This window comes from Protopterus annectens, chromosome 5.part1, assembly GCF_019279795.1.
Source record: "Protopterus annectens isolate FY-2018-M chromosome 5.part1, PAN1.0, whole genome shotgun sequence".
In the NCBI taxonomy this organism is placed as follows: Eukaryota; Metazoa; Chordata; order Ceratodontiformes; family Protopteridae; genus Protopterus; species Protopterus annectens.
The window spans coordinates 124,291,929-124,364,017 of NC_056736.1; positions in this window are offsets into that span (position 1 = coordinate 124,291,929).

Consider the following 72,089-nt stretch of genomic DNA (forward strand, 5'->3'; position numbering starts at 1 on the left):
TTGTTGGCATAATAGGACATGTGTTGTAGTGGAGCAGATCAACCATCAACACAGTTCACATTCCACTATCACAGTGAAAACTGCAGTATGGCATAGGTGTGCAAGTGTCTACATACCACTATTAAATGCTCTGTGATACACATCAATAAAAGTTCATGTTGATTACATGGTAGCATAAGTTTTATCTCATGAACATGTTGTTATACTGTGCTATACATAACAACATATCACATGTTTGATACAATTACAACCTTTTGGAATTCATTGTTCCTTTGTGTTTCTGTAACGAATTATTGTTGAGAAGGTCAGCAGCAACATTATGTGACTATTAGCATTTGTGTCAGGAAATGTTCTGCATTAGTCACAAACAACTGATTTGTAATGTATCCTGATACGGCATTAGACTGCTCAAACACAGATTGCCCATGAAACACAGCTCAGGCATATGTATAGGCATATGTTGTACAACTGATGTAAGTACAAGACATTGCTACAGTTGCACAACTGTGTGCATAGCATCAGTGTGTGGAATGTTTTGAGTGATGATGCTTGTATTTGTAGGTCTTCACAAGTCATTTATTCCAATATATTTGAAAGGTTTAGTGGAATGCACAACTAAGCACAGATGTGCAAGTGGATGCCACCAGACGCACCCAACTAGAGGAAATAGACAATCTGCTAGCTGACAGTTTGTCTCACATGTCACCACCCTGTCACCCACTGTTGATCAGCCAAAGTATACATACAGACATTACTCAGTTTGTATGACAAGGAGGGCAGCACATCTGTGTGCAGTGCACAACTAATAGCACAGAATCAGCTGGTCGTGACAAAATCACAGAATGCCTATAGCATGACTCAAAACATGGACCTACCAGACACGGTTGGATCCATACTTCAACACAGCATCCAGACAGAATATTCTCCTTTAGAAGGGTGTACAGCAACATGCATCCATCTGACTGGGGGGGCATATAACCTGATGCATGCATGTATAGGCACATATTAACCATACCACTCAGCCACAGATTTTCAGAGAATGTCCAGATTTTTGCATTATATTTTTGGTCCATTTTTCATAAGATTGTGGTTTATTGGCAAATTAGTGTCAAATCATTAAAGATTGAAATTAGAAAATAATGCCATACATTTGAGTTTCAGACTTCATGCCCTTCAGAAAATGTATGCTAATGCAAAACCTGCCATTCTATCAACTTTCTAAGTTTGTAAGAGCAATATTTAAAAATTGCCCCTATTTTTGGGCCTTTGTCCCACTTTTAATTATGGCTTTGTCCATATTTATTGCTCTAAGAGGTTGAGAGGTATGATACTGAGTCTTCTCATTTGTGAGGCAGACCAACATGTTATCCTTTTCTAAATGGACACTGGTAATATCCTGGCTGGTTGTGAAAGACATGTGTGATTTGTTCAGGCTACATCCATATCTGTTACATCTGTTAGATGTTCTCAAGAAGGTCAACAAGGGCATGCATGATGACAACACTATCATCCTGCAGAACTTGACCAGGCGAAGGCATTTGACACAAATCCAGGCTGAGGTATTATTGTGAAACTGTCACAAGTGGTCATAAACACCTATGTCATTAAGTGGGTAGACCACTGGATCACATACATGGCATATAAATATGTTGAAGTGTGTGAAGTGACATATATCTAGAGTCCAGTGATCAGGCCTTTGCCTCAGGGCTGTGTGCTAGGCCATTTGCTGTTCATTATTTAAATTACAGACATAAAGAATGACAAACACATCCTTTGTTCAAACAGATTTCTGGAGGACAGCAGATTTTGGACAGTCATTGAATCCAAGTTTGATATGAATATAATACAGACAGTATCAACACACAAAGGATTGCTGCTACAGCCATGAAGGCACATGAGATGAAAACAAATCATGGGGGGATTTGTTATGTTCTAGAAGTAAATGCACAGCCTAATGATAATCTAAACAGCGCACCCCTATGAGCAGACCAAGTGGTATGTGACATGTGTACTCAGGTAGATGGTATGCCGAATGCCCATCAGTATGTGTCGACAGTGGTGACTACTCCCTTGTATGTAACACAACTCCTCAGTATGTGCAGGACATCCACATCAAAGGCCATTAGACTTCCATAGTTCACAGCCTTTTTCACACCAATAACTGAGTGCAATGCACCTGTTTTCATGTAACTCCGTACACATCTTTCTGGGATGCATTACTCAGGTGTGTCATATTTGCCACAGTGAGTTCCCACACATCTTATTGGCCATACCTAAATACTCTTTTTTTGCATAAACATTAATGTCTGATGGTGCTGAACCCCCTTCAAGGTGTTATACCAGATGCATGTGTGATATGTGTTCCTGTGATGCACACAGTACATACACAGTTGATTGGCAACATTAATGGCATGGGTTACATCCGTGACAGTGTGCCATATGTATGCCATGCACACCTCTCAACTAACCATGATTGATCATAATCTCACATACAGGTACAGAAGTGTCCCTCTTAACACCTCCAGCAGATGTTAAAGATTCAGGACTGTGTGCTTGATTCCCCTCATAGATTGCTGACAACTCCTAGTAGTTGTACAAGTGTGTTTTTGCAGAACTATCTATGATCACTCACAATCACATATGTTATATCAGAGAGATGAGATTACTGTTGGTATTATTCTGATATTGTCCTTCATTGTGCATGCTTCTGTCTACTGCTGCCAATGAGCCTATCACTATGTGTCCCACTTGGTTGAGACCTCTGCTGACATTGCAGTCATATTCAGGCAACTCATTTTGCACAGCTTCACACTATGCACATAAGCCCTGTTGTATATATTATTCCTGATATATATCCTGAGCATTGTTCACGTCAAGATGCTTATATCGCAAAGAACCTTCTCCATTGTTATGTCACCTTGTGTGACAGTCACATAATATACATTCACTGTGCAGTCTGTACTGTATCATGTAAATATCTGATTAGTATCCATGCTACAGCTGTCTTCATTGACATGCCCTCATATGCTGTACATTGACATGTTTTACCTGGCCTCTTTACCAGTGTTCTTTCCTACAATTCATCTTTATGTCCCTATTCAATACATACACTTACCTTGACTGTTTGTTTATAATGCAGTCTATGTACCCTTATAGATCATTTACAGAATTTTTGTTCAGTATGTCTGAAACAGATGTCCACAATAATCTGCCCTGTATACACGTTCATATAATGTGTTAGAACTATATACATTGCTTTATTAATAACCCTGGTAATCACTGTGGCATTCCATGCAAACACGCCAACTTTGTTTGCCAGTAGGTAGCCATGAAACCATGCTTGTTTACATTTAACTGCAGTGTATGGTATGCATATGTAATTAGTGCTGCTACTTTACGCCTACACGAAGTTTATTGAATCCCTGGAATAGTCTTTTCCAAACTGGATAAGACTCCTCTTGCAGGTCAAGCAGTGTGATTCCCTGGCTGCCTTCAAACATACCTTAAAAATTAGATGGGTACCCTAAAATACACTTGAGGACTTAAAGACCTTACTCTCATAGGATCATAGGAGGTTACTAGGCTAATGGCCCTGGGGCCCTTACAAGCCTAGCCAAGAAATTATCCCCAAAAAACCTCAGTTAGCACCTGTCACCCTTGTCAATGAAGGACACAGGTAGAACTCCTGTGACAAATTTGTGGTTTCCCATCCACTTATTAAGGTTGTGCTTGAGGAAGAGCAGAGAGGTATGCCATTTGACATGTATGGGAAGTCTATTTCAGAGATGGGGCAGCCTCTGGAAGACAAACCTGTCTCTACAGCAGGTTTTGTTGATGTTGCATATTAGATTTATGCCTTTTGAGTGGGTAATGCACGAGGAGTTAGACTTATGGATATGGAGTATCTCTAGTAGGGCAGGGTTTGATATTGCCTTGTAGGCAAGAAACAGATCACCTCTGAATAATCTGTATGATACTGAATAGAGTGATAGTGATTTGAGCCTGTCTGCATAGGACAGGTGTTGGAGGCCATAGATTCTCTTTGTGAGTTATTTGTGTGACCTTTTCATTTGGTGCAGGTGTTTAGAGAGGTACGTATCAAATGGGGCATTATACTTAATTTTTGGCCTAATGAGGGAGGGGTACAGAGAGGTAATAACATCCTTTTTTCTGGATGCATTCTCTTTACTTATAGTATGAAGCAAATAAAAGGCTTTTCTGGCCACTGCCACTACATGATGGTTGAATGTGTGATTGTTATACACCTGAGTACCCAGGTCTCTCACCACAGGTTGTGTGCTTAGGAGGTTGCTGTTGATGTGTTAATCAGCAGGGGCCATGTTTTTCCTGAATGGCATGATAATGCATTTTTTTTTGCATTTAACTTAAGGCTATGACTTTGTCACCAGTCATTTGTTGCTGTGAGACCCTCTTGCAGTATGTTAACATCATTTGGGGAGCCAGTGACAGCACCCAACTTACAGTCATCTGAAAACTTGGTCCCCCGCAGGCCTTTGATCTTTGCCTAGACATCTGATAAGTAGATACAAGCAGTAGGGGTCCCAGGACAGATCCCTAGGGAACAACACTAGTGATATGTCTGCTGTCAGAAGTGGAGGTGTTTATTTTGACCTTGAGGGTCCTATCGGTGAGCCAGTTGGCCACCCACCTGATGAGATAGGGATTTTCACAAAGTTGTGTTAGCTTTTTGATGATGCCTGAGTGGGGGATTGTGTCAAAGGCCTTAGCCAAGTCAAGGTAAGCTGTATGCACTGACTTTCCTTCATCCGGAGCATTGGTGACATTCTCAAAGAAGTCAACCAGGTTCAACAGGTAAGATCTGCCCTTGACAAATCTAAACTGGGTGGGGTCAAGTGCTTGAAGATTGCCTATGTCCTTTTTTATGAGATCCATAATAATATGCTCCTTGGCTTTGCAGATCAGACTTGTCAAGCTAATAGGGTAATAGTTTCCATGGTCAGTAGTGGCACCACTTTTGTGCAAGTGGATGACAATGGCACTTCTTCACTCTGCTGGAATGAAGCCTGTACTTAGGCTGTAGTTGACTAGGGTGCTCAATGTTAAGCTAGTTCTTGCTGGAGATGGTGCAGAATACAGCCTGAGCTGTGTTCTTTGCCTTGGATAGGGCCTTTAGCACTTGATCTATGGAGATGTAAGGTGCGGGACAAGTATCGCGGATGTCGAATTGAGCTTTGTAGGGAATAGTGGGGTGAAGCTTGCACTGAACCTATGTGCTAGCAGGTTGGCTAAGTCAACAGGATCAGTGTAAGTGGTACCATTAAGTACTAATTCGGAACAAACCTGGGATTTGCCAATGAGGTTCCTGATGTAACTGAAGAAGGCTTTGTGGTTTCCCTTTGCTTTGGAGAATAGTTTCAGTTCATAATTGGCTTTGGAGGTTTTCACTAGTGCTCTAATTTGCTTGTTGAGGCTGAGGAGGGGGGTTTTCCAATTTGGAATTTGTTCCTTTTTACCCTTAGACAACACTTTCTTCCTTTTGTTGTAAAGACTGTTGATAGAGAATGTCCAGCAGACAGGTTTGTGTTTCCTTGAGGTGACGGTTTTACTTCTGTTGGGTATGGCTGAGTCCATGGCTGAGTCCATGTGGTTGTACAGGTGCTTGTATACTGCATTGGAATATGGTTCAGCATAGTTGTCTGCATCCTCTGAGAGGGGCAGTGATGTGAAGCTACTGATACCCTCCCTTAAGAGGTTGTAGTCAGCTTTTGAGAAGATTTTTGGCCTGGTTTTGGCTGAGAGGGGAGGGATAGAAATTTCAAATGAGACAGGCCAATGATCTGATCTCCCCAGGGAAGAACATACTATGGGAGTGGTGCAGCAGTTGCCCATGTGGTGAGAACCAAGTCCAGAATGTTATCTCCCCTTGTGGGGGAATGAGATGAGGTGGTCTAGTGCATTTGAATTGATGAAGTCAAGGAATCGTTGGGTGAGTGCATTAGTGCAGGAATAGTTCACCCAGTCTATGGTAGGGTAGTTGAAGTCACCAAGGGCCAGGGTGTTAGGTGGCACCTTGATGGAGTCAAGTAGGTCCAGGTAGGAGGAATGGGTGTCCTGAGTCATGGAGGGGGATCTATAACTGACTATAACATGGATGGGTGTCTTGCCAACTATCAGGTGCGCCTGAGTAATTCCAGTGCATCATGCTGGTGAACCAGTCTGCAGGTGTGCCTGTCCTTAATGAAGATAGAGACTCCACCACCCTTAGTCTTCCCAACCTCATTTTAGTGTCAGAAAGTGTGAAATGAGGTATAGCCAGTTAAGGCAGGGGTGCTCTCCACAGCCCTGAACCAAGTTTCCATGACTGCACAGACATTGGCGTCTTCCAGTGCGCAGAGATCTCCAGCGAGTGCATTTTCAGTTTAAGGCTCCTAGCATTAAACAGCATGACCGTCAATATGCTTTTTGACAGATCTTTTATATCAGAAGATTTGCCTTTGGGACATAGCCTAAAAAAGGCACAGTGGGGGAGGCAAGAGCCTTGGCCAGGATCTCCTTGAAAAAACAGGGAAAGCCTGAAAATATTCATTTATAAGGCACACATGGCTTCTGATATAATAGTCCTGTATTCCTATGATTCCTATATAGCTGTTGCTGTTTTCTTAGAAACTTTTGATGAAGATTTTACTACAAGCCTAGCCCACTCAGATTAAATATAGTCACGCGGCATAACAGTTCTTCTTGCACAACAAAATATGTAGAGTCTTTTAGATCATTATAATACACTAATTTTGAACTTGTCAGTTGCTACTATTTTTATCACTTACTTTTTATGTATAACCATAAATTAACAATGGGCCAGATTCATGAAGGCTTGCATGGAGTCTAAGAGTAGTGTAAGACTCCATGCAGCCTTCGCGATCCAGGAACAGCCCAAAGTCCGTGTAAGAGACAAGCTAAAATGTCCCTTACATGGAGTGGGCGTGGATAAGCTAATCACCTCACTTGCAGCTAAATAGCATGCAAATGAGGATGATTAGCGATCCAGGAAGCCCGGAATAGCCCATGTAAGAGCCGTTTTAGCTGCAGAAATGTACTCAGTTGACAACTGAGTACGTTTCTGCAAAAACCGCAATGGAGCCATGTCAGCTCCAAATAAAGGGTGCATATGTGTCAGGCAGCATGCCAATGGCCAAATATGCTGCGCTGTATAAAACATAAAAACGAAGGTTATAAACCCACAAATGTGGGTTTTATGCAATACATGGAATGTCAATGCAGGGACCAGCAGACCAAAACCAACATGGCCACCGTGTAGTGGTTGCTAAGTGGGGAAGCTGAGTCTAAGAGATGTAACTAAGCATTAGTAGGCAATCTGATGCAAATGAGTGTTAGGATACTGAATTCCACTGTCACATAGCAAATGAGCACAGTCTGAGTAGTGTAAGAGTTACAGAAGGGGGAGGAACAGAGTAGGAGATAGGTGACATCACAGGAGGGAATGGTAGAAAGAAATGCAGTTCATTGGAGGTCAGAGTTACATGACAGATGTCAGACAGATATCATGGAAAGAGGTGTGCAACTAGATAAGCATGAGAAAGTCAAGAAATGGAAGGTGTACACTGTTGCCTACACCCAAGTTTCTTGCTAGGCGTGCATGCGCATGTGTGCGCGCCATGAAGCGCGAGTAAGGCAGTGTGTGCGCGTGTAAGGCAGACTGAGCATGTGGGAGCGTGTTGGGAGATGTTTAACACTGTTTGTGTGGGTATGCATGCGTTTTAATCCGAATAAGCATATTCTGAACCGTGTAAGCATGTGTGCGCGCGTGTAAGCCACTGTGAGCGTGTTTCTGCTGGTTTGCACATGGCTCCTCCCTGAGGAAACAGAGAGGAAAAAGGAAGCAACAGATTTAGTAGGAAGCTAGCAGGGAATACTGCTGGAGCTATCAGGTGAAAACAATTAGAAGCAGGCAATTACACAGGCAGAATAGTAGCCCAGCCCAGCACTTAAAACTCTGCAAACAGCAGTGCAGGATGTTTCTCTCAAGAGACACTGCAAGACAGGAGTTAAGTTATTAGAAGTGAAAACTGAAAAAGCTGAACTCAGAGCAGAAATGTTAGGGGCTGCCATAGCTGTCATAATGAGACATAGGCGACTTGCTGAGGGTGGTGACAATGCAGATGGTGCCAGACAACCCACAGTGAGGAGACGGAGAAGAGTGTACAGGCCCAGGGTCACCTACCACGGGTTACATGAGCTGGAGATAGTAGAGCACTATAGAGTGGACAGAGACCTCCTGCAGCAAATAGTGGAGCTGTGCAGGCCAGGCCACGCCTCACACACAGAACCAACAGAGGGGAACCCATCCCAGTGGAAACCAAGGTATGTGTTGGCCTAAGAATACTAGCAACAGGTACCTTCCAGAGACCAACTGGTGATATGATGGGGATATCACAGGCATCAGCCTCCAGGGTACTGCACCAGTTCCTGGATGCCATGTCAGCACATGTCGGTGATCATGTATATTTCCCCAATGCCCGTGAGATATTGGCCAGCAATATGCGTCTCTTCCAGCAAATAGCGGAATACCCTGAGGTAGTGGGTGCAATAGACTGCACGCACATACGCATCAAAGCACCAGCCGGTGAGCGGGGTAGGGCATACATCAACCGCAAGGGCTTCCCCTCCATCAACTGCCAAGTTGTGTGTGATGCCCAGGGCATAATAATGAATGTGTGTGCTGGCTGTCCTGGGAGCTACCATGATTCCCACATCTGGCATTTGACGCAGCTGTACCAGACATTTGCCAATGGGGACATCCCGCACGGACACCTAGTGGGGGATGCAGGTTATGCACTGGAGCCGTGGCTGATGACACCCATCAGAAACGCACACACACCTGAACAGGAACGCCATAATGAGGCACACACACAAACACGTAATGTAATAGAACGTGTGTTTGGGCTGCTCAAGTCACGGTTCCGGTGTCTGGACACATCTGGTGGAGCCTTGCAGTACACACCAACTACATGTACCCAAATTGTCATGGTATGTGCTATGCTACATAATATGATCTTGCGAAAACAGCTGCAGCAGGACCAGCATAGGGCCGGGCCAAACAGCCCCCCACCATTGCCAAGGCCATCACAGGCAGAGCGTAACTCGGAGGAGGAACAACCTGAGCCTGCCCCAGTAGGCAGAAGGAGGCGTGCCCAGTATGCCCTGGCCTTGGCAAAGAGGCAACGCATAGCACATACACTGGCTCAGTAGGAACCCTGGGAATGATACCCCTCTGACTCACTCAAATAATAACATGGATGCCTACAATGACATGACCTGCTCACAAACATGTACAGGGAAGTGTAATATGCGCATCCGACAGAGGCAGCCCTGCAGCACCACCTGAGGCATGAATGCCATGTGTTAAGTAATGTAACATCATGTACTATATGCACACCTGAGGACCCTGACTAACATCCTACCCTCACCAAGCATCATGCCACAATATGACAATGAGATGATCAAGTGCAATAATTGACTGAAGTATCGCAGTTAGTCAAAGGGGATCCAATGTGTGCCAGTCTGGGATGACATGCTGAGCATGACATGATGCTCCACCTGCTAGGACTGGCATGCACCTATCAGTGCAGGCTGTATGGATACTGGCAAAGGCTGTTGTTACCCACAGTGTGCCCTGAATAGGTAAGGCTCAAAACACAAACCTATCTCCATAGGTATCAGAAGGGATAAGAATAAGATAAGGGATAAGTCGAAACAGCAAGATGCATGCAGTCTAAACTCACCCAGTATGGAGAATGTTGATATCTGTGCTGTAACAGAAAACTGAGTCAAGGCTCACAACAGCACCCTATCACTACCAGGTTACACCTCATACTGTGCTGTACAGCCTCAAAACATGGAACAAGCTACAAAAGGAGGGTGACTAGCAAGAATAGTCAAGGATAACCACACCCCCATGTTGGTACCACAACAAGAAGCAGCATGGACTAGCCATGGTCAAGTAACAGTGGCTAAAACTGCCCCCCAGTTTATAGCCTGCTACAGACTACTGTCCCAGCACCAGGAACTGCACCTGGCCTATGCTGGAATATATGAATATATCAAGTCCTCCAAACCACATTATATTGGGTGACTGAAAATACCCAGACATAGACTGGGAGCATTATACTAGCTCCAACAGTGTAGGACAAAAGTTCATAGAATCCATAAACCAAAAGGCCCAGGAACAACGTACCACTCCCACAAGAGGGGTAAGCATACTGGATGTGATAATCAGCAACATGGGTACTGGATGGCAAGACGAGAAGTGTATTGCACACTGGTAAAACCAGACCATAGAGTAATCACACTGGATATACAAATCCTGACCACAGTCCCTGGCCAGAAAACCACAGTGGAAAACATGTGTAAAGCAATTTTGCACTCCTCCAAACTGATGTGGAATCCATTAAAGGTCCTGTGCAGGTGCAAAATATGGGCCACACCTCAGAACCTGTAATACAGCCATTCCATGAACACTGCCAGGAATGCTTGGATTATGCAATCCTAAATTAAAACAAGACACAATGCCATACACGCAGGCATCTGGCATGGTGGACACCAGCCATAACCAAACCATGCAAGAGAATGAGGAAGCTACTACATGATAGAGCAAACATAAACAATGAAGTAATCATTGATCAGTAGTATGGCAATAAAATATGTCCACACATACAATCCACTAAGGCCAGCCACAACAAGTTGAAACTGTGAATCCTGAGGCAATGTTACACCTGCCCCAAGTACACAGACAACCCCCAACTCCACCCAAGAAATACAAATATATGTGAGAGATGCAACCATCTATCCAAACTGGAGGCTGAGCTCCCTCAACTCAGTACTCCCAAAACTAGTCAGGAGGAGAAGGTAACTGCACACACCACACAGTCCCACATAGACCTATCACAACTGCAATCCAAACACATAAACACAGAAAAACATTCCCAGAGGCACAAATTACAAACACAGCACACTAACAGAGGCCTCTAAAGCAGACACCCAATCAAACAACCTCCAAACATAGCACATGCAACACATAGTACACAAAGCTGATGTGCCAAACAGTCAGAGGCCAGAAGGAGAAACAACATGCCTGATACAGTTGTAATAGGTGACTCCATAGTCAGACACACTGCTGTCCCGCACACCAGACTGAACAAGGGAAAGGGTACAGTAAGCTGCCTGTAGGCTGCCACAATACGCAACATAACAGAAGTATGCAGGTCACTCCAAAGCAAGTAGAAATATGATGCAGTCATAGTCCATGCTGGTGTGAATGACCTGAGATGTACCTCCCTAGACTACATGAAAAGAGACATAGATGAGCTCTCTGATTATGTAGTCCAGGCCGGTATGACACTCACCGTTTGCAGCATCCTACCCTTACCAAGAATAATGCCAGAGTACAAACACGGAATGATCAGTCATAGCAAGTGGCACACTTACTGGTGTCATTCCAAGGGGATCCAATGTCTGTCTGCTTGGGATGTCATGCTTGACAAGCCACGCAGCTGTTCTTGGGATGGCTTGCACCTGTTAGGCCTGGGAGTCTGGATATTGGATAAGGCCTTTGCCACCTCCATAGAGCCTTTTGTAGGCAAGGCTGAAAAGACTAACCCACCACCCTAGAAAACATAAGTGGAAAGAAACATAAGGGTAATGCTGACCAAAGCCAGATGTGTAAACCCCAATACGCATGCTCCCAAGGCCATCCCCAGTATGGAGAACATCGATGTCTGTGCAGTGACAGAAACCTGCTGCAAGCCTCCTGACAGCACACCAGCACTACCAGGTTATACCACATATCATGTGTCATGGCCCCAAAACCTGGAACAAAACATAAAAGGAGGGTGATTATCCATATTCAGCACAGACACCCATACGTCCAGGTAACTGACAATGCACAAGGCATTGGAGTCCACCCATGTGCATCTAACTGTAGGCAAGACTACTGTACAGTCTGTAGCATGCTACAGACCACACTCTCACACACAGGAACCCCACCCAGCCATCCTGAAGACACTGGACAGTATGAATGTCCCACCAAATACCAAACAAGGTACCACAAATTACCACATAGGTGGTAAACCATTATGTATGGAAGGAGTAATCAGGGACCTAGGGACACAAGTGGACAGTAACCTGTTATGTGACACTCACATTGCCAATGTGGCTAGGAAGACTGTCTGCATTTGACTCCGTATCAGGAAAGGATTCACATCTACATCAACAGAGGTCATTGTGCCCCTATACTGTTCTCTTATCACACCCATAATCTAGTACAATGCCTCATATGGGATGTACCTTACCTGACACCTGCAGCAGTTAGAAAGACCTCAAAGGTACCTCACCAAGAGGATAAAGGGTCTCAAATATATGTCATATGCTGCCTGGCTGTAGACACCCCAGCTGAATGCAGTCACATACTGCCTACACAGAGGCATTGCATGCCTGTTGTAGAAGGCCATGCCCAACACAGGAGTAATGGACATGCTCCACCCCAGAAAACTCAAAGCCATCGGAGCTCTGAGAGTGAGAGATGTCAACCTCAACAAATAATGAAATAGGATGTGCTGGTAGGACAGATACATAATCCAGAGGCTCCCCACACCCTGGACCAGAATCCCACTCCATGTTAGGCAGAGCCTCTCACTGACACCCTTCAACAGGAATCTTGCCAAGTGGATGGATGATTGTAGAGTTACACTGGGGGTCTTCACTGTGTCATATCCAGACAGAGACACAGCAAAGCAAATCATAAATGGCCATAATATTCACATAGCAAGGGGTGGCAAAAGCCACACACACTCTGGCTAGGCTAACAAATGCCCTAGGGTGGATAGCCTAGTATGAACCTATGAACCTATGAAGATACAAATTGTACAGGACACTAAGGATAATCCCAAGGCTTTCACAACTGATGGTAGGAACCGTGTTGGAAATTCACAGATATGCTCTGAATCACACAAATATCACAAATACACACACATATTGCCACATACATCCTGACAGGCGCAGTGCAACCCCCCCCCCCTCAGAATGCAGAATATCTATCCCAGCAGACTGCTGGCCCCCTGACATTGCAGATGCTGAGGTAACAGCCAGCATCTACAAAGCAAAACCCACAGCAGCAATGGTATGAGATGGTGTCCTGGGCTGAGTGCAACATGGACTCCAAGATAAATGGAATGCCAAATCACACTACTGCTCAATGTCATCCTTACCACAGAATATGTACCCAAAGAGCAGTGTACAACAACAGTGGTCCTTCTCAACAAAGGTGTTGCCTGAATGGATACTGAAAACTACTACCCCAGAATCCTGAGAAGCTCGGTCTGCACAGCTATGGAAAGGATCAGCATGTAACATAGACATAAAGATATTGGGGACCTACTGACACCGGACCCTACCCAGTGTGGCTTTCTTAAGTGCAAATCCTGCCCCTAAACATGTTTGACTCAATTGAAACAGTCATTAAGGTCATTGATGAGGGCAATGTGGTCCACACAGCGTAGCTGGACCTTGCAAAGGCTTCTATACAAAACCCTACGTGTTCATTATAGATAAGCTCACCAGCTTAAATATAAACCCCTATGTCAGTAGAGGGGTTGAAAACCAGACCAAGGACAGAACAGACATGGTCAGACATGCTGCAGCCATGTCAGACTACAAACCAGATATAACTGGCATCCCACAAGGCTTGGTCCTGGGATTTCCCTCGTCTGGTATATATGTGCCATAGGTACAGGCAAACATGGAAGGACTGTGTCTGAACAGGTTTGCAGAGGAATACAAACTGCTCACCATATATGATCCACCAGCTGACACAAGCATCCCACAAAAGGGCCACATAGAAACAGACAACTGGTGCCATAGCCATGTCAGCAAGCTAATTGCAGAAAAGTGTATAGTCAACCCCCGTGGATATACAGTAAGTGCCCACCAATTACCACATAGGTGTTAACCCATTATGTAGTTAACATGTAATGAGAGACCTGGGGACACAAGGTGATAGATATCCTGCATTGGACAAACATGTGCTGTAGTGTTTACAGAAACATACCATATACCCACCTAATCATGAAGGTTGTCAGATCTAGATAAGGGGAGGTCATTGTGGCTCTGCAGTCATCCTTCATCAGCGGTACAATTGACTACAGTAGCCCCTGTGGGATGTACCTCAGCAGACACCTCCATCAACCGTAAAGACCCCAACAGTACCTCACCAGGAGTATCAAAGAGCTTGCACAGATGCCATGTATTGCTTGTGTTGCTGGTATCAATAAACATGCTGCACCTTGTACAATCTGAATGGCAGTGAGCTATGCACATGAGAGACCTGAACCCCAGCACTGACTTACATAGGACAAGCTGTACTGCATGATCCATAACATAGAAGCCACCCCCACCCATGAGTGAACTCCCAGTACAGGCTACCCATAGAGTCACTTAACAATTTTCCTCAATAGGAATCTTGATGAGTGGATGGGAGATGGTAGCTTTATCCTGGGTATCACTGTCATGTCACAGGTAGACAGAGGCACAGTATACTAACCATGACATATATCATGGCAAACTCCACTTACAATGTGTGTTGAAGGACAAACACACTCTCCAACTAGCATTAGACATGGACTAGGGCACATCGCTAGTGTTTGCAAATGTACACCTATGTTGTGGAATACACTACCAATGTTGGACAAGCCTGGTTTAAGTAGTTCATATCTGAACAGAATGCAACATGGTCAGATGTACACAACTGGCCCCTAACCAGGCTGTTGTGCTCACTATCGTAATGTAAAGCAGTGATAGCATTAAAGCCCAGGATACTGTCCACCACAGTCAAAGTACTACCAGTACACTATACAGTACTACAGTGTTAGGTCAGTGTGAAAGGATGTTGACAACTGTATGCAAAGTATCCCATGCAAACACTGCAGGCACAGTATAATCCTGTTGTGTTCACACACAAAGCAGTTGTACAGTAACTACACAACATGACACACAACACACAACCATAAATGGGTGATATTTGTTGAAGTTCACACTCATCCACAAATGTGGTGGGCTGCAGAGTTCAACATATGGAATGCTCACACTGGGCATGCTCACACACTTTGATAAATGAGACATATGTCAGACAACATGCCATGGGAAGGCTGAACTGGGCATGCTCACACACTTAAGCCAAATCTCAGTTTAGCAGTTGGACACACATATCTGGTCTTTTTACGTATTATTCCAGGAACCAACCACATTACAGCAGTCTGCCCAGTGCACCCAGTTAAATGACTACAGAGACATACGTGATATAGTGGATTCCTCCCATATGCAAACATCTTCCACAGATGCACAAGTTGTTCATACAAACAGGGAATGCTATGGCAATAAAGATGTGCAAACTGTCTATCAGCAACAAATAATGTGCATTTGACAATTAAACATATGGGTGTAGAGGTCAACACTAGGCTCTTTGCCCTAGGGAATGACAGCTTAGCCAGAGTGTGCTTGGCGTCTGCCTCCCCACAGGATACACATTCCCCTTTCTAAACACCGATGATGTCAGCACCCTATAAGTACAGCAGGAGAAAAGAAACCTCCCAGTAATGTGAATAGCGTGCTCTGCTAATATATTTGTCACAAGTGTCATAACATAGTTAGGTAGGGGTTTGAATCCTGCAAATGCTTAGTGTGTGTGTGTGAGTGGGGTTGGTGTTTGTGTAAGTCTGCGGGAGAGAAATCCCCCTTTTGGCAACTGGGAAAACACACTACAGGATGCACATTCTCCTTTCAAAACACAGATGATGTCAGTACTCTATAAGTATAGCAGGAGAAGAGAAACCTTCCAGGAATGCGAATAGCGCACTCTGCTAATGCGTCCATCTCAAGTGTCATAATGTAATTAGGTAGGGGTTTGAATCCTGCAAATGGCAAGTGTGTGTGTTTGGCTGAGGGGAGTTATTGTGTGTGAGGGAAATGTCCCTTTTGGCAACTAGGAGAACAGACTACAGGATGCACATTCCCCATTCTAAACACCGATGATGTCAGCACTCTATAAGTATAGCAGGAGAAGAGAAACTTCCCAATAATGTAAATAGCGCGCTTTGCTAATGCGTCCATTTCAAGTGTCATAACATAGTTAGGTAGGGGTTTGAATCCTGCAAGTGTGTGTGCTTGGCTGAGGGGGGTTAGTGTGTGTGTGAGGAAAATGTCCCTTTTGGCAACTAGGAGAACAGACTACAGGACGCACATTTCCCTTTCTAAACACTGATGATGTCAGCACCCTATAAGTACAGCAAGAGAAGGAAAACCTCCCAGTAATGCGAATAGCACACTCTGCTAATGCGTCTGTCTCAAGTGTCATAACATAGTCAGATAGGGGTTTGAATCCTGCAAATGGCAAGTGTGTGTTTTTGGCTGAGGGGGGGTTAGTGTGTGTGAGGGAAATGTCCCTTTTGGCAACTAGGTCAACAGACTACAGGATGCACATTTCCCTTTCTAAACACTGTTCAGCTGAAGGCCATGGCTCTGGCACAAGTTGTCTGTTTCTATTATGCCCCTTTGAAAGATGCTTGTGTCGGCTGGAGAGTCGATTATGGTGGCCAGTTCGCAGTCATCTGCATATTTGGTCAGCCACAGTCCATCCGTGTTGGCCTGTACCTCCAATAAATATATACCAAACAAGAGAGGTCCCAGGACTGAGCCTTGTGGGACACAACTCGTAACTGGTTTGGAGTCTGGCATGGCTCCAGCAATTCTAACCATGTGGGTTCTGTCCTTGAGCCACTGTGCAATCCATCGAGTGACATAGGGGCTTATATTTAAGCTAGTGAGCTTCTCTAGAATGCCCAAGTGGGGTATTGTTGTGAAGGCTGTGTGAACCACCTTCCTCTCGTCAATGGCCTTGGTGACTGTTTCAAAGAAATCAACCAGGTTAAACCTGGTAGTGCTGGTGTGCTCTCAGTAGCCCTGAACCAGGCATCTGTTACTGCACAGATATCGATGTTCTCCATGCCAAGGAGAGTTTCGGGTGCATGCATCTGGAGGTTTAGACTTCTGGCGTTGGGTAGCATTACTCTTAGTTTCTTATCCCTTGTGATACCTATGAAGGTGGGTTTGTCATTTGAGCCTTGCCTAACATAGGCACTATGGGGGTAGCAAGAGCCTTTGCCGATATCTGAAAGCCCAGGGGTGACAGGTGCAGGCCGTCCCTAGCGAAGCAGGTAGTTCAACAGAAGATGAATATGTGAAGGTGTAGTGCCTGTGATTAGTTAGCAGTAGCATATATGACTGCTCACGTGGACACATGCCAGGTAAGTCATATGCACTCTGTCACAGGCAATGTACATGTGAACAGGACAAACAGTGACATCCTGTCAAGTCGGACATGGACATACATATAGTAAGCTATGCAGATGGCACTAGGAGTCCACAGAAGCTCTATAACTATGCATTGCAGGTGTGATCAGTATTCCAGGGTAATTGCAAGCAAACATGCATGCAAACAAAGCTAGAGTAAACAGGGCTGCATGTAGTCCATTGTACAACAAACAAGCTGTACCACTTCCAGTAGGTAACACTGCAAATATGCAGGCACTATGCACATGTACATGGAAATACACAGGTCAGATGGCTAGGGTCCAGTCTCAGCGCACACAAGTGTACAGACCATGTACTGTCAGGATGTACAATAACTGGATGGAAACCCATGTGCTCATACCTGCAGTAATACACATGTCAAATAGACACTGAGCCTTCACTCAGTGGTTCCATACTTAGTAGGATGTATGCTACCTGGCCTGCCACCACAGTATCCTTGACATATATGGGGACTCTCCCTCCTGTGACAGTTAGTTTTGTGTGTTGGGGCTGTCTAGCATGGTATGAGATGTGAGCATGCAGTGCTAGGGTGCTCCTGTGTGTCCTGTACCAGTCGTGTAGTACTGCACACATATCAACATCCTCAAACATCTGCATTGCAGAGTCCAGTGTGGGCAACATACCACTTGCAATTTACATGTCCATCATTGCGTATTACTACATTCATTACCTTATCCCCTGTGCTACCTATGTATGTAGCCTTCTGTTGACATCATTACCACCAGTATGCCAACATGTGCAGATGATACACTATGGTACTTACCATGGGTGTAGACAACAGTACATGACAATCACACATTTACTGCATCAGGCATGCTGTGATATACCCACAATTAATTCAGCACACAGTACTGTTAACAACATGACACTATTACTACACATCTATGTGGTCACCCTGTGCATCAGCAACATGTTAACCTGTACCTGCACAGTTGTTACAGATTGCAGGAGGTGGCACAGTTTCATCATATGCACAGGGTGTGAACTTGGTAAGCCTGAGTCAGCCACCGATACCACCGATTGACATGTATGTGTATGTGTGTTGGTGAGGGACAGCAGTAGAAGGTGGGGCAATGTTGATGCAGTGTGTGCGTGTATGTGGTAGCCCTAGGTGTTGTCAATTCGCATGTGTGTATGGATGCACACAGTTCCACCTCATGGCTGCCATTTACTGGTGTTTGTGGACAGCCACAGACTGTACCTGCCAGGTCATACAGATCAGTGTCTCTGGCCACGGACACGGTACCTGTGCCTTGCAGGGGTGCTACGGACCGTATCCGGTACCAACCCAGACTGGGCACTGTCATCAGAAGCAGGTGTTCATTGACTGGACACAGATTCCTGTCGGGCATGGCTAGAGCCATGTGCACATGGTCTCCTGGGGCGGTCTGATGACAGCACAGACCCAGCATTGCTGGGGCTACTGCTGGCACTACGGGGGCGGCCGCGGCCCTGTTGTCGTCCGCGATTACTGCCAGCTGCTGCTGTTGCTGGCATATGGCCACATCGATGCCTCAACCGCCCACCATCACCCTGGCTCATGGATATGTAGTTGTGGAACCAGTCTAATATGTCCCCACAACGTCTGTCTATGACATCGGTGAAATCACGGATGGCAGCCGCAATGTCACGCATACTGTCAGTCATGGCTGTGCGACATGCTGTCAGCTCCCTCAGACCCTGTCTGGTGTACCGTTCCATACGTGACTGTGCCTGCATGACAGCCCGAAACATAGCTGAGGTTGTAAGACCTCTGTGGGCACATCTGACAGGGGCAGTACGCCCACGGATGCTCCCACGAGAACCCCTGGACATCTGTCTGTGTGGTACCATCTCTGGGCCATGCCCATGGCTGCTGTGTGGGGAGGCATGTGCCACAGATACCACATTACCCTGGTCAATGCCCACTGTATGCTGTCCATCACCTAGGGACATTGGTGACAAAGGGTGTATTGGCAGGATAACTGTGCGCATTGATGATGGGGTCGACAGCTGTGTACTGTCAATCGGCTGACCAATGGCGGACCCTGGCATACCTTCCTGTGCCATTACACAGATGTCATCATTATCAGTACCCACGGCACCTGATTCAGGTTCCCTGCTACATGACACCAGAGCAGCACCAGAACCTGTGGGAGGGAAACAGGAAACACAGTTTACAATGTCTACACATTACCAGTGATGCACACATGCACACATGCACAGGTGCACAGGTGCACACATGCACAGGTGCATACATGCACACATGCACAGGTGCACACATGTACACATGCACAGGTGCACACATTTACACATGCACACGTGCACACATGTACACATGCACACATGCACCCATGCACACATGCACAGGTGCACACATGCACACATGCACACATGCACACGTGCATATGTGCAAACATGCACACATGCACAGGTGCACATTTGCACACATGCACACATGCACACATGCACACACGTGCACACGTGCACAGGTGCACACATGCACACATGCACACATGCACCCATGCATAGGTGCACACATGCACATGTGCACACATGCACATGTGCACACATGCACACGTGCACACATGCACACGTGCACACATGCACACCGTTTCACACAATTGTACAGTATTCAGTATGCGTGATATCAACACACAGACACAGACACACCTACATGCATACAAAGAGCACTACTAAGTGAGCCAAATAGTACTATTACTATCAAGACTATTACAGGAATTGTTAATACACACTCACCCGCATGGATAGGCTGCATTGCTGTTATACCAGAGGGACCTGCAGATGTGAAGAAACTAATGTCAGTGGGCACAACTGTGCCATTGTTACTGAGTATGATACAGGTCAGTAGTACAACAGTCGCCTTTCACAGGTCAGCTGCTAATATTGAGGATATCACACTTGCACATTAAATACTATGGTGACAGCTACAAACCAAGGACACACCTCACACATGCATTAACTACCAGTGTACACAACAGTCAACTATACATATGGCATATTACCTGCACGCTCACTGTCTTGCTGCTGCGTGGCTCCAGCCTCCATCATAATGCATGTCTGCTGCTGTTGTTGTTGCTGGCGGACTGGATCCACTACACTCATGAGTAGTCCCTCCAGTCTGGTGAGTGGGGGATGTGTAGCCACCCCACCACCTGTGGCGACCTGTTGCCTGTGGATATCTGATGCACGCTGATGGACATGTCTGATTAAATCACTGCAGTGATGTCGTACCTGCTCATATGTCCTATTATGCGTGCCTATGTCATTTACCCGATGGACAAGGTCTTGCCACAGTGCAGCCCTCTCCTGCTGATTCTGGCTGGTGCGGAAAAGAGTATTGCATAATCCCGCACCAGGCTCTGGTGTATCTCCTCATCCTCAGCTGTGGAGTAAGTGGGTGGGCCATGTACCTGAGAAAGAAAATAACCTGATATCAGCAATATATGTCAGCAGAATTTGGCACACATACTACACATGCTACTCGACTGTTATGATACAACATATCTCACATATATAGCATCTGTCTGTCTATTGGTGGATACACATGTAAATGGCCAGGTATCAGTGCTCAGCCAGCAACTGTGCAACAGTACCTGGCACACTCCATACGACATACTACCAAACCCCAGCAGTCAGAACACTGATTCAGGTCAAGAGCACCTCCTCACTCTGGGGGTTTGTATCTAGGTACTGTATAGCCTACATCATCAACTACTGTGAACTGACCACACACTGATTGCCCTGGATATACATATCCCACCTCCACCACCAGCACAAACGACTATAGCGAATACTATTACAGATGCAAACTTTACACTTTGTAACAGTGACATGGTATCCTTTCAGCCCACTGGGCCAGTGGCAGATACAACCCACAATTCTGACCCCTACACAATTGCTTTCTACAGACATCTCCGAGAATGCATGGATCATGCAATCCCATATATGACCAAGACACTCTCCACAAAGGGACAGCATCCTGTCTGGTGGACCCCAGCCATAGACAGATTGTATTACAGAAGATGGAAGCTACTGCAAGACAAAACATAATTCCATAAAGGGAGGGCATGTCTGAGCAGCACTAGTAAGGATCTATTTTCCATCATACAAAAATCCATGGGCAACTTTGAGAGGGAAATCAAGAGGGACACTACAGATAACCAGAAGGCCTTCTTCAGTTATGTTAGCAACCTGGTCAGGATCAATCCTCTATGCCCATAGTTAGTACACAACAACAAATATTTCACTGACACCACAGATATTGACAACATTGTGGCAGACAGGCTCAGTGCAGGTGTCACCCCGCCCTCTCCCCCAAAATAAGACATAGTTATCCCAGCTGACTGTAACCTCCCTGTCATCACAGATGTCCAGGTGAGAGCCACCCTCAGGACAGCAGAATACACAACAATGAATGGGACCTGATGGTATCCCCAGTTGCATGCTACATAAACTCTGACAGGAGCTAAACACACATATAGAAGTGCTATGTAACACTAGCCTGACTACAGGATATGTATCTGTACACTGGCGCACAGCAGCAGTGGTTCCACTCCAGAAGGAGGCACCTCAACATACCAATACAATACAACACAATACATTACATTACAATACAATACTATACAATATGCTATTGCCCCTGGGACTACAGCAGCGTACTGTTCTGCTACCCTGACCATTGTGACACATGTGGTGTGATGGTACCTGCTGCTGTCACACAGTTACACAGGGTGACTCATATGGCATATTACCTATCTGACTAACATTCAGCAGGGGTATGTGTGACATGTACTCATGGGGAGTTTGCTTCTTAACACTGTGTGGTTTATTGCAGTGTATGTCTTATCTGTGGGTAGGAACTTTTACCTCCACATGTGCACTCTATTGCAGTGGCACGGACGACACACAGCAGTCATTTAGGTTGTGGATGGTGTGAGGTGTTACTATGGTTGTTGGACATCTGTCATGGGTGTGACTTACATATGTAAATCTGGGAGTGGTAACCTCTATGTGGGTAGTATATGTGTACTCTGTGGTGTTGTCAGTCACTGTGCATTGGTAATGTGTTTGAGTGCATTGTCACAGTGTTGTACATGTCACTATGTCCTTCTCCATATCTGTAGCTGTCATGTGAGGTCCATACCATGGCATCCATTATGTGGTGTGGAGGGGTACACCGACCTACATGTCCATAGCTGACACACCATGTTCGCTGACACATACCATGTGCAGGTATTCCAGGGATAGTGTGCCACTGTGAATATCATTGGGGCCACTATTGTACACATTTATGACCCTGTTCACCCCTGACACATGCAGTGGTGGGCAGCCAATCACATATCTGGTGGTTACTGGTGTAGGTGATTTGAAATGTGGTATGGTACTCCGGTTTTGACACTGGTGTTCACTCCATGCCTTTGTCACCAGGCACCTGTTGCAATACATCTGTACACATGTGCCACACTCAGAATGTATATACATCTCTCTCTCTTTCTCTCTATGTATATATATATATATATATATATATATATATATATATATATATATATATATATGTATATCGATATATCTATGTATATATATATATATATATATATATATATATATATATATATATATATATATATATATATATATATATATATATATATATATATGTCTGTATACATATACACATATATATATATTGATGTACATATATTGCTATAGATGTGGAGAGGCGGGGGGACACAGAGGGGGTGAGAGTGACAGAGGGGGTGGGACAGGGTGTGTAGATCTGTAGATAGTCAGATCAGTCTGTCTATGTATATGTATCTACATATATCTATATCTGTATGTGTGCATTACATATATATGTCTGTACAATATTCTATCTACATCTGTCTATGTATTCCTACATCTCTCTCTCTATGTATGTATACATATATGCATATCATATATATATATATATATATATATATATTTATATATTCATATATATATATATAAATATATATATATATATATGTGTATATATTTATATATATATATATATATATATATATATATCTATATATCTATATATATATATATATATATATATACACATACATCTGTTGACATACATACATCCATATGATAGATAGGTGTATCAACATGTTTGTCTACCATACTGTATACACACACTAACATACTGCTAAACATACATAACTGTGAAACTTACTTTGTACATGGCACTACAACCTACAATCAACCAACATTGATATGTGCACATAGATGCTCTCACATACAAATGTATGTACAGCCTTCACTGATAGTTGCTGTATGTCCCCTGCCCTTTACACATCTCCATATACATATGGATACAGACCAATGACACATATGGAGGGTTCACAGTATGTAGACCTTTATAGTATTACTTTACATTACCTGTGTTTGTCACAGCTGCTTGTGTTGCCGTATGGTTCTCTGTCCTGCTGCTCCACTTCCCAGTTGTCAGCTTTCAGGTGGCTGTTGCTGAACAATTTGTTTGTGTCTGCTTAATTGCAATTTTCTCTGTCTCTGTCTCTGTCTCTCTCTGTCTGTCTGTCTGTCTGTCTCTCACGTCCTTCTCAGGGTGCAATGAAAGTATTGCATGTGTGGACTGGGAGTACAGCATACTTTTGTAGGTATCTGCATATGCCCATGTGATGGCCTCTGCACCAATTGTTAGCCAGCATTTGCTAATTGCATGCAGCCAGTTGTGTACTGATTGCAGTTCTCACTGTGATTTCAGAAAAGTGCTATAAAAGGTATGTGAGATAGGCATAGCCCTTTCAGATTTTAAGGGCAGGGACCATGCTGTTATGCTGTGGACAATGTTCTGTGAGTGTAAAGGTTGGTATCTCTCTCATATTTCCAGGTGTGTTGTAGATTAACATTCCTCCATTCATTTCTCCAGTTTCCTGTACTAACTGTGTATGTACACTGACACCTACAACTACTACTACTGTTAATGTGTGTGTGTGTGCTTTCCTTTCACTTTTGCTTGCACTTTGTTGCTAAGGCTTCAATATTTGCCCTTTACAGTCACTACTTGTATGCCTGCTAGGTGTCCTGACTGTAGTGTGCTGCTGTAACTTTCCTATTTTCCATGTACATTCACACCCTGGAATGCTTGCTATATCTGCTAGGGTGTTACAGCATGCAGTGTGGTCTGGCCATGGTGTGGGCCTTGACATCTATTAGGGTATTTGAGTATGCTGCTGAGCAGGCCCCAGAGACTTTCAGGTTCATCTGTTATCTGCCTCATGGAATGGTACATATCAGTGGGGTACACCCATTAAAATGTCTGGTATGCTGCAGTTGTGACTGTGGGTTAGCATGAGCATATGTATTACTACACTTTTTCTGCCATGCAAGTGGTGAATACTTTCAGGACTCCATAGTTACCATTGCATGTGTTACACCTTTCTGCCTACTGTTTGTACATTTCACATGGAGTCTGTGGGGCATCCCTGTAAGTCATTCACTGTTGCTATGTCTAGGCTCTTAACTATTCAAATATGGTGGTGTCAGACCCGTCATGTGTACAGATATTTGCAGGTTCTCCACATTTCTGCCTCATATTTTGGTCAATATCTCATGCACACCTTTTTCTGGCAAATCACTCTGGGCTCAAGTCAGAATATGGTGACAAACATTCAAGTTTCAGACTTCATACCCTTCCAAACATCCCACAAAATGCAGACCCTGTTACTCTCTGAACTGACTGCGTTTGTTGTAACATTATTTGTAATGTGTCCCTGGTTTTGGGCCTTTGCTCCACATATTTTATTACTTGGTCCAGATGTGTTCCTGTAAGAGGTTGTGGGGTATGGGCAGTGATTATCCTGCTGTGAGTATGTGTGTGACTTGCAAGGTGCTATAGTGACATTATTACCTACTAGCTACCAACTAGCATGGCTGTTTCTGTTTACACACTACTATTATGGAAATCCACTAGTTTTGATAGTAATTCTAAATGGCATGCTTTGTGTACTGCACATCTATATTCCCTTTACATTCATTCCTACTATTACATGATATATTTATTTTAGCACAATGTTTGTGTATAAGAGTCATAGCTCAGTGGTAAGTCATGCAGACTACTGTTTCCAAGGTCCTGGGTTCGGGACTGCCAGTGGGATTTTATTTTGCTTCTGAACTGACTACAAGACCTGTCAATCAAAGTGACTAAGGCACTTTTAAGCAGTTGTAACCGGGTTAGCGCTGGTTTGCGCGGAGCTCACACATGCGCACTGGCGTTCAGCTCCGCGCAAACCAGCTGACACCCGCTTACAACCGCTTAAACGTGCTTACTCTTGCGCACACCCACGCTATTTTCTTTGAAAGAAAAGAAAATGGGGAGACAGGAAAGTGGTGAAAAAGGGGTCACAAAGAGGGTAAGACAGTAGGGAAACAAGCTTGGGATATGCAATAGGGATGTAGGTAAGGCCCATAGCTGCCCATTTCTTCATCAGCAACAGATGTGCATATCTATGTAATTTGGTGTGACATTTGAAACCTTCCACCCCTGAGAGAGGTGTCAGTACAATAATAATACTTGTTGTACAGCCAATTGTAATTGATAGGTTCCATGTCCAGCAGACATGTGTGCAGAATGGGCAGCTATGTATGGGGCGTAATTTTTTTGTGGGTACAGAGTGCCCTTTTTTTTTTTCAGGTGAGAGTGGTATGTCAGGGGAAGGAAGTCGGTACAGCTGGGGAGGTAGGTTGGGTAGGTAAACAGACAAGACAAACAAGATGCATACAGGGGCGGTGTATGACACGTGTGGGGGGGTTACACAATTGACGGGAACAGAGGTTTGGATATCCAGAGCCCATGAGCCCACAGATGGCAACAGTGGAACTGATATCCCCACCCATAGGCAGTTGCCACTGTTCCTTCACTGCCTAGGATGGGGCTGTGCTGGGGGCTGTGTAGGTGGGGCAACAGGCATGCCTGTTAGTTGCGCCACCCATGCCTCGAGCTGGCGTAGGGGCTCGAGAACAGAGTCCCAAATCTCCCTACGCACCACAGTCTGGACGCTACGGAGGGTGAGTGGTGGTTCTCCTCCGGCCACACTTGCAGAGGGGGGGCGAGCCCCATCCCCTGCAGCGCTTCCACCTGCAGGTGGCACAGGGCCACCGGAGGAGGGTCCGGACTTGGCACTAGTGCCAGGTGCACTCGCCAGCTGAGGTGGGAGAGGTGGGTCCGCTGGAACCCGCCTTCCCTGTCATCCTATGTTTTGCATTATGTCATGACAGTTTGGGTTAGTGACATATAATACCATTCACAATTAGTTGTAACAGCATGCATTAGTATTCCCATTAACCAAACACCCAGATATACACACCATTGAACAGCGTGCATAACACATGCATAATTTGAACAGAAATACACAGTCCAACAACATGCAGGGTTAATTGATGGCAACAGGCCATCAGGTGTGGATGTATGAACAGGGCAGATGCATCAACAGACATGCAAATATATATGACCCAACAGGACAAACGTCCAGGGGTGTTAATTGTGATTGCACATACCATTTTCACGTGGAATGGGTTATATGTGGTTATAGGGTGGGGTAAAGAAAGTAATATTAACACCTTCGAATAACAATACATATGCTGTACATTTCTAATAGCTACAGTTATATACACACTACTGTTCTAACTACAGTTTCCTATATGATAACTATTTCAACTTGGTGATAGGACTGTTACTGCAACATCAATATACATTTTATGGTTCTTCATACACAATCTAGCTTTGTTCAGCTACATCATCCTGCTACATTTGCTTTATATAGCTGTAGACAAGTGTGGATGTTTGGTATATCAGACAATCATCCTATCTGCATATTGCAGACTGAGAGCAACATATCCAGATTTTGGGATACACATTCCAGATGCAGCAACACTTTGAACAGATTTCGCTGTTTGGTTTTGAATCTCACATGCATTTCATTCTGTCTTGACTGCAGTATACTTTATTCAGGGGTTATTACTACTGTATTGCTGGATTCATGACACTTTCTCACACTCTCTCACTTGCTTTCATTTTACTATTCAGGATGGTACTTACTTCTAGGCTTTACTGACATGTTTTACCTGTAGTTATTACAATCCTTTCCAGCAGTCTCACTTCTGTTATGTTTCAGTATTTCCACAGGGATATATTTCACACATGTGATTTCATCATCTTCTGCAGCTATACTTTTCAGCCTGCTGCAGGTTGTGTACTATTTTCTTACAGGTAGGGCATTTTTATTTCAGAATATATGTCAGCCAGTTTCATTTTTCAGTTTAACTTACAGGCTGAAACACACTTTTGTAATCAAGCAATACTTGCATACACTTTCACACTGTTACTTGCAGATTTTATTCCTTACTGACTACACTGCACTCTTTTGCTGACTGTCATACTTTTATATTTCTTTACAGTTACTGGTAGTGGATTACTGACCTGCTTGGTGGCGCAACCGCACCAGCCTATCGCCATAGGCTCTGCAGTTTGCAGAACGGACACCTGCAGCTGTAATATAAATGAAGTAATATTGGAATACACATCTCCATAATATCAGCTAGTTTAATTTCTTACATACATAATTAAATGTTACTTACTCAGTAGTGGGGCGTTGGGTGTTTGCCGGGCCTCCTGGATCCAAAGGTTCAGTTGGTCCTGCTTGCATCTCTTCAGGTCCGCATGGTGGTGACGGACCTGCTCACCAGTCCTTGGAATCCCTGTGGCACTGGTGAGATCATGAGCCAACCGGTCCCACACCTCGGCCCTGTATGCTCCCCAGAGGACCTGGCCCTGCATGAGTTGGGCCTCATGATTATGGACTAGGAGCCAGACCATGTACCTGGACTCCTCAACACCCCACCTCTGTGCTCGAAAGCAACTACCCTCTCCTACTCCTGTCATTCTGCCTGCAGGTCAGTTCTACAATCGTTTATGTTGTGTATTCCCGCTTATGGGGCTTATATAGTCCGTTTTTCCCGCACATATCTGTGATTGGCCATTTTGGAATTGTATCAACTTCAGTAAACCTGCATTGTCATGCTCTAGTTTGTATTCATTCCTATATATTAGCTATTATTGCATTTAAAAGTACTGCTGTCATGGCTTAGTGGTTCTGTACCTTGACTATGGTGTATAGTATCCTGGGTTCGAACCTGACCACTGCTTTTTATTTTTCATGACTGTCTAGACATGCTGATGGGTGTGTCTGTGTAAAGGCAGTTTTGATACGGCTTGCTCAACGTTGCCCGTCGGTTAGCTTGTTTGCACGATGCGCAGCTCCGCGCAAACGGGGTACGCTGCTTTAAGCCTCATTTGGCTATCGGCATGCATATTACACTCAGCTCAGTTAGGGGCACATAGATTTAGCGTGTTAGACCACTGCTCAGCTACGGGCACTCATTTTGCACCAGTTAAACCACTGCTCATCTACGGGCAGATGTACTCACTTTGTTAAACTGTAGCTCAGCTATGAGCACATCTGGCATTTTTTATTCTTTTGTTACCTCACATGTCTTCAATATAAATGGGCTATTTCATTACATTTTACATAAATTGTGGTTTTATGTGTACATATTTGTCAGGGACTTGTTTCCTGCTTATTTTGAAAAAAAAAAAAATATTGGTGTTGTGGGGGTTCGAACCATGAATGCCTGCTCTTCAGCCAACATCTCTACCGCTACACTATTGCTTCTTGGCTTATTTTGCATATTTAGTTCTTATATGCTTTCCCACTGACTGCTAACTGTAGCTGCGCTACAGGCACGCCCTCTTAAACGAGCGCACTCACGGTTAAACATCTTTACAATTTAAAAAAATATATAACATGTTCATTTATATATTTTTTGTTCATAGTCTGTGGGGGCATGTGTTGTGTTGTGTTTATTCACATTTCCGTGGACTCTGTTGTGGGTGTTTACTTTGGGCACTTTTACACTTCTGGGGGCGTGTCCGCTTGCAGGGCTCGGCCTACGGACACGCCCCCTACTGTCTTACACGGACCGTGTTAGACTTAGGTGTGATTCAGCATGCTCTCATGAATATGCAAAGCATGCTGACATCACTCCGTTTAACTGCAGCCTCCGTGTAAGAGTTATAACTCTTACACGGAGGCTTTGTGAATCCTTGCCAATATGCTTTAAGTTATATAAGTGTGACCATACTGTTCTATGAGAATGCTTGGAATCTTTGTAGTTTGCATCTGTGTTACCAGCTCAGATAAGCAAAGCTTTTTGTAACTTTATCGGTGCCCTGGTAATTAGTCTTCTCTATGTCTACGAAGGCTGTCAGTGGTTGTCTAATTAATTGGGCTGTCAACTCAGTCCCATCACTCCTGATGGGCATCCCACTTAAAGGTGGTAAGATATGCATTGAAGTTCTCCTCCTAGTTATATTGCACTTGCACAGTCACTGGGGTAGCCATTGATGGGTTTTTATAGTTTAGTGACAATTTTTTGTCAGATTCTTAGAAAGATGGAGTAACTAATTTAAAGTCACAGCAATTCATTGACTTGGACGCTTCTGAGATCTCTGTGAAAAGAAACAGTATCCTGTTCCACAAAAAAAAAAGTTGCATTTTGTTTTTTGTTTTTGTTTTCAGTATTCTAGATTTTAAACTTTTAAGTTTGATTTAGGAAATTTATTTTTGACATAATGTCATAAATCATCACTGGCATACCCACTGCAAAATTTCCTTTGCCTGCAGCCAGTATTGTCTTTACAAACTACTCTACTCTGTCATCTTGGTACAATGATAAAGCAAAAATATTGGGAGATCAATTAACCAAAATAAGAGAAAAATTTTAATTTTCTGCCAGATATAAATCTGAAATTCAAATGTCTGTCATTATTTAGAGACTACAGTTGAGAAATACACTTACATAAACAATATCTCCTTCAGAAATCTGCACAAACTGGATGTTGAAATTCTCCAAATCCAGAGATGTTTGAGTGCACTAGTTAATTTATTTTAAACAAGGAGAATTCATTGATATCTGAAAGGGAAAGTAAGCATCATTTTTATATCTTCAGCAAGGCTGAAGCAGCAGTCCATAGCCTGAAAGCTTTGTAGGTTACTGGAGTGGCTGCAACTAATTCTCATGGCAATTGAAGAATTAAAAAAAAACATGACTGGTTTCAACTGATATCCACAACTTGAAATACTGAGCATCAAACAGACTTTAAATCCATGCTTCTATATAAAGTCCTTTCTCAACATCTGCCAACTGCATCAGATATCTTGCTACACATGGCTATAATCTTAAACAGTTAATCATGGAGCAGTAGGTGGGGGGGTGATGACTGAATACAATTTTAACCAACTTATACGCATTGTATTTTAGACACATGTGACAGTTGTATAAAAATGCAAAGGTATCAGCAGGCATTATAGCCTAGCTAAGAAAGGTAGAGCAGGGACTGTATTTGCTGTGCGGTTTTAAAGACAGTCCAGCCATCAACAAGAACATTTGCAATTTATTATGTCTTAATTTTTTATACCCATGCAGGATCTCAGACTTGTGAATAATCATAGTGCATTCATAATGTGGGAGTTGGCAGATTGCTTAGGTGACTGAGTCAAAAATAAATACATTTCCAAGACTTGAAGGCAACTGCTAAAATAAAACTGAAATAAAAAAAAATGTTACAGAATATACATTTGGTAGGGCTGCTGCAGAGCAGCTCAAATAACCCAATTTGTTCCAGTTCCAAACACAGTGTTGTAGTGCTGCTGTCTAAAAACTTTTTTCTTCCAAATTATTTATCTGCTTTCTGCTTATTAGGTTAAATAACAGGATCTATATCATATATTCGAAATTCCAAAATGTTGAACACCATATGTTCGAACTTGGAATTTCGAATATTGAAAACATTGAATGCTCAGAATAGTGAATTTTTTTCCCAGGGAAAAAAATTGCTGTTCCGAGAAACATACACACAACACAAGCACACCAAAATAAATAAACCACAAACATACAGTTAACAAAACCCAACCCCACACTAAACCACATATACATTACTAACTATCCACTTACCTTAACCCGCACCCTAACCCTAAGGTACGTAACTCTCGCACCACAGTGGAGGAAATAGCAAAGCCACGGAATGGCCCACCGAAATCTTGCCTTAGGTAAGATTTCAATGTTCCGGGGCTTCACTATTTTCACCATTCGATATTTTGGGTTCAATGTTTTCACGTTCTGCGTTTTACCTCTTCAGAATTTTGATATAGACCCTAAATAACATGCTATTAATTTGTGTGAGTACTCTGATTATAAGGCACCTTAATAAGTGTACCACATTTATATGAGTATCTCTCAACTGTACAGATTTTCACAGACTGTTGAGACCTTTGCCTCATATTTGGTTCATTTTTCATAAAAGTATGGTTTTCTAGCAAATCATTGCTAGAAAACCATGGTTTTATTAAAAACGTGGTTTTCTAGCAAATCATTGGCAATTCATTAAAAACTGAAGTCAGAAAATAATGACAGACATTTGAGTTTCAGACTTCATACCCTTCAGAAAATTCACACTAATGCAAAAGCTGTTTTTCTAAGTTTGTAGGAGCTATAGTTAAAAAAAATGGCCCTATTTTGGGGCCTTTGTTCCACCCCCCATTATTTATGTCTTTGTTCAGATTTTGTGCTCTAAGAAGTTGAGAAGTATGTCTATATACCTATCCACTACAGCAAGGCTTTTCTGGAATCTGCCGCTTTGACATTCACTGGTACTGAATGTGAGATGCCAATACTATTAAGTGCCATTTGCACTGATTGGCTCAGAATTTCATTATAGTCTGCTGACATAACTATTAGCTTTGGTAGTGGATACTGTGAAAGGCTTTATAGTACCTTTATGGCCACTGAGTGACTCAGTCTTAACTACACTGCAGGAAACAAGGTTCCTTTGCTTGTACTGCAGTTTTATGCATTTTATTTTGCATGCTAAAATTAGATCTCTCATACCACTACCATATGCATATGTTATTATCTGTTCATTATCCATTTTGTCTACTACAGATTTAGTCTGCAAAAAGTCTCTACATTGTCATACCCAGACTCCTTGCTGTGAATCATAGAATGATATTTCAGTAAGGATACTTAAAATGTTTTCTATGTAAGCACAATACCAATGTCCCTTATCACTGATGTGTCTGCACTGCACAATACATTGGTTTACAGAGACAGGCAGGTGAAATGGCTCTGACTGCTTATTTCCTAGTAGACAAACCTCGGATGTGGAAGGCATGATGGTAAAGATGAGGCTGGGAATCCTATGTATCCAGGAGACAAGATGGAAAAGCAGTCCTTCTAAGCCACCTGCCTTGTGATCCCAAGTCTACTGTTCAGGAGGAGAACAGAGTATAAATTGTGTGAGAATTGTGGTGAGAGAGAGAGAAGGCTCAGGAGACAATGAGGGATGTCATCAGAATTAATTAGGGACAGACTCGTGGTAATCAGACTGCAGTGTAAGGCTAGAGCAATATGCATAATCTCAGCCCTCACCTAACAACAGGGTTGTAATAGTGAAGAAATGAGTATATTCAGACAACAGTTGAAGGAGCTACTGCATAAAGCAAGGCAGCGTGAATTGATGCGGATAAAGGGGGACCTAAATGTACATATCAGGACTGAAAGAACAGTATATGAGGATTGCCTGAGTCCACATGAGTGGGGCAACAAGAATAAAGAAGGAGAGGTCATTGTAGACTTCTGCCTAATAAATGTCTTAATGGGGGCCAACACAAGGTTCAGCAAGAGAGACAGTTAAACATGAGAGTGGCAAACATGCATCTCAGGTAGACTTTCTCTTAGCAAAGGAAAGAACAATGAGGTAGAATCAGTGATTGCAAAGTCACCCCAAGTGAAACAGTTGGATGACAGCATAAACCACTGGTTGCCATGAACAGCTGCAAGAAGTGGTTAGAGAAGGCTCTAAGGTCAACAAACACTAGGATGAAGACGTAGAAGCTGACTGCAGAGAAAGCACAAGAGTTTAAGGAATTACTCAGGGCTCTAGCACCTCAGGAAGAAGAGGAAATAGATGAAGATGAAGAAGAATAGCAGCTCCTCAAAACAGAATGTTTGAGGACTGCAGAAGAGATATGTGGCTGAGCCAGGTATTTATTTATTTATGTATTCATTTGACATTTGTTTACCAGGATGGTCCAACAGGACTAGTAGTCAATTTTCAGTGGAGGCTCGGGGAGTAAATCTCCACTACACACTAAACACATAAAACAATATATACTAGGCAATACATAGAAAGTATATAGAAGAAAAAGAGTACAATATCCATGAGTGTCTAACTAGAAACTTTAAAAAAGCTTCACTATAAAGAAGTATAGTGATATTTACTAGGCAATTCAAAGAATGTTTATAGAATAAACAGACTGCAATATTTAGGAATGTCCAACTTGAAAATGTAAAATATTACAATCAGCATATAGTATTATAGCACCAGTATCGACAGCAGTATAATACAATTATAAGACATTCAGACAATCAATTGGAAATAGCAGTGAAAGGACTTATGTATATGGAAATTCAGAGATAAAGGAGCTACTTGAAATTAGGTGGGCAAGATACAGGGAACTTGGGGAAGGGAAGAGTGTAGAAGGAGGAACAAAAGAGAAGGGAAAAGTGGGAATGGGAGTGGAAGAGGACCAGATTGGAATAGAGAAAGAAAAAAGCAGATATGATGTAGGAGAGATAGAAGAATGGGGTGTATCATTACCCCAGAGATGTGCAGGAGCAGCACCAGTTGTTGGTTAAGTGTTCCCCGAGAAGTTGTTTAAACTTGGATGAATTGGTGGTATTTAGGATGTGTTGAGGGACGGAGTTCCATGTTCTGGATATCTGGTTGGAGAACAGAGAATCTCCATAACTATTGTTAGATTTAGGGACTTTTAACAGGAAGTTGTCAGATGATCTTAGGTTTCTATTATTATTATATGATAGTACCAGGTTTTGGAGTGATGGGCATTTATCAGGATGATCTATGATGGTATGAGTAGTAGTTAGTTGATTGTTATGTAAGAGGTGGGGTAGTTCAAGCCACTTGAGTTTGTGAAGGACAGCACAGTGGTGGGATTTGTTAGGGGAGTCTGTTGTGAATCTGGCAATTTTGCTGTAACAGGCCTCTAGTTTATTTAAGTCTATTTTTCAGGTTAGTGAAGATGGAAAAGGCATAAAGAAGAATGCATAGTAGATGGGTCCTGGTAATTGATTGTCTGGTGGTGTTGGTCAGGAATGTTTTGATTCTGTAGAGCGAGCCTAGCTTTATATGTTTTTTTTTTAATGACCATTGTTAAGTGTTTACCAAATCTCAAGCAATTGTCAATGGTGACTTCAAGTAGTCTGGCTTGAGGGACAGGATCAGTTTTGGCTTTGTTGGAAGAATATATGATAAACGGGGAGTATAGTTTTGTGCTTTATTTATTGGTGAGGAGCATTAATTTAGTTTTATTTGGACTGAGTATGAGCTGACAGTTACAGAAGTAGGCTTTTATGTCTAGAAAGGATTTTTGGGTTATTTCCTGTAGTTGTGGAAAGGAGGGTGCAGCACAGATGAGAGAGGTGTCATCTGCGTATTGAACAGTAGTGGCTAGGTGAGTAGCAGTGTAGAGTTTATTTGTAAAGATGATAAAGATTAGTGGCCCAAGTACTGAACCTTGATGGGCACCAAAAAAGACGGGCAATAATGTAGACAGTTCATTTTGCCATTTAACTGTTTTTTTTTTGTTAAGATAGATAGCTTTGAAACAAAGAGACTCAAGCACATCAATTAAGCAAAAAACACTGGTAAAATCAAACCAAGACAGCTCTCCGGAATCGGCAAACTTTTAATAGACCAGCGTCAATGAATAGCAGCACCAATACACTTAAACAGGTAAAAACAAAAATAGTTGCGAGCTTAACAAACATACACGTAAAAGGAAAACAATGGAATACTTAGCACTTTCACCCCTTAGTCAAATCGGGCATCATTGAAACAAAGAGACCCCTGATTGGGTTAGATTTATGGATGCAGGTTCATTTAGGAGATTTTGGTGGACAATGGTATCGACTGCCTTAGACATATCTAAGAAGACGGATGAAGCCATTAGCCCCTTACCTTAGATATATCTAAGAAGATCGAATAAACCATTAGCCCCTTATTTTTGAGTTGGTTTATTGTGTTAGTAAAGCTTATAAGAGAGGTTGTGATGCTGTGTCCAGGTTGGCAATTAGTTAGGATGTTGTTTCTTATTAGATATTCCAGGAGCTGTTGGTGTACACATTTTTCAAGAATTTTGGCTAGGGGAGAATAGTATGGCTACTGGTCTATAGTTTGAGAAATCTGTTGAGGTGCCACCTTTGTGCAGAGGGTGAAATAAGCAATCTCCCAGAGCTTGGGGATATATTGCTCAGCAATATTTTAATTAATCAAGACAGAAATGGAGTAAGACAGTTTCTGTAGAAAGACCATGTGGCACTACAGAGAGATTCTGAGCATGAACTTCAGCCAAGAACATGGGAATGAAATGTCACACTGAAGGTACATGGCAATGATGCAATGAAAGGGAGTACAGTTAAAACAGCTGTACTGACAGCAAACAGAGGAAATCAGTAGAAGCTAAGAACTGAAATAGAAGGAAAAATAGTGAAACAGAATTACAGGTTTAAGTTTCTGGGAGAAGTGTTTGAGGAAAAGTGATATCTGAATGAGGAGGCCAATGAAACAGGAGATGGTCAAGAAACAAGGAGATATTTTGGATACAGACCTTTAAGGACAATAACAATAACAATAATCATACATAATATTATATCCATAAAGTAGCAGAAAGTATTCTAAAAACTAAGCCAACATGGGATTGGAGAAAGGAGATTCTGCCAGTAGGGATGCCTGTAATTAGGCATATAGACAATAGGCAAGAGGGAGCTGGAATTTATTGGAGAAAACTGTCAAAGGAACCAAGTTATTGGGAGCAAATAACTAGAGAGGGAAAGATCATAGAATGGGAAGATGCCAAGAATTTATTTGGACTGCAGGTTAGAGACTGCCTTCCCTATCAGGGATTGATATCAGAATATAGACAAAGAGAAAGAAATAGGGGGTCTTAAGCAAAAGACCAGCAGTGGTTATGTATTTAGTAGAATCGAGAAAAGAAGCTGGCATTAAAAAAAGGAATAATTATTAGAGTATATAAAATATTGCATAACATAAGAATCAATTAGAGGAGGTTAGAAAGGATTGGGAAGAGAGATTGGATAAGTAATTCACAAAGAAACAATGGGAAGATATATGTATGTCTCCTAAACATTTAACAAATTCTAGACGATTTAGGATTTTTGCCTAGAAATGTTTGCATAACTATTTCTATACTTTAAGTAGACTCCAGAGAATATTTCATCAAGCAGACAGCAAATGTTTGAGGTGTGACAGGGAAGAAAGATATAATTGGGAATATATTTTCTGTGAGTGCAGTGAATTTGTGGACTTTAAGGATTACCTGCGGGATGAACTGTCAGACATGCTAGGTGGGCAGATTGGCCTGATGAGGGAGATGATTCTTTTGAGACATGGTACAGAATCGGAATTCCCTAGGCATGGTAAGGCCTTGTTGTGTCTAATAATGGTGGCTGCCAAAAAAGCAATTACTAGAAAATGGAAATCAAAATTTATACCAACTATACTAGAAGAAGTGAACATACTAACAGAAATAAAACAATTGGTACTGAGATCTTTAGAAAAGGGTAGGAGCAAACTACATGGGGAAAACTGGAACTGTGGGAATAATAAATACAAGAGAAGAATGAGGTTTACAAGGTAGCAGGACTTAAATGAGCTATGCAATGTTTGACTGAAAAAGACTGGGTAGATTATAAGTGATGTATAATGTTTGCATCTGGGAGTGTGTCAGTATGGTTTGTGATGTAAATTGCTTGCAACTAGGATTATGTCAGTGTGGTTTGTTTTCATTTGTATAACTGTATAATTGCCTATGTAGTAAATGATGGTTTAATAAAGATGTTTCTTGTTTAAAATAAGGCAAGAATTGAATGATTTATGTAATGTTGCTTAGGTTATATGATATGTGGCAATATATGTGAAGTAAAATGTTTATTTTAATTATAGTATTATTACTTTATTATGAATGTAAATATGCCTGTGTCACAAGTGATAATCCAATAAAGGTGTTTGCAAGAAAAAAAAGCTATAATCAGAGGTGTTGCAGTCTACTGGCCCATAATGTCAGGGGGTAGTGTATGACAGCAGAATGCCAAAGAAGATGAAAAGTAAGGTGTACAAAACAGTGGTGTGACCAGAATTACTGTATGGTACAGAAACCTTTTTAGTAAAGGCAGACATCTGAGGAAGCTAGAGGTGATGGAGATGAAGTGCCTGAGATGGGTGGTAGGACGCACGCTGTGTAAAAGATGCAGAAATGAGGACATCAAAGCAGAAACAAAAGTTGCTCCAGTTGCAGAGAAGGTCAAATAGAGAAGATTGCAAAGATTCAGGCACATGTGCAAAAAAGCTGAAGAGGATAACAGTGAAAACTGGTGAAGAAGATTTAGGACAGGCAGTAAGAAGACAAGAGGAAATGAGAGCATCCACCAAAGTGGTGGTTATTCTTGGTGAAATGAGACTTGTACCAGTAAGGCATAACTGTCAAGGAAGGTAAGAGATTGGCACTGAATCATACCTCTCAACGGTACAGATTTTTGAAGAATGTCCAGATTTTCAACTCATATTTTTTGTGGTCTGTTCCTCATAAAATTTGTGGTTTTCTGTAAAATTAATGAAGATTGAAGTCGATAAAAAAGACATACGTTTGAGTTTCAGACTTCATATCCCTCAGAAAATTCATGCTACAACAAATCCTGTTATTTTAGCTATATTTTTTAAGTTTATCAGTGCAATAGTTAAAAGCTATCCCTATTTTTGTGACTTTGTCTTCCTATTAGTTTAGGATTTGTCCATATTTCTGTGCTTAGAAGTTGAGAAGTATGAACAGAATCAAGAGAGATGGTGTTGACATGACACCAATGAACCCATGCAGAAAATGGTGAAAAAGGGGAATAATGATGATTGTGAAAGTCACTACCCAGACCAGTAATCAAGGACCCTCAATCCTCACCACTGACACCAGTGAGTGACAACCACTATAAGCAAAAATGGATTCACACAGCATTTTCAGAAGCACCTCTTTGCACCAAGCACAATTTTTCTTAATAGCACACAGGGAGCACACTCCATTTCTTATAGGTTCATAGGTTCATAGGTTCATACTAGGCTATCTGCCCGAGGGCATTTACAAGCCTAGCCCATCGTTTTGTGGCTTACGCCACCCCTTAAGTATGGGGAACTATACCCATTATTTTGCTGTGCCTCTGTCGAGCAGTGACACTGAGGTAATCCCTGGGGTATATTTGCGATCTCCCATCCATTGGTCAAGATTTCTCTTGAACATGGCCAGCGAGGTGCTCTGCCTCACATATACCGGGATTTTGTTCCACAGCATAGGGAGTCTTTGGGTGATGAATCTATCCCTCCAGCACGTCCTATTAATAGCCGTGTCGAGGTTTAAGTCTCCGCCCTTGTGGCTCTGGTGGATCTAGATTTTTGAGGTGAAGCATATTCATCAAATCTGGGTTTGACATGGCCTTGTATGTTAGGCAAAGGTCACCTCTGAGCAAGCGGTGGCGACTGAATAGAGCTGGAGTTCTTTCAGTCGGGCAGCATAGGACAGATTTTTGAGACCCTTTATCCTTTTGGTGAGGAACTTTGTGGTCTCTCCAGCTGCTGCAAGTGTCGGGTCAGATACATTCGAATTGGGCATTGTACTCAATCATTGGTCTGATGAGTGATGAGTAAAGACCATGACCTCCCTTGATCTAGATGAGAATCCCTTCATGATAAGGTGGGCAATGTAGAAGGTCTTCCTAACTACTTTAGCTACATGGGTGTCGAATGACAGACTACAATCAACCTGGGTCCCCAAGTCCCTGATAACTTCTTCTGTGCTCAGTGGATTGCCACCTATTTGGTAGCTAGGGGTAACCTTGTTTTTCCCGAAGGGTATGACTATGCATTTTTTGGCATTTAACTTTAGGCCATGGCTCTGGCACCAGTTATCCATTTCTGTGAGACCCTTCTGAAGGATATCCGTGTCAGATGTGTTTTCTACTATGGCTCCCAGTTTGCAGTCATCTGCAAACTTTGTCAGCCATAACCCTCCTGTGTTTGCTTGTACTTCGGAAAAGTAGATGCCAAACAAGAGTGGGCCCAGGACTGAGCCCTGTGGGACCCCACTTGTGACAGGCTTTGAGTCTGACATGGCGCCAGCAACTCTGACCCTGTGGGTTCTGTCACTCAGCCAGTTTGCAACCCATCTTGTGATGTATGGGTTAACATTTAAGCTGCTGAGTTTTTCAATGATACCCGAGTGAGGTATTGTATCGAAGGCCTTCGCCAGATCCAGGTAGGCTGTATGGACTGCCTTTCCCTCATCAATGGCTTTGGTGACTGTTTCGAAAAAGTCAACCAAGTTTAAAAGGCATGATCTGCCTTTGACAAAGCCAAACTGGGTTGGATCCAAGGTCTGCAAATTCCCTATGTCTTTATTTATGAGGTCCATTATGATCCTCTCCATGGCTTTGCAGATAAGGCTTGTCAAGCTAATAGGCGGTAATTTCCAGGGTCGGTGGAAGCACCGCCTTTGTGAAGTGGGACCACAGTTGCAGTGCGCCACTCCTGGGTACATATCCAGAGGTAAGACTTTGATTAAATAGCTGTCCTAGTTGTGGGTTTAATTCCTCATTGAGTTCGTGGAGCACACAGCCGGGGACACCGTCGGGTCCCATGGATGCTGTGTTTTTGCTTTGGAGAGAGCAGTTTTAACTTCGGCGTTGGAAATGTTTCGGGGGCTGCAATCATTTGGTATAGATATCTCTCCTTTTGGGGAGGGGAGAAGTTTGCACTGAACCTGTCAGCCAGTATGGTGGCAATGCCTGTAGGATCAGTAATCTTCACATCATTTTGACTAGTTCTGAGCATATCTGGGAGTTTCCTCCCAGGTTTCTAACATAGCTAAAGAATGCCTTATGATTGTCTTTTGAGTCTTTAGCTATTTTTCTCTCAAAATTTGCTTTGGATGATTTTATGAGAGCTCTTAGTTTTTACTTATAGTGATCAAGGGTGTCTTACCTTTTAAGGATTTTGCTCTATCTTGTAGTAGCTTTCTCCTTTTGTTGTAGAGTTTGTTTATGGCTGGGGTCCACCAGAGTGGACGCTTGCCTTTGGTACAGAGAGTCTTTGTTTTGCTTGGGATTGCCTTATCCATGCAGTCCTGCAGGTGCTGGTAGAAGGCATTTGTGAGTGATTCAGCGGCTTGAGTACTGTTTTCCGCCGGCTCGGGGGCCTTAAAGGAGACCACACTAGTCTTTAGAAGTGTGAAGTCGGCTTTCGAGAAGTTTTTTACTGTGGTCTTTTTTATTTCAGGTGGGGGTGGGATGAGGACCTCCAGCGAGATTAGTTTGTGGTCTGATCTCACCAGTGAGGGGTATACTTCGGCTGTTGAACATTGTGCTCCCATGTTCGTGATGATGAGATCAAGTATGTTATCTCCTCTTGTGGGGATGGTGACTAGTTGTTCCATGGCATTTGAGTTTATGAATTCCAGGAACTTTTGGGCTAGGGTGTTTGGGCTTGAGTAGTGTTCCCAGTCTATATTAGGGTAATTGAAGTCACCTAGTATGATGGTGTTTGGTGATACATTTATCCCCTCTAGTGTTTTCAGGAAAGCCATGTGAGGTTCCTGAGTTTGTGAAGGTGGCCTGTAACATGCTACAATTTGCAGAGCAGTCTTGCCTATGGTTAATTGCACCTGGATGGTCTCCGATGCATCGTGCGTTTCCACCAGTCTTGAGGTGTGGGTGTCCTTGATGAATATGGATACCCCCCCTCCTTTCTTGGTATTGTCCGGATTTTGGGGCCGGAACGCATGATATGAGGTAAAACCTGATAGTGCTGGGGTGCTCTCAGGAGCCTTGAACCAGGTTTCTGTCACAGCACAGACATCGATGTTCTCCATATTGAGAAGGGCCTCGAGTGCGTGCATTTTGAGATTTAGACTTCTGGCATTGAGCAGCATTACCCTTAGTTTTTTTCCTTTTTTGTGTTCTAGGGTGGTAGGTTTAGAATTTGAGCCTTGCCTAAAAAAGGCACTATGGGGGTGGCAGAATTTTTGCCAGGTTGAAAATTTAACAGTTCACAGATAGCAACAGTTGATGCATCTCTGATGATTGATAATGCTAAGAGCATAAATAATAAAGTCTTTTTATTGGAAAATTTGCTACATTCTCACTATATTGATGCTGTTGCCATTTGTGAAACATGGTTAAAGAACAATGACTGGAAATCAATTCTGCTAAGGTATGTTTTTACTATAAAAGACATTCTAACAAAAAAGCTGGTGAAGGTGTTATGACAAGAATTAAAGATAATTATGAGACCTATGATTATTACATGATCAGTGATGACACCAATACTAAGATTGTGTAAATGTGACAATAGAGACAATCCTGGAACATATAATAACTGTTGGAGTGTATAGACCACCAAAGTGAAATACTGACAACCTAGAGGAATTCATACATTTCTTGCATGAAACACAGAAGGGAAGAATAAAACTGACTGGGACTTACATTTACCAGAAACAGACTGGAATAATATTAATTCAACAACATTATTAAGGAAATTATTCATAACATATGTTCAGGGACAACAATTGCTTCAGATTGTATAACTACCAGGGAAAAGAACATAGTAGACATTGTTTGTAGTCCTAAAGAAATTGCTGTTACTTCAAGTCAAGTTTTACCACCACTGATGTATAGTGATCATGGGGTCATAAAGGTTAATTTGCTGCTAGATAATTTAGCCAAACTGAAATCTAAACCAATGCACAGAAGATTAATTACAGATTATATGGAAGCAAAACAGTCACTATGTAAAACTAATTGGAGTGATGAATTCAGTGGAAAAAAACTGCAGAAGGAATGTGAAAAGTTTTGAAGGAGAAACTGTTTGAGGGCATGACCAAGATGGTGAGCAGTTAGCAACACTGAATGTGAATATATATATATATTTTTTACAATCTGACTTCTTACTTCCATTGCAAAATACTCAGAATTCATGGAGAGAAATTATTCAACAACACTGTCATCATTTTTATTTACTTTCTTTGTGGTCAAGAAATTGTTGCTTTTGTTCCAGTGTCCCTAATGTATATGACACAATATCCTATCTAATGCAAACAGCTAACCTGTAAATGGATCATCTCCCAGGCCCATGATTACACTTATCAGTGGTATCAGAACTTGTCAGAGATTTGGGATGCATGGCTAGGCTTAAAAAGGCCCTTGTGGTCATTATCCTAGTAAACACATATGAACCTATGAACCTATGAAGATGGTTTGTACAGACATGTACTGAAATGTTATTTTGCAAAGTGCTGGTTGAAATGTATCCACAGTGTACCCTACTGGAATAGAACAGCAATGTACATACACTAGTGTAACTGTTTAAATGTATATATTTTAACAGGGTAAACTGGAATACAGGAGGTTAACTTGAAAAACTTCAGAAAAATAGCTGAAATTAAATTACTTTATGGCTAAGCCATAAAAAGATGTATTTCAGTTTCAGTGCAGCAAGGAGACACAATGTCTAAAACTATGGAGCTTTCTGTATTGTCTTGTCAGTATTTTATTATTTTATGACTTCCACCATTTGCCAAAGATCTGAGAAAAAGCTGTTGTCTATGTATTTTCACAGGTAGATGCTAAGTACTGCTAGATTTCAGCAGTGGGGATTTTTACCTGGGATAGAGTCAGATAACAAGAAATGATATCATTCTGCAAGCGATTCCAGCAGTAATATTTGAGATATTCTGTATTCTGTCTTGGACCTGACCAGAAGACCCATTCACCACACATCTGCCTTACTCTGAGTAAGTTTCTAGGTGATAGTAATTCTTTTAGATATAGTCAGGAAAATAGCAAAGCTTAATTTAGATGTTTTTCCTGTATTTATTTGAGACTGTCCTGCAATGTTGTTTTAAACATTTCCTGTGGTTTTGAACTCTGATGTCACTGTAATTATATACTAAGCATTTTTGTGTTCTCTTATTATTTATTATTAAATATATTTAAACCTTTCATTGTGACTGATCTTTGTAAAGCTATTTAAGATACGACAGTACTTGTATATTTATTTGGTGACACTGTGGGCCAGTCCTAATAACTTTGCTCATTGTCAAACTACCATTTAGTAACATTACACAGTAAGATTGGACACCCTTTGTTAAGGACCTTAAAGTAGCCAAAAAGGAGTGGCTGGAGGCAGAGATAACTACCTTATAGTCTGTGTAAAAGGTGGCATAGGTAGTAAACCTGTGCCTGCCTTTCCCAGGTGTGTGTGTGTGTGTGTGTGTGTGTGTGTGTGTGTGTGTGTGTGTGTGTGTGTGTGTAAATCAAACCTCAAAGTGTGTGTGTGTGTGTGTGTGTGTGTGTGTGTGTGTGTGTGTGTGTGTGCGTGTGTGAGTGTCTGTGTGTGTGTGTGTGTGTGTGTGTGTGTGTGTGTGTGTGCATGTGTGTGTGTGTGTGTGTGTGTGTGTGTGTGTGTGTGTGTGTGTGTGTGTGTGTGTGTGTGTGTGTGTGTGTCAGCTACTTGGGCAAGGACACAAAGCACTGGTTGGACAGAGAGGGTGCTGGAAGTCTTAGCTTGGCCACTCAGCTGAGATATCAACTCTATATCTGTGCCAGTTGGGAGTCTTATTGGGGATATGGAGAAAGAAGGATAAATCAGCTCTGGAGTGAATGTAGTCTCTGTGTGCTCTTAAGGAAAATTGCACTTGATGCAGAGAGCTGCATCTGGAAATACTGTGTGTGTACCTATTATCCTCCCAATGTATGTTCCCCACTGGTGCCAGTGGTGTGACTGAGGTTCCTTGATTACCTGTACAGTGGTGGGGCGTCACATTTATTGGTTGTCAGTGGTGGGATATCCACATATTGGGATTCAGTGGTGTGGATATTCAACTCCTGTAGCCTGTAAATAATGGTCACTAAAGAAGGTGTTTGTACTCTCAATCAGCCACACAGTGAACATTCAGAGTTTCACATCACAATAGTTTTATTTATATTTTGTTAGCTTAAATAGTCAAGGAGAGCAGGCATAGATGTCAGCAGAGGAGTATGGCAAGCTGACAAGGACCCAGTTGCCTGAGATGTGTCACACCAAAGGACTGTTGCATGCCAACCTGACTAAAGCAGAAATGACTGCAGCCTTAATCACAGCTGCATCACCAACCAGCAACCAGGAGGACAACCAGATTGGCCTTAGGGATGTACAACTCTCAGAAAATGGACAGTTCAACCTTTCCACATAGGACTTAAAACTCCATCTGGAGTTAAAGAGACTTGAGCTGGAGACCAAACAGTTAGAACTAGAGTCAGCAGAGAGACTGCAGCATTTGGAGGCTGAGTGTCAGAAAAATATGTATTAATGTATGTATGCTTAATGCTAATTAGAAGCTAAATGAGTTAACACGTTTTTCATTCTATTTTATATGCACTGTTTTATATATAAATTGAGTTTCATATGAGACTGAAAAGATGCTTTTTGAAACTGCAGTGTGCTTTCTGAAACTTGCAAGATGCCCCCTGACCTAGTAATTGCTAGCACAGCAATATTCATGTTTATGCCTTTTGGAAATGTACTTGAGAAGCAGGTGCTTATTTGCTAGGTCAGGAGAGAATGAATGAACAATGCTATATCCTGTAAATGTAATGATTCTAAACAATCAGCTCTGTTCGAAGTATGAGAACATGTACAGCTGCAGAAGCTTAGAGATAATGTAGACAAAGGATTATTAGAGAAATGAACTGCTAGCTTTGTGCTTGAATTAACCATAATACCTTGAATGGTAACATTGCATGTATCTAACCGGTGGTAACCAAGGCCAAGTTGTTTTCCTTAGGAAGTTTCTCACAAAAATTGATAAATCAGCAGAATTGCATGAGACTAATTGTTAGTAAATAATGATGAAAAGACTTGTGGTTTGTTACGTCAGTTTGGTAGGCAATGTCTTATTTGAAAGTGTATAAAAATGAAAGTATTTCCTGTTTCTAGTTAGACAAACTCTGTATTAGCACGTTTTTGTCTCCTTGCTGTAAGATTAAAGTGCCTTAACCTGAACCTACCGTGTTTTGATCATTTTTAAAGTATATTTTTCCTTTGACAGTTTGGTCCTTCAGACCGGAAAGTACCTCTCACTCTAGGCCTAGGTCAGAATTGGGCCCGGTGGCATGTACCCGTACGGAGAAGCGGCCACGTCAGTTCTTCTGTTTTGAAAGACCTCCTACTGAATTGTTGTTCGAAAGAGGCCAGCCACTGTTTCTGATCTGGGATTGGAGGACGAGTCAACGATCCGGTGGATCAACTCACAGAGGGTCAGGTAAGGAGGAATTTACCTTTTTTCTGTTTTAGATCAGGGACTAGTTACAGAACTGTTTTGTCAGGGAACTTTGCATGTGCAGATCAGGGACAAAAAGATCACTGTCTTGTCATAGATCAGGGAAACAGAATAGGTAGACAGTTATTCTGGATAAACTGTGAAAAGTGTAAAATCGTGGTACCGCATGATAAGAAGGGTTATGTAACAATTTTTAGCTTAGCTAAGGCAACATGGGAAATCAGTGCATGAAAAGTTCCCGAGACCCGCCCCTAACCGAAGACGCAAAATATATGCAATTACAGTGTGCCGATAATGTTAAGTACTATACGAAATGGGTTGATAAATACAAATTTGATGGTAATTTAGATAAATCTTCACTTATTAAACTCGTCAGACAACTTAAAACAGACGCGAAAGGTCAGCTAAAAAAGCAATGGCAGTTAGGAGTCCCTCAGGCACACAGGTGGCTTGAGGAAGCAAATCGCAGGGAACAAAATATTAAAAATTCAAAAACAATGTTCTTAGACAAAGAAGGTAATAACTTGGTAATAGCAACAGCCCCCCGTCCGCCCCCTCCGCTTCCCTTACCAGAATATGAAGTGAGTGGACGAGCTGATCCACCTCCGCTATACCCAGCTGTTCCTGCAAAATCAAAACCGTTTGTCAGGGATCCTATCGAGACTAGGTCTCAAGCACGTAACCTGAGAGGGGATATTGAATTATATGAAATGAATAGAAATTCACAAGCTATGAGTGAGGAAGAGATATGTCCACTCATAGAAGTACCGAATCCACAGGCAGGACAGGCAGGACAGGATCTGACTCTTCTAGTATATAGACCGTGGACACCGGAAGATATCTGGAAAGCCACAGAGGGAATTCCCCATCCGAAAGTTAATTTTAGAAAATTCATAGAAGACTTACAGGGCATGAGGTTAAGTTACCATTTGAATGGAGAAGAAGTAGAAAAAGTAGTTAGACAAATTGTAGGTCCAGATTGGCTCATGATCAGTGGCAACTGGAATCCCCGTGACGCAGAGCTTAGACCACTCCCACATAGTAATGCAGAACTGGACAACATAGTAAAAGGTCTGACGGACCAAATCTCTGAGAAATGGAAGCCTAGGGCTGATTGGACTTGCATTAATCAGTGCATACAACAAGAAGGTGAAACTGTTGATAGATATTATGCTAGATTATTAGAATGTTTTAATAACCATTGTGGAATGCAGGTACCTGAAGATCAAACACGTGATTCCCCATATGAGCAACAGCTAAAAAATGTAGCCATTCAAGGACACAAGGTAAACAAGAACAAGCTACAACTTTGGAGAAAACAAGTTAAGTACTTGGGATATGTAATATCCAAAGAAGGCAGAATATTAGATGAATACAGAAAAACAGCAATATTACAAGCACCTAGACCAACTACCAAGAAGGAAATGATGTCCTTCCTGGGAACTACTAACTTTTGTCGGAGTTGGATACCAAATTATGCTTTGGAATCTGCTCCACTAACTAATTTGATATTCAAAAAGCCGATGGCAGCACAGGATTTATTACAGAGGACATCCGAAGCAGAATCAGCTTTCTGCAAACTGAAACAACTGATAGCATCTTCCTTAGTTTTAGGATTACCAAACTATCATAAGTGATTTTTCCAAACTGTAGACTGTAAGCAAGGTTATATGACATCAGTGTTAACACAACAGCATGGGGACAAACAACGCCCCATAGCTTACTATTCATCACAATTAGACCCAGTGGTGTGATCCTTGCCCCACTGTGTACAAGCAGTAGTCGCAGCTGCAATGGCAGTGCAGGCTTCAGCCTCAGTAGTATTGTTCCACCCTCTCACATTGAGAGTGCCTAATGCAGTCGCGATTATTTTACTGCAAGAAAAAGTAGTATATCTTTCTCCTGCTAGACATCTTTCCTGTATGACTATACTGTTGAGCCAACCTCATATGACAAATGAACGATGCACAACTTTGAATCCGTCAACCTTGCTCCCAACCCTTGCAGATGGCAAACCACACTGCTGCCTGCAGGAGATTGAGCAAAAGACACTACCTAGAAAAGACCTTACAGATGTTCCCTTGGATGATGCCGAGGTGACATACTATGTGGACGGCTCGTGCAGGAGAGGTCCTACAGGACAGAATCTAGTGGGGTATGCAGTAGTTTCTGATACCGAGATTTTAGAAGTGAAGTCTTTACCACACAACTTATCTGCACAAGCAGCAGAGTTGATTGCCTTGACGAGGGCATGTACCTTAGCAAAAGGTAAGAAAGTGAATATTTTTACTGACAGTCAGTATGCTTTTTCTACTGTACATGTTTTTGCGCAACAGTGGAAAAATAGAGGAATGATAACATCTACTGGTAAACCAATTAACCATGCGCAATTTATTTTAGATTTGTTAGACTCTATTCAGTTACCTCAGAAAATAGCTATTTGCAAATGCGTAGCTCATACCAAGCAAAAGGATAGAATTTCAAAAGGTAATGCGAGGGCTGATACAGCTGCAAAACAGGCAGCTTCAGCTTCAGAAGTGTTTCTTTTGAGCGAAGAATTACAACCTTCTGAGATTTTAGATTTAGAAATGTTAAAAACAATGGAGACACTTACTACAAATGTAGAAAAACAAAAATGGATAAAACGAGGAGCAAGCCTTGAGAAGGGACTGTACATCTCCAAAGAGAAGAAACCAATTCTACCATCTAACTTGTTTAGATATGCAGCCTTGTTGAGCCATGGGCAGAGCCATGTCTCAACAGGGGGGGATGGTACAGTTGGTGAATCAAATGTTTACGACGTATGGATTTACTAATTACACAAAAAAATGTTGTGCAGCATGCCATGTTTGTAACAAGCATCATGCACAAGGGGCATTGAAACCTAAGCAAGGGAGTTTCCCTACACCACCGTATCTGTTTCATACTATTTGTATGGATTTTATAGAACTGAACAAATGCGAAAATAAGAAGTACTGCCTTGTCATTATAGATATGTTTTCCAAATGGGTGGAAGCTTTTCCAACTAAAAATCCAGATGCAGCTACTGTTGCAAATGTCCTTGTTAAAGAAATTATACCTAGATTTGGCATACCGGAAAAGATTTATACTGACAATGGCACACATTTTGTAAATCAAACAATACAACAACTTAGTCGCTATTTCGGGATATCGTTGAAAAACCACTGTGCATACCACCCCCAATCTGCAGGATTAGTAGAAAGGCATAATGGGGTGTTGAAGAATAAACTTAGGAAATTAATTAGTGAGACACAAAAGAACTGGGTGCACTGTTTACCTCTGGCACTGTTGAGCATGAGAACTATTCCAAATGCAAAAGGATTAACTCCTTTTGAAGTTTTGTTTGGGAGGGCATATTATACACCTCAATGGAAACCTCTCATGTCTGCAGAGCAGGAGGCTGACAGTTCACTTGCAGGGTATATGAGGCGATTTTTGAATAACAAACTTTTGCAGTTGAATTCTGTTTCGGATAAAGAGCAAACGAAATTGGAAGCAGCAGTAGTCCCAGGCACCTGGGTCTGGGTGAAGATAGTGAAGAGACAAAATTGGAGTTCTCCGAAGTGGGAAGGGCCGTACCAGGTACTACTGTCGACACCCACTGCAGTCAAGATCGCGGAGCGAGCATCCTGGATTCATTTGACACACTGTAAACTGGTTAAGAACTTTGAACTGAACAAAAACCTTGTTACTGTTGTACAACGAGAACAAAATGACCAGGCACAGAGCAAATAGAGACACTGAACAACCTCAGAAAACTTGCATGATTATTTTGACAGCTATGTTAATAACATTGTTCTTTTTGTTGTGGCCTTTCCTTTTTCCTGCCACAAAAGTTAAACTGATTAAACGTGATAAACGTAATAAACCAAACATAGACTGGCACCCGAACTTTAACACTTACCAGGCGATTACACGTGTGTATGCTGAGACTTTTAATATTTCGAACTGCTGGATCTGCACAGCCATACCAACAGCATACGGGGGGGGTTATTAATGACTGCTATCCCCCTAGGGGTCAAAGAGACCTGGGAAAATCTGTTTTTTGACACAGTATCAATTAAAGCATATGATAAGATAGCACTGTATTTGCCTGTGACACAAAAGGGAATTGTATGTTTCTACAAGAATGACACAGTTTAAGTGGGTTGGAGCAAGTGTAATGTGACTGTATAATATAAATGTTATACCAAAGCAATTAATCTGGGTGGAACTTGTAGTTCAGATTATGACTCATTTCTTAAATCCATGCATAAGACTCTTGACCAAGTGCAACGGAATCCTGTACTTTTTAAACAGTTATCTGTAATAGATAGGAAAATGTTTCATGCAGGGCAGTCATTTCGTAACAAAGTAACTACTAAAGTAGAGGATTGTTATTTTCTGTGTGGTAAAAAAGCATATAAATGGTTACCTGAGAATTGGTCTGCAGTTGTTTTTTGGGGTACCTTGTCCCGGCTATACGACACACTGCAGTCTTGCCTCAGGGAAATATTCAAAATACCCGAGATGTGGCCAAGAAAGCTGTTAAAAAGCCTGAAAATCCAGTGGGACAGATCGAGGCGGGCTGGAAAGACCATCATACTGTGGGTACCAAATTGACGCACATGGACTTGAGTGACGCTGTTATATCATAGGCAGGCATATTACCTGCATATGGCACAGTTAAATCGATTTGGGAGCTGTGAAAACTGTCTAAACTTCTCGAAGTGATGAGTAATGCAACTTTCTCTGCTCTTGAACTGATAACTGATGAACTGAATGCTATGAGAACTGTAGTGCTCCAGAACCGAATGGCTCTTGACTTCACCCTAGCGGCGAGGGGTGGAACGTGCACTTTAATCAAAGAATAATGCTGTGCGTATATACCAGATCATCAGCACAAAATTAATGACCACCTTGAGGTGATACAGCAAGTGTCGGCCATGACCAAACCAGGCCCAAACCCTCTGACGGACTTTTTCTAGAATTTGTTTGGGGGTGGGGTTCCATCCTAATGAACATCTTGATTGTCATTTGTGTGGGATTACTCCTGATAGGAGTTTGTGTTTGTTGTGGAATCTCCTGCATGAAGAAATTAATCAAAGAATTTATAGATATATCAGTTTCTGAGACTATGTATCAGAGTACTGAATTTGAAGAGCTGCTAGAATGTGAAACACTTTCATAAAGTTTAAACTGAATGACTTTCTTAACTGCAAATCCTGAATGGAAGAGGTTAGGAAAAGAAGCAAACTGTTTATTCTTTTTGAAAATAGAATTAAAAAGTATTAACAGGGGGGAAATGTCAGAAAAATATGTATTAATGTGTGTTTGCTTAATGCTAATTAGAAGCTAAATGAGTTAACACGTTTTTCATTCTATTTTATATGCACTGTTTTATATATAAATTGAGTTTCATATGAGACTGAAAAGATGCTTTTTGAAACTGCAGTGTGCTTTCTGAAACTTGCAAGATGCCTTCTGACCTAGTAATTGCTAGCACAGCAATATTCATGTTTATGCCTTTTGGAAATATACTTCAGAAGCAGGTGCTTATCTGCTAGGTCAGGAGAGAATGAATGAACAATGCTATATCCTGTAAATGTAATGATTCTAAACAACCAGCTCTGTTCGAAGTATGAGAACATGTACAGCTGCAGAAGCTTAGAGATAATGTAGACAAAGGATTATTAGAGAAATGAACTGCTAGCTTTGTGCTTGAATTAACCATAATACCTTGAATGGTAACATTGCATGTATCTAACTGGTGGTAACCAAGGCCACGTTGTTTTCCTTGGGAAGTTTCTCACAAAAATTGATAAATCAGCAGAATTGCATGAGACTAATTGTTAGTAAATGATGATGAAAAGACTTGTGATTTGTTATGCCAGCTTGGTAGGCAATGTCTTATTAGAAAGTGTATAAAAATGAAAGTATTTCCTGTTTCTAGTTAGACAAACTCTGTATTAGCACGTTTTTGTCTCCTTGCTGCAAGATTAAAGTGCCTTAACCTGAACCTACCGTGTTTTTATCATTTTTAAAGTATATTTTTCCTTTGACACTGAGGAAAAGGAGAAACATATGGCATTAAAATTAGCAGCGAGACTAAGACATCTGGAAGCTGAAGAAAATGAAAGGCAGAGACAACATGAACAGGAGATGCTGACTCTTCACCAGGGTCATGGAAGTAATAGAAAAGGGAATAACCAAACCCCAGAAGCAACAAAGGTTAGTACATTTCTTCCATAATTTAAAGAAGGGTGATAATGTTGATAGTTTTATTCATATGTTTGAAAGGGTATGTAAACAGCATAATGTTGACTAAGGGCTCTGGGTACGGTTACTCACACCCTTACTCCATGGTAAAGCTGGAACTGCTATTTCTAAATTTTCTGATACTGATTGCTTTATTTATACTACTGTTAAAAATTGTTTATTAGAGTGTTTTAAGTTAACACCTGAAGCTTATAGAAAAAAGTTTCATGAGGATAGATGCAAGGCAGATGAAAGTGTGTGTGTGAATATATTGCTGAACTAAGCATTTATTTTCATAAGTGGGTGAGTGAGTGTCAGGCCACCACTTTTGAAGGGTTGGCAGATCTTTTGGTGAGGGAACAATCCCTTAGCACTTTGCCTGAGGACATGGGGATCTGGTTAGCAGATAGGGAATGTAATACCGCAGATGAGTTGGGGAAAAAAAGGAAGACCTATATCTGGCAAGCAGGTTACCACTGCACAGGAAAGGGACACCCAGTGCTGCTCCTGGGTCTAAGGGAACCTATGGTGGGTAATCTAAACCACCCCAACAGAGTCCACCAGTAACAGAGGAAGCTACTAGTTCAGGTACATAGGCAGTACAAAGGCTTAAATGTTTTAAATGCAATCAGTGGGGCCATGTAGCATATAGATATCCATGGAGGCAAGGTAGGGAACAAAAGGTGGGAGATCCAGTAACTGGGATTGACAGAATGCCAGCAGTAAGTTGTCTGGAGGCAACAAGGGTACCAACGTACCACAAGAGGTTATATCCTATCTTAATAGATGGAAAACAGGCCACTGCTAAGAGAGACACAGCCTCTGACCTAACCATTGTGAAGCCTGCAATGGTTAAAGAGGAGCAATACTTGCTTGGGCAGTCTACTTCAGTCAGAGCTTTAGGAGGGACCCCATTCCAAACACCTTTGGCTAGGGTTCACATTGACTGGGATGGTGGAAAAGGAAGCAAGCAAGTAGGTGCATTTAAGGATATCCCTGGAGATGTCCTGATAGGGAATGATTTTGATAAAGCTGTACATGGTGTGCATGCAGTTGCACCCAGTCAGGCTTGGGGACAATAACGTGGGTGTTTTAGCCTGGGGGGGACCCAGGCAGACTTCACACTTGAAGCCAGGACCATTGAGGTGGCTACTTCAGGGAGTGAGCCACCTTGTAGCAGTGAGACTGAAGGTGAGCCACAGCTGATTGTGGGTACTGATGTTCCCTTGGGCAGACTTACTGCAAGGGTAGAGGTAAGTAGTAGTACCCAGGCTGACAGTGAGGGACCACTGTCAGAGAATACCTGACTTCCTGTGGAAGGGGAGCTGGGAAGGATTAGCAACAGAGAGTTGAGATAGGCTCAGCTCTCAGACCCTACAAAACAAGGCCTGAGTGAGGTAGCTAGTGAGACACCTGACTCTCAAGGATGGGGGGAATCTGTATACTGGGACAAAGGGTTACTGCATAGAGAGTGGACCCCTGAGGGAGGTCTAGAAGGTGAAGGAATACAGCAGTTGGTAGTGCCGAGAGCCTACCATCTGGTGCTTTTAGCCATAACCAATGATATTCCCTCTGCAGGCCATATGGGCATAAAATGTACAAAGAGCCATATTGTGCAGAACATTTATTGGCCTGGGATTTCTAGAGATATAACAGGGTACTAAAGGACCTGTGAGCAGTGCCAAATAGTAAGCAAGGCAGGAGACAAGGTGAAAGCTCCTTTGATACCTTTGCCTGAAATTGAAGAGCCATTTCAGAGTGTAGCTATGGATATTGTGGGGCCCCTGAGTACCTCAAGTTCCACAAGGAAGAAGCATATCCTAGTGGTAGTAGATTATTATACCATATACACTGAGGCAGTGGCCCTGTCTTCCATTGAGGCAGAAAAAGTGGAAAATGCTTTGTTAGAGATTTTCAGCAGGATAGGTTTCCCAAATGAAATACTGACTGACAGAGGTGCCAATTTCATGTCAGGTCTGCTAGCATGTCTGTGGAAGCACTATGGGGTAAAGCACCTTACGACCACCCCCTACCATCCCCAGACTAATGGGAATTTAAAGAGGTTTAACTCTGCACTAAAGACCATGCTACAGGCAATTGGAGACCAATTGGAGACAAATATTTGCCCCATCTGTTGTTGCTTACAGAGAGGTGCCCCAGGAATCCACCGTTTTTTCACCCTTTGAGTTGCTGTATGGGCATAGGGTGAGGGGATCTCTAGATCTGATTCTTGGTGAGGGGAAGGAGGAGTGTGACTCCCACAATGAGTCTGTTGTGGTATATGTCCTAAATCTAAAGACAAGGCTCAGGGAACTTGTGTGTTTGGCCCAGGAGAACTTGGCAGAAACTTAACAGCAGAAAAAGGTCTGGTATGACAGGAATGCTCAAGCTTGAGAGTATGCTGTCAGACAGCAGGTTATAGCTCTCATTCCTGTCAGGCACAACAAGCTTCAGGCAGCTTAGGAGGGACCCTTCAAAGTGGTAAGGAAGGTCAGTACTATTAACTACATGGCAGAACTGCTAGGCAGGAGGCAAAGGCACATATTGTACCATGTTAACACAATAAAACCTTACCATGATAGGGAGGCCCTGGTGCTAAGTATTTGCAGTAGGAGGCAGGATTAGTCAAAGGGGGATATATGGCTACAGGAAGCCAGCTAGCAAAATTTCAAATTACTATGGTAGAGCCTAGGGCTGCAGGCATATGATAGGCAGTGCAATACTATACTGGGGTCACCAATGCCAAGGAAGCTGGAATCTAAAGACAGGGAATGGGTATGGTAATCCAAGGTAGGCTCATCTCTCTCAAGCAATATTTCTCAAGGGTCACTTGAAAAAATAGCTTGCATCTTTGAGGGGGGAAGAAGTTTGCCAAAAGGAGATACTGCCAGCCTAGCTATCTGGAATTTTGTAAATAAATGTCACTTGTAAATATCAACACAATTTATATACAAGTGTGACAAACGGAGATACTGCCAGCCCAGCTATTTGAATTTTTGTAAATAATTATATGTCATTTGTGAATATCAACATGCTTTATATAAGATGTTTGTGTTACAAATGTATTAGAGATGTATGTTATAAAAGGTGGTTTGTACATGCATGTGTGCTGAAGAGGTATTTTATAAAGTATTGGTTGAAATGTATCCAAAGTGTACCCTACTTGAATAGAACAGAAATGTGCATACACTATTGTAAATGTTGAAATTTAGATATTTTAACAGGGGAAACTGGAATACAGGAGGTTAACTTGCAAAACTTCAATAAAATAGCTGCAATTAAATTACCTTTTGTCTAGGCCATAAAAAACGATGTTGTCTTTCAGTTTCAGTGCAGTAAGGAGACACAATGCCCAAAACTAAGGAGCTTTCTGTATTGTCTTGGAAGGGTTTATTTTTTATGGCTTCCACCATTTGCCAAATATCTGAGGAAAAGCCTTCTCTATGTATTTTCACAGGTAGATGCTAAATACCACCAGATTCCAGCAGTGGGGGTTTTCACCTGGGACGGAGTCAGCTATCCCAGGAGTAATATTTCAGATATTAATTTGAGAAGTGTCTGAGAGAGAGAGAGAGAGAGAGAGAGAGACAGCATTCTGCAGTCTGTCTTGAACCTGACCAGAAGAGCCATTCTCTACACATCTGCTTTGCTCTAAGTGTGTTTTTAGGTTATAGTATTTCTCATAGATATTGTGAGGAAAATAGCAAAGCTTAAATTAGATGTTTTTCTTTATTTATTTGAGACTGCCCTACAAAACTGTTTCAAACATTTCCTGTGATTTTGAACTCCGTCATCACTGTAATAATATACTGAGTGTTTTCTTGTTCTCTTATTATTTATCATTAAATATATTTAAACCTTTCATTGTGGCTGATCTTTATAAATCTATTTAAGTTCTGAGAGTACTTGCATATTTATTTGGTGACATCATGGGCCACTCCTAATAACCTTGCTCTTGGTCAAGCTACCATTTGTATTGATAATAACATTGCACAGTAAGATTGGAAACCCTTTTTTAAGGGCCTTAACTTAGCTAATATGGAGTGGCTGGTGGCATTGATAATTACCTTATAGTCTGGGCAGAAGGGGGCATAGCTAGTAAACCTGTACAAGCTTTAAGCTTTTCCCGTGTGTGTGTGTGTGTGTGTGTGTGTGTGTGTGTGTGTGTGTGTGTGTGTGTGAGGGTAAATCAAACCTCAAAGTGTGTGTGTGTGTGTGTGTGTGTGTGTGTGTGTGTGTGTGTGTCAGCTACTTGAGCAGAGAGATGAAGCACTGGTTATACATAGAGGGTGGTGGACGTCTTGGCTTGGGCCATTCAGCTGATATCTCAACTTTATAGCTCTACCAGTGGAGTGCCTTATTTGGGATCTGGAGAAAGAATGAGAAACCAGCCTCAGTCCGACTGTGGTCACTGTGTGCTCTTAAGAGAAACTGCACTTGATGCAGAGAGCTGTATCTGGAAATACTGTGAGTGTACCTATCATCCTTCCAATGTATGTCCCCACTGTTACCAGTGCTGAGGATTGAGGCTCCTTGATTACTGATCCAGTGGTGGGGTGTCACAATCCTTATAGTTTTATTTTCTATCATATTGTAGGGATGGTTTTGCAGTCATAAGCAAATATATTTCCAGACTTCATATCTATTAAATAAATGGAATATAAATGACAATATTATAATATGAGTGTGCTTTGCCATCTTAGTTAAATATATTTGTTATTAGTTTATTATTGAGAAGTAGAAGTAATAGGCTAAGTTTAGATAGTTTTATGGAGTAATTTGATAGTAGTTTGCATGATTACATCATTAAACTATGAATCTGTTATTTTGTGACAGGGGGTATTAATGTTCTTAGGTCAAATTATTTGATTTTAATTCAAGGGTTTTTGTCCATATCAAAAATTAAATAATTATTATTCTTAAATAATGTCATTGTATAATAGCAATAACCCACTTCTGGGTGTGGGTAATGCTGGATTTACCCACGGTTGTCTTTGTTTGGCCAAGTGGAGTATGAACAAACCACACCAACCGCGGGTAAATTCACCATTACCCACACCCAGGCATGGGTTATTGCTATAATACACTATTGCAAATATGTGCTATGGACATGAGCTAAACATAGGGTTACCACCTGTCCCACCTTGCGAGGGGCAGTCGCTCTATGTGCTGTAGTGTCCTGACCAAAATGAGTACAAATACTAATGTCCTACAATCTCGAGATGTTCTGCATGTTCCATAGTTAATGTAATGGTTGCATAAAATAGTCATCTGTCTCTAAAATATCTACATGTAACAAGAAACAGGATAAGCAAGTAAACTGCTACAAGAATATAAGCTTTTATATAGGCATATATGTAAAGTCCTATACTTTGTACTGACCATGGGTGTGTGTCGGCCTTTAAAATCTGATGTGTGTCCTGCAAATGTCCCACTATGGCCATTTGTAAAGGTGGCAACCCAAGCCAAAGAGGTTCAGTCACCAACACAACTCCAATGAGTGCAAATATCTGTGACAGAAATACACGAGACAGCTTTCATGTAGCAACATTTCATTACATACCAATGTATTTCCGAAGGGATTGAAGGACCAACATCACCTGCATGCTATATAAGAACCAATTAACAATGGCTTAATAAATACGCCTGCAATAACCATAGTATTAGTCTACTAAATGATAGGTCTTCAATTAGGGAAGGAGCCCTCACACACATATGGAATATGTATAAATGCAGTTCCTACACACCTTCATCTGCTATGTACACCCACCTACATCTCCCCCACACCCGATACAATTGCAATACAGACTGTAATGACATCACAAACATCCACTCACTCTATGACATCTGCAGAAGCCTTAACATACCTTGTGAGAGACACACTATAATGGACCTATGTGAAATCGTTGCTGTTGTACAATGGAACAGACGCCAATGTTACAGGGTTTGTTTGCAATAATCCCATATCAGACTGCTGATATAATAGCTACACTCACATGTAGAACTACATCCTCTAGCCATTACACACAATCCATGGGGGCCATGAAGTTAAAATATCTCTGTGTCTCTCCAAATAGCTGTTGCAATTCATCACAAACAACACATCCAGTCTGTCTTCCTTGAAGGTAGGGCAAAGGGACAACACCCAAGTGGAGTATTCAATTATACCCCACTGTTGCCATGTAATTGGCTAATGGAGTAGCTGCACAGCTGATGTGCATGTAATCATCTACTCCGGAACACCAATTGGTGGCAGGATACCACATGTTACTGGTATCTACGTATAAAAGGATGGCTTGTCATACATTCAAACCGTATGAACATATGAGAAAACCGCTAAAACAGAAAAGGAATAGGACTGATATTATCGTCAACTCGGACTACTAAGACGGTATTTAGAACACTCAGTATGTTAGTGCATGTAGTGCCTGTTCTGTATTAATGAAAGTGTACGCAATGCATATAGTGGGAAAAGATATTATGTAGTGATGTAATGTTGAGCATAGTAATGCTCGTAGGAATTGTGTGTACTGCTGTGGGCTACAAGGTAAACACCTCATACACCACAAGGGATGCTACATAAGGACTTTAAACACAACAATTCCACTCCAGCCACTGTCAGTGGCAGGGTTTGTCCTACAAGTACGTGCCATAACAGGGGATAGTATATGTTGATATACTGTAACAGTAGGCATATGTATGGACGTATAACTGAGAATAACATGTCTAAGGTGGTCCTGCTGTGCAATTATGATTTGCATTGTGTGATAATGTTGCAAAAATGTGAACTGTACAGTATTGTAGGTAGATATGTCTAACATTTTACATAGCATTACTGCTATATTATGCAAAAACCAGGTATGTCTATTGGCATGTACAATACACAATAACAGGATGCATATGAGTTGTAGTCACCAGACAGTGTATCAGCATGATAGCTAATTGAAATGGAAGAGCTAGTCAATTATTCATGCACAAAGGACATGTAATAGCTTCATAGGGTCATAGTTAAGTACTATGCTGTCTGGCCAAGTCCATTCGTAAGCCTAACTACAGTGTTTTCACTTGCAGCACCTCCCTAGGTTAGTGTCATGTCCCTGTGAACAGCAGAGCCATTCATTTCCTGCACCTCTGTACAGAAGAGCCACTGCAGTTGTCCCTGGTGTACATGTCTGTCTCCCATCCACCCATCAAGATATCTCTTGAAGAGTGCTAGTGAGGGTCCCTGCCTGATGTACATAGGAATCATGTTCCAAAGCATGGTGAGTGTCCGGGTCAGGAATGTATCCCTCCAGCACATCCTAGTCATCGTTGCATTTAGGTACATATCCCAGAGCATGTGGCTCTCAGTGGCTTTTGCTTATGTGGAGCATATCCATCAATATTGTTTTGGACATGGGCCTTGTATGTTCAGCAGAGATCACCTCTGAGTATGCAGTATGCAAATGAGTACAGTTGGGGTTTCTGTAGTTGGGCTGCATACGTCATCCTTTGGAGGTCAGTAATCCTCTTGGTGTGGTAATGTTGTGGTATTTAAAGCCATTGCTGTTGTCTCGTAAGGTACATCCCAAATGGGGTGTTGTACCCTTTAATGTGTTTCATAAGTCATGAGTAGAGAGGTACAATGGATGCCTTTGTTCTGGCTTCAAATCCATTAGAGATTAAGGTGGCCACATAGAAGGAAATCCACACCACCTTGGCAATATAGTTATCAAAGGAGTGGATGCTATCTACTTGGGTTCTAAGATCCCTTATTATGTCTTATGTATGTAGGGGACTACCACATGTGTGATAGTCAGTGGGTGATTGGTGTAATCCAAAGGGGATGTCTATGCACCTTGTGGCATGCAGCTTGAGGCCATGTTATTGACACCAGGTATCCGTCCCAGTGACACCCTTATGGAGGGTGTCTGTGTCAGCTGGTGAATCAATCATGGCCCCTAGTTTGCAGTCATCTGCGAACCTATTCAGGGTAAGTCCTTCTGTGTTAGCCTGTACCTCAGAGAAGCATATACCGAACATGAGGGGCCCTATGACAGAGGACTGGGGGACACCAATTGTAGCTGATTTACAATAAGAACTAGGGAATGCAACCTTCACTGTGTGGGTTCTGTCTGTGAGCCACTTTGCATAACATTTCGTGACGTAGGGGTTGATGTGCAGGTGAATGTGTATGTTGACAATACCAGAATGGGGAATGGTGATGAAAGCCTTTGAGAGGACAAGGTAGGCTGTGTGGACCTCCTTACCCTCATCTACTGCCTTGATAACTGTCTCAAAGGACTCCACCAGGTTTAGGAGGCATGGTCAGGCCCTAACAATTCCAAACTGGGTGGGATCAAAGGTTTCGAGGCCACCCATGTCTCTGTGAATGAGATCCATGATTATGTGCTCCATAGCCTTGCAGAACAGCCTAGTCAGGCGTATAGGCCAATAGTTCCCCTGGTCCATTGTGGCACCACTTTTGTGGAGTGTGATAACTGTTGCTCTGTGCCATTCAGGGGCCACAATGCCTGATGCAAGGATATTAGTGAATTTGGTGCTCAAGCGGGGAGCCATTTCATTCTGAAGTTCGTGGAAATCGTAGCCTGGGATGTTGTACGGTTACATGGATTCTGTGTTCCTGGCTTTAGAGAGCGCAGCTTTGAACTACGTAGTTGTGATTGCAGGGACCCTGCATTGTTCCTGTATAGATTTGGGCCCTTTAGTGTGTGAGAGGGGTGTAAAGTTAGCACTGAACCTATCTGCCAGGATGTTGCCAATATCAGTCGGTTCTGTAATGTTCATGCCTAACTGCTGTATGTCAGAGCAGATGTGGGTATCGCCATCGAGAGTAGTGACATACCCCTAGAATGCTTTGTGGTAGTCCTTGGAATGAGTCACAATAATGTTTACGTAGCTGGCTTTGGAGGATGTGATAAGGGATCTCAGATTCCTTCTGAAGCTGACCAGGGAGCTCCCCCACTCATGGGATTGTACTCTACTTTGCAACAGTCTCCTCCTTCTGTTGTACATTATGTCCATGGCAGTGGACCACCAGAGTGGCGTCCGTTTTCTGGTGGGTACCATCATGGCTCTGTTTGGGATAGCATGATCCATGCAGTCGTGTAAGTGCTAATTAAGTGCAGTTGTGTATGATTCAGCGGTTGTAACTGTATTGTCCATCTGCACGGGTGTCATGACGTTTACTACTGCTGTCATAAGAAGCCTGAAGTTGGCTTTGTAGAAATATTGTACTGTGTTTTCCATAAAGGGTGTAGTGCCAGGATGTGGATAACAAGGGTGATTGGCGTACGTTTGGATCTGACCAGCGAGGAGATAACCCCAGGTGTGGATCACCAGTCACACATGTTGGTAATGTCCAGGTCTAGGATATTGTTGGCCTTGGTGGTGGTGTGGATAGGTTGATCCGGCCAATTGGAGGTTATGAATCCCAGAAAGCATTGGCCTAATGTGTCGGTACATGAGTAGGTATCCCAGTTAATGGTGGGGTAGTGTCAGCCGCACTTCAGTAGTTTCTGTTTGAACCCTACTTTACAGTACACAAAGAAGTGAGGACCGTTAACCGTGGGGTATGGTGTGGAATCTGTAGCAAGCTACAATTTGTATAGCAGCTATGGCCACAGTTAGTTGCACTTGGATTACCTCTGATGCATTGTGCTAAGGAACCAGCCTGGAGGTGTGTATATCCTTGGGAAATATAGACACACCTCCACCGTGGGTGTTCCGGTCCTGGTTACATGACTGAAAGGTGTGGTCTGAGTAATAGCCTGTTAGTGCAGGGGTGCTCCCAGGAGCCTAGAAGCAGGTCCCAGTCACTGCAGAGATATTGAAGTGGTCCATTACAAGGAGTGCCTCGGGTGAGTGCGTTTGAGATGAAGATGTCAAGCATTGAGTAGCGTTACCCTCAGGTTGTGCTTGCCTCTTCCTGTTATGGTAGTGAATATGTTATTTGAACTGTGCCTAAAACAGGCACTATAGGAGCAGCAAGAGCCTTAGATGTTATCTGTAATCCCAGGGCCGACAGGTGGAGGCCATCTGTGCCAAAGCATTTTGTTCTGTCGACCATGTCATTCAAAGCAGACAGATACTGGATACCCCTGGAATGACACCAGAAGCATAGCCAACTGTTGAAGTGAATAATTCAGTCCTTGTACTGCGTTATCTGTCTGGACGAATGCCGAATGCTTTTCAGGGCTAGGGTGATACCTGCCTGAGCTACAAGATCAGAGAGCTATTCCATGTCTCTGTACATGTAGTCCAGGAAGTTACATCTCAGGGCATTCACACTAACATGGAGAATGACACAGTCATATTGTACCTGTTGAGGAGTGACCTGAGTGCATAGGTTATGTTGCGGATCCTGCTACCCAACAGCCAACTGAAAGTGACTATCACCTTGTGTAGCCTGCTGAGTGGGACATCAGTGTGACCGCCTATATAGTCAACTATGACTAGTGTGTTGGGTACGTTATATCACCCTATTGGCTGTAGTTGATGGGAATACTGAGTCTGCGGGCTATAAGTAATTGGTGTTGTGTTGGGTGATGGGGCTGCCTGCATTTCTGCTTTGGAGTTCTCTCTTGCCTAGACAGAGTAGTATTGAGAGGCTCCGCAAATGTTGTAGTCTTACTATGTGTGGCCTATGGTGGTGGAGCTCTAGTGAGACTATGTGATGAGTGTGGTGTGGTGCAAACGGTTAACATCCCCACATGATTGTCAGGTTCAGTCTGAGTTGGAGAGAGCTTTACCTCCAGCATGGCTAGATATATGCATCTCCCACAGGTTGTAGTGTTGTATGTTAGGAGGGGAGTATTGACTGTGTACATGAGACAATTTCTGTATTGCCTCATGATGCCCATATTCATCATATAGACAGGCGATAACACTGGGAATTGACACTTGGACATGCCTGAATATTTAACTATTTCCCACTAGATATGTGAGGAAAGTGTGTACAACAGCTGTTTTACTCTAAGCAAGCTGGAAATGTAAGTACAAACAGTGTTTACCTGTAGGAAATGAGGAGGATTGAGTGCTATAGTAATTAGTAGCTCATGAAGTGCTTACATGTTCTGAACAAGTGTTGAGCATGAATAAGCAATACATATAGGGTTTCGGATAACATAAACACACTGCCTCCCCAACAGGTACACAATCACATATCCATGAACACTACAGAGCCCCTGTAACCATAACTATGATGGTACAAAGTGCACTCAGGCTGCATGTGACCTGTCCACATCCCTGGTTGTATCATACACATATGGCAAAACAGTTTGCTCTACACATACACATCATGTAAAACATAGCTTCACGTCAGTCTGTGAAAACACTGAATGGTGCACACCAACAATTATCACAACGCACAAAGTGGAGACACCACTCATAATTTTGAGATTTTAAGTATTTTTTTCTGATTTATTTCTTAGAAAAATTACATTGCGTCCTACTTTTCAGTGTTTTCTTGCTTGCAAACGTTGATATCTGTGTTAGAAACAGTATTTAGAACATACCTAGAGTCTGTTCATTGCATTATTTGTGTTGCACTTAATTTAAAATCGTCTTTTCTTAAAATTGCATTTTTCCTGCCTCTGACCTAGAACACACGTGTTGGGGTCATTTATTGCACTGTTCTGACTAGTTTGCTACTTGTCCCTGCTATCCTTAAACAAAAGCAAAGAAAACAAAAAAAATCTTGCTATTTTCCCACTTTCTATAATTAAAAAAAAAGTTCAGTTGCAGAGTTTCTGTTCTGAACTGTTTGTAAGTTTCTTGGAGGCCAGTGCTTACTTGGGCTAAAGGGAAGTCATCTGTGTTCACCAGTGGCAGTGGTTAACACTGAGAAGCCTGCCTGTCCCTGTAGGAGTGGTTACTGCCTAGAAACTGTAGTTTTATTGGCCATTTTGGGTCAATTCCAAACTCCTTGATCTCTCTCTCTCTTAAAACCCTGCAACTCTCTTTTTGCACGGTCTTGCGCACAGAGTAGTATCGGGCAGTGCCGGTTAGCTGGGGTATACTATTCCTGGCTCCACAAAGTCTGCACTGCAAATTATCCCTTAGAACTAGGCAAGCCTCAACTCAAGTGCTTCAGATCAATTGCTCTTATTGCAGCACTTGCATAACCCAAATCAGCACCTGTCCAAATCTAGACAGCACTATTATTTTCCAAATCTCCTAGACAGCACTATTATAATATAACATAAGACCCCCGATTGTCCACAAGACAAGTGAAATTCACTTTTCCAAGCATGTCCAGAGGTCAGCTTCAGGTGTACTCTCCAGTTTATCTGGTGGAATTGGGCATCCTGAGGCAATGTCACAACTGCCTCATGTATACAGACAACCCTCTCCTCTTATCTCTAGACACAAACACTTGTCAGAGATGCAAATACACAGCCAGACTGGAGGATAAGCACTCTCAACCCATGACTGCAACAGACAGTCAAGAGGAGAATAGACACACTAGCATCACACCACCAGTCACACATGGATCTACAAAACAAGCACTGGCAAGGCATACACATAAATACACAAAAACATATTCGGAGGCAATAGGTACCAATCTGAGAAAGAAACAGTACCCTCCAAAGCAGACAAGCAAGCAACCTGTACCTCCAAACACAAGCCAGAAAACACATAATTCACCTCAGCAGTGTGCCTCATGACAGCCCCTAAGGCAAAACACCATACCCAACATGCTAGTAATAGGAGACTCTATAGTAAGGCACACAGATGTTCCACTCACCAGGCTGAACAAGGAGAAGGTTACTGTCAGCTGCCTGTCGGGTGCTACGATCCGCCACATAACACAGGCACTTAGGTCACTCCAGAACAAGTACAAGTATGATGCTGTCATTGTACATGTTGGTGTGAATGATCTAAGAAGTACCACCCTGGACTACATGAAAAGAGACATTGAGGAGTTCTCTGATCATGTAGCCCAAGCTAGTATGACCTTGACCTTGAGTAGCATACTACCTTCACTTAGAATGATACCACAATACAAAGACAAAATGATCAATTTCAACAATTGGCTAAGCTTCTGGTGTCATTCTAAGGGGATCCAGTGTCTGTCTGCCTGGGATGACATGATAGACAAGCCTCGCTGTTTCGCCAGAGATGGTTTGCACCTGTCACCCCTAGGCTTTCGAATACTGGCCAAGGCTCTTGCCATCCCCATAGTGCCTTTTTTAGGCAAGGCTCAAAGGACAAACCAACCACAGTAACTAGCACAGGTAACCAAAAACTAAGGGTAATGCTACTCAATGCCAGAAGTCTCAACCTCAAAATGTTCGCACTCGAGGCACTCCTCAGTATGGAGAAAATCGATGTTTGTGCAGTGACGGAAACCCAGTTCAAGGCTCCAGAGAGCACCCCAGCACTACCAGGTTACAATTCATATCATACCTTCTGGCGTCAGTTACCGGATCGCAGTACAAAGGGCAGAGGTGTATCCATATTGATCAAGGATACCCACATCTCCAGGTTAGTGGCACAGCATGATGCCCCAGAGATCATCCATGCGCAACTATCAGCAGGCAAAACCACATTTCAAGTTGTAGCCTGTTATATATTGCCCACCATGTCCCAAGATGCTCAATCAGCATTCCTTGAGGCATTGGAAAATATAAAGGTCCTACCCAACACCATAATTTTGGGTGATTTCAACTACCCTGGTATAGACTGGGTGAACTACCAAAGTTCTAACTCCTATGCCCAACGCTTCATAGAATTTATAAATTCAAATGCCCTTGAACAACTGGTATGTTCTCCCACTAGAGGGGACAACATATTGGATTTAGTCATCACAAACATGGGTGCCCATTGTACGACACCCGTTATCACTCCCTCTCTTTTCAGATCAGACCACAAACTGATAACCCTGGATGTCCTCACCCCTCCACCTCCCCCAGTCAAAGAAACCATCGTAAAAAACCTTTGCAAAGCAAACTTCAAACTACTTGCATCAGAAGTGAAAAGCTTCACTATTCCCTTGCAGAAGGATAATGATATCCAGGATGCAGAATCCTACACCAAGGCACTTTATATACAGCTTCAGGATTGCTTGGACCATGCTATCCCAAATAAAACCAAGCCTCCTTCCTCAAGCAAGACGAAACCAGTCTGGTGGACCCCGGCCATAAGCAAACTATACAATAAAAGGAGGAGACTTATACAAAAAAAGGTCAAATCTCAAGTAGAAAAATCATCCCTGATCAGCATTAGTAAGAAATTGAGGGCCCTCATCAAGTCAACTAAAGCCGATTTCAAAAATAAAGTTGCCAAGGATGCCAAGGATAACCATAAGGCCTTCTATGGTTACGTCAAAAACCTAAATGGCAATGCTCAGGTCTGTTTTGAGCTAGTAGAAAATGGAACAAAATACACTGACCCCACTGACATTGCCAACATCTTGGCTGATAGGTTCAGTGCAAATCCCCCCCCCCCTCACCACCTACAGGGCCTATTACTATTCCAGGGGATTGTGTAACTCCAATTATTACTGATACATTGGTTAATAAGGCTCTATCTAAAGCTAAAAACACTGCCTCCATGAGACCAGATGGTATCCTGGGCTGTGTCATACGTGAGCTCCAAAATGAATTAACCCCACATCTGAATACCCTGTTCAGTCTCAGCCTCTCGACAGGATATGTGCCCATAGAATGGTGCACAGCAATGGTGGTTCCGCTGCACAAGGGTGGGCCCACAACCGACTTTGGGAACTGCCGACCAATAAGCCTGACCAGTCTGATCTGTAAGGCAATGGAGCAAATCATTATGCAACTCATAAATGGAGAGATTGGGAACCTCCAAACACTTGACCCCACACAGTTCGCCTTCATCAAGGGGAGATCATGCCTCCTGAACCTGGTGGACTTCTTTGAGACAGTTACTCAGGCTATAGATAAGGGAAAGGAGGTACACAGGACCTTGCTAAAGCATTTAACAACATTCCCCATTCGGGTATTATTGATAAACTCACCAACCTGGGCATAAACCCTTATGTCACAAGATGAATCGCAAACTGGCTCTCAGACAGATCCCACAAAGTAAGAGTAATGGGATCTATGTCCGAATCCAGACCAGTAATGAGTGGTGCGCCTTAGGGCTCTGTCCTGGGGCCGCTCCTGTTTGGTATATACTTCTCAGAAGTACAGGCAAGCCCTGAAGGGCTGTGGCTGACCAAGTTTGCAGACAACTGCAAACTGGGTGCTATAATAGAGTCACCGGCCAACATGGATATCCTCCAGAAGGGACTTAATGAGACTGATGCATGGTGTCAAAGCCATGGTCTCAAGCTAAATGCTAAAAAATGCATTGTAATCCCCTTTGGAAAAAACAGAGTACCCGCAATCAACCACATAAGAGGTAACCCCCTGAAATCTGAAGAAGTAATAAGGGATCTAGGGACCCAGGTAGAAAGTCAGCTTTCCTTTGATAACCATGTTGCCAAGGTGGTTAGAAAATCCTTCTATATGACCCATCTGATCACTAAAGGGTTCGCATCAAGATCTAAGGATGTAGTGGTGCCCCTCTACTCTTCCCTCATCAGACCCATTATTGAGTACAATGCATCAATTGGAATGTACCTGGCTAGGCATCTTCAGCAGCTGGAGAGACCACAGATGTACCTCACTAAGAGGATTACTGACTTCAAACAGTTGCCTTATGCAGCATGACTGAAAAAACTAAGGCTTTTCTCTATTGCATACCACCTTCTCAAGGTGATCTCTGTCTAACATACAGAGCCATGTTCAACCCAGAACTGTTGAACATGCTCCATCTTAACAAAACCAAATCTACTTGAGCTACATGCTCTAGGGATATAAACCTCAGCACAACAATGAATAGAACATGCTGGAGGGATAGATTCCCTTCGCAAAGACTTCCCTTGATATGGAACAAGGTCCTGATCTACATAAGACCGAGCCCCTCACTATCACTCTTCAAGAGGAACCTTGACAAGTGGATGGATAACAGAAAGTTCACACCAGGGATCATACCAACAACTATACTAGATCAGGGCCAAGGGTACTAGCTGTTAGATCAAGGGCCTAGGGAACTAACCAAAGGGGCGGTGAATACCGCACAACATGGCTGGGATAATATATGCCTTTGGGAAGATAGCCCAGTACCTACCTATGAACCTATGAACCTATAATGGGAGGCACTGCACTATTACCCTGCTGAGTCTGGTCTGAATGTCCATGAACCTTAATCAACGTATATGTTGTTAGCAGTACAGATGTAGATGACAGTACGGATGATTTCACACTGCATATCATACCTGTGACAGGACATAGGACATCACCCATACTGTGTTTCACCTACACATAGTATACTAGATGTACCTTTGTATGTCACAGGAGTGTTCTGCCAGTGGACTGTTGACAGAACCAACACTACAAAAGGTGTCTGAGTGATATGTGCATATCACACTAGTGGCAGCTACAGTAAACAAGGGTTAATTCATTGCACTCCCCCTCATTGTAGCCCATACCACACAGACAAATGGGAGGCATCTGCATAAGTAAGTATGTGAATGGCTATAACCTAGGAGCAATACTGACTCAGTGTTGTAGACAACATACAGAATGGGCTTTGTGGGTGAGGTGTGTGATATATGTGCACAATCTGACAGCTGCATATTGCATTGTCATCGCTAGGTTAATAACCCTGTACCTATGAACTACCACCTAGGCAGCGGTCAACATAATGGACACTGTGGGTAAGGGATGGTGCTGTGCAGTTTACCTCCCTGAGCTAGTGACGTCACCAAGCCTATTAGGTAGTCATAAGAGGCAACCCTAGTCATGACAGGGTGCCATCCATGAACATGGAGATCATTGTACAGCCATACTCATCACTCAAGTGACCAATATCAGATCACATATCACCTTTAAGGGGTATTGCCCATGTTTGGATGGGCGATACCAGCTTTCACAATCCTCATCTCCACTATGTAGCATGATGCCTACCCTGCATAAAGACATGTCCAACACTGTGATGTTGGACATGCTACACGTACATATCCTGATTTGAAATACATACGTGATGGACATCCACCTTCCTAGTACAAGGATCTACACATACACGTTACATACTCCTGCCATACTATTCAACCCTGTCCAGCAAAGCTGCACATTTCACCTCTGTCAGACATGGTGTGATGACCGCATGGTAGATGTATCATTAACTGTCTGGATTAGTTATGTGGCACTGCTTCATCTGGCGCCGGAAACATGGCTGTCGGCTACAGATAGGAAACCTTACATCCTACACTCATACATGGCCCAGGGCATACAGACCTTGGCCGTACATGCTATAGTTGATAACCATCCTTGCAAATACCATCCGGCTAGCCATTGTCCCATGTATATCACATGTGCAACACAGGCAATACGTGGCAGGATGTTGAACTACTGTACAGTGCCATGTAGATGTATATGGCAAAACACATGCATGTAAAGGCTTCCATGTGCATGTCTGCATTGTCACAGGTTATGTCCGTTAAGGCAGTGTATGTGTTGATATGTGACATATACACAGCATCAAGGTCGACAGCATGCACTGTTAGGTAAGAACACCAGTACAAGCAAACAGACATGCCCACATCAAGACAGCATCCACATGGAGTATGAGAAATGTAATCAGGTGACACACATATATGGTGATAATATCCAATCCTCATTGGATGTCACATGTGTGTGACACAAACATGTCAGTGGTGTCAGTGTCATGAAGATTTGCAAAGACAACTGTTCATATGTACTAAATGTAATACACATGTATGTGCAGCTGTATCTCTGTGCATCTCTGAGATACTGTGACCTGTCTCCATCATTATGTCTTCCAGATATGCCTCAAGCAAGGCTCCCAGCTATATACACGCTTGGCGGATGAGGCCCTTATACCTTACCTCCAAGACAACTATGATGTCTTGTTTAGCCATGTGCCACAGCATGCACAGCAGCGTGATGACCTGTGGCAGGAACTTTGCAGGAGGGTTAATGATGTAGCTGGCCATAACCGCACATACCAGCAAGTGCGCAGACACTGCACGGACCTGATCAGATGTGCAAAACAGTGTGTGAATGCAATTGCCAGGGAACAAGGTGCAGCAGGTGGTGGGCCACTGACCCAGCCCCCACTTACACGTACCAAGGAGCTACTGACTAACCCTGGGACACCATCAGAACAGCATCCACAAACCCTAGCTGCCTAAGTGGAGGTGGGAGTCTCTCAACCAATGAGCCTGGAGTTGCCTGGTAAGTCACTACTGCACATATAACTATTATATCCCATTTAGTTGCATGTGTCACTGTACAATATGTCATGTAACATCATATGCAAGGCATGTATACATACATGCCACATACTATAGTATGCTACTTTGTGTATGCACACATGTGCATACTCCATAGTATATCCTATTGTACTGGCGAATGTGTTAATATGCACATTGCACCCTGTAGCTGTCATACAGTCATGGATAATGATCATACTGCTGTGTCACCCCTATATAGGTACCTCTGGCATTCTGCAGAGACAGCAGGCCATTGCAGGAGAGACAGTTATAAGTATCAGGCATGTTAATGCACAGATCTATTCACCATGTAGCCAGTTAACACATGTACACATAATGTATGGTCCGGTCACAATATACAGGTCGCATCTTTAATCCATCACACTGGCTACCCATGTGCAATACTTACAAACTAAGTGAAACACCGACATGAAACCACAGAAACTGTCATTGCTAGATGTGTGGACAGCTGTGCATACAACGGTGGAGGTGTTGCTCAATGTAGGAGTATGTACTATACATCAGAACTGCAAATATGGGGTACACAAACAGTACTACACAGTGAGCTGGAGTATGGGCAGCCCACATGATTCACCATTGTCAAATATGCCCCTGCAATGAGTGCACACATTGTGATGTGCCATCTGACATGTCCATGAGATGTAGTGGTCCGGCTGCAACATTGTCTCACTATCCCATAAAACATACCCCACATACCAAACATACAACCCTTTGTCTGCGTAACCCTGTGGACTGTGGAGTATCTGACATCTATGGGTGTATGTCATATGGGACAACACAGACATGTGAGATAGATGGCCATCACAACCGTTTGGCCAACACATGTTCACACATGGCCATGGAGGATGGCCAGAGACATGTACCAACACACAGTAGATGTAATGTGTTTGTGTGTACACCCTATTGTACATTGGCTACACATGGTCCAACTATAGCCTTTGTTGAATGGTTATATTTCAGATGTGGAACACCGGACATCCTACAAGCCTGTGCACAACTTGTGGAGGCGTCACTTAATTCGACAACATAAGATGTGTTAAACATCATGACTGTGTCACACCATGACAGTAGTCATGTGTACAGCATCCACATACATATAAAGGCAAGCACATCAGGCCACAGATACAGTACATTTCCCTTGCTGCTGTTGGACATCACTGTCAGCCATGCACCTCGTGTGTATGGTACACAAATGTCATGCGGGACATGGTGTATTGACAAGTCTGCCATGTGTGGACATGGTTGCCAGGCAGCTAAAATATGGTAGCAGATGTGCAGGGGTGTCATCCGTATATCCTTCGGTGACCTGTCACACATTACACATCATGGTTTAGTGTGTATACATTGTGTATTGTGTATGCACACAGTCATGGCTATGCACTGTGTGTGTAATCCACACTGTATAGCAATAGAGACACCTCATGATTCCATGCAATGGCACTGTGTCTGTACTTTACACTGTATAGAAATAACAATGCCTCATAATACCCTTCAGTGGTCATGCACATCTGCTAAAAGTG